This window comes from Phaseolus vulgaris, chromosome 11, assembly GCF_051622355.1.
Source record: "Phaseolus vulgaris cultivar YP4 chromosome 11, ASM5162235v1, whole genome shotgun sequence".
In the NCBI taxonomy this organism is placed as follows: domain Eukaryota; kingdom Viridiplantae; phylum Streptophyta; class Magnoliopsida; order Fabales; family Fabaceae; genus Phaseolus; species Phaseolus vulgaris.
The window spans coordinates 12,161,169-12,233,257 of record NC_143508.1 but is presented as its reverse complement, the minus strand read 5'-3'; the positions used below and the strand labels follow the sequence as shown (position 1 = coordinate 12,233,257).

Sequence of the window (72,089 nt, the reverse complement as noted above, 5' to 3'; positions counted from 1 at the left end):
AACACTAATAAGAAACTAATCTCCCACAATATAATTAATTTAAATTGTATGAAGCATAATTTCTTATTAATGGGTCTTTTACATATGGTATTACCCAGTTACCCAGTTGTCCATATTCATATTCTTGGATACCTAATTCACATCCACATTCAAGCAAACAAATCAGGACAATCATCGAATAGAATAAAATTAAAACATACAGATAAAAAAAACATACTTTTTTGTGAGTGGAAGGTGGTCTCCAATGTCCCCTTTAACCCATCGAGACCAATTGGTCTAGAGAAGGTATACCCTTTAGTCGTCATGAAATGTTTTTCCAGTATTAGTGGCATTTTCTTCCTTTTTTCTCATTATAGGATATTCATCTACCAAACATGATTAGCTTTTATTGAGCTTCGATTTCCCTCTTCATATTTTCAACTAAGGTTGTGTTTGCTTCAAGATTTTTTCTATTCACAACGACATATATGAGCAGATATCACGTGTTTGCATCAAGGGAGGGAGGAGGAGGAAAGTGCATTTGTGTGAAAAATGATTCCCCCCCCCATGCAGATAACCAAGCAGAAAGCCATGTAAGCACTAATGATTTTCCCATTTTGTCCTAGTTTTTGGTTCTGTATGGAACATGGGTACAATGTTTTGTGTAGAGATTTCTTGAAGTGCACATTTTTCTTGACCGTGAATAGCAACATTAATGTGGTTGGTGTGGTTTTGAAATGCAGAAATAAATAGTAGTGTGAGTAGCTTAAGTCCAGTTCCAAATGTTTGAAAATTTCTCAGAGAGTTTGTTCATGAGAGCTTCTTCCATTCTTGCATTCTTCTTTGTTGTTGGGGAGGTTGATGTAGTGACCCATTCTTCAATTCTTGTTTCCTGATTATGAGGTTGAGGTAGATTGTGGTGTACAAAGGCGTCGTTCTCGATGCTTGTGAGAACCTTTAGAAGGTGCATGAAGGTGTATGCAACAAATGACCCCATTTCTAGAGCACCATAACACACAGAAAGGCACCACAACAAAGACATAATCAATTTTTTTTCTTTCACATAACTTATTAGAGGCTAAATTTTAGTGCATAATCAATTATGCATAAAAAACAACTACATGCATAATCAATTAGGTGTATAAAAATAAGGGATACTTGATTATCCCACTTTTGTAATCGATTATGGTTCTAATTTTTGGTTCTCTATGAAACTGTGTTCTTATTTGACCAACTTAACTTGTTTGTTTTTTTTTGTTTTTTTTGGCTTTGTTATTGTGTAGAATTGATAAAAACATGGTTGCGTTGTTTATAATGGTTTATATGTGTCAATTTAGTATTTTTGTTTTGTAGTTCATTGGGGTTGAAGTTTGTGGTTAGTTGTGGGGTGTGCATAGTTGGTGGTGTGTTTAGCTTGTGGTCGTGGTGTGTTTAGTAGTTAGGTGGTGTGGTTAGCTCCTGTGGTGGTGTGGTTAGTAACTGCAGGAGGTGTGGTTAGTAGTTGGTGGTGTGGTTAGTAGATGGTTGTCGTATGCAACAAATTTGTGGCGATCTCATAATCTAAATCTAAGCCTTCTTCTTCTTTCGATGTTTAACTTTATTGGATTTGTGATTAGCATGTAAAAAAAGTATGATATATATAGAAAATAAATTTGTTTATTTGACTTGTATGCCTATCAAAATTTTCCATGTTTAATTGAATTGAAAAATTTGTTTTTTTTTTTAAGTTAATATATGTGTTTAACAATGTCATTGTGTATTTAATTGATTTGTGGTATATAATTGGTTTTAATAAATTCATTTTTTTTATTTATATTTATATTTAAAACATGTAATTGTAATTGTAAGTGTAAATGTAGCACTAATTGAAAAATGTAACCCTAAACATAACCCTAATCTTTAGCATAACCAGTAACCCTAACCATAGCCCTACTCCCTTAGATAAATAGTAACCTTACCATAAGCATAAAACATAACCTTAACCCTAGGAAAATCTATTACACCAATCCTAAGCCTAGACACAAGTCTAACCCTAGCCATTGCACAAACCCCAACCCCAACCCTAATTATAATCATAACACTAACCATATTTCTTCAAATGGTGCATTGAAGACATTGGCGATGAAAGAGATGCAATTATTGTGAGACAAAAGAATAAGATATGTAGTCTAGAGAAGCGTTTGAAGGTATCGACAAAATGAATTCAGGTGTTGTTAGGGGGACTTTTCTTGTTGTAATTAACATTATTATGTTGACCATTTTATTCAAATTCGCATGACATGAACAAACCTTTCTTAGGATTTTAATGTAATGACTTTATGTAATATGTAGTTCAATGAATGACTTTAGGTTCATGTCATGTTTCATTTCACTAAAATTTAATATGCATTTTTACACGAGTTCAGCTTGTTGACATATTTCATATTAATCATTACAAATATGTTTAAATATAAAAAATTATTATTATAAACAATTATTATACAATTAATAATATTATTTACATTCACTACACAATTATTTTCTAACAATTTTTATTTTTTATTTTTTGATAAATTTACATAATTGTATTTTTTTCCAAAGTCAATTCGTACTCAGTTTCAAAACTAATATTTTAATTAAAAAAACTAAAATGCACAAATAAATAAATTATATATTTTTTAATTATTTTAAATATAATGATAAATTTGTATATGTTTAGATTTTTTTTATGAAAACTTTCCATATTCCAACAATGTTAAGTAACTTGTATTTTTTTTTAAAAATAATTATTTAACGGTACTGAAAATAATTATTTAACATAATTATTTAACAATACCAAAAATAATTATTTAACGGTATATAAAATAATTTATAAAATTTTAATTAATTTAATTCTACACAAAATAAGTCATATTTCATTATTCAAATACTTTTAAATACAATGATAAATTTTGAAACTAATATTTTATATTTTAAAAAAATTAAAAAATTTCTCACAACCATCACATCACTTACAAACTTCAGTAAATTTTTCTCGCAAATTAACTCTAACATATCTCAATCTAAACAATTTTTCTTTTTTTCATACTTTATCTCAAATCCTCACCCATCTCTTCCCAAATTGAAAAAAAAAATATATATTTGTGTGTCAAGTTTTCGCCAGCCATTTTATGCTCCTTCTCGTTTTGAAGAATGTTCATGTGTGCTGCATTCTCGGAGTTCATTTATGCACAATGCGTACTAAATTAGTTGGCATGCCAAAAATAAACTGTTATTCATATTATAGGTAATTAGTTTTTTTAATATTAACACATTAAAAATTGAGTTACAAAGTTCATTTAAGTTCAAATTATAATGTTTAGTTGTTTTTGACAATTTCTTTTACTGTTAACAAAACCGATGTAAAATTTCCGTATCCGAATTACATGGTGTTGTTTTTAACACAATATTAGGAAGTATAAATTTTATTTACTTATTCTCCATTTTTTAAAACGTTTGAAAAGAATGATGAGACAATTTTTGTAGAGTTTTTTTATTTATTTTATATATACAATTTTGAAACTTTTTAAATATTTTGTTTAAGTGTATTAAAGAAAAAGAAAGAATAAAGTAAATCCTTTGTTTATATTGAATACATAGGGTTATGTTTATATAGGAAAAGAAACATATGGGCTAAGCCCATTACATAAATATGAAATATCTAACAATATCTATAATATCTCATAATATCAAATTATATCTAATAATATCTAACACTCCCTCTCAAGCTGGTGCATATATATCATATGTACCCAACTTGTTACAAATGTAATCAATCATAGGCCCTCGTAAGGGTTTAGTAAAAATATTTGCTAATTGATTATTTGAATTAACAAATTCAGTCTTGATATCTCCCGATATAATCTTTTCTCGAATGAAATGACAATCAATCTCAATATGTTTTGTCCTTTCATGAAAAACTGGATTTGAGCTAATATGAAGAGCAACCTCATTATCACATATAAGGTTCATTTGAGTGACCTCTCCAAATTGCAGTAGCCGAGGCCATAGCTCTATATTATGCTTCTACACTAGATCTTGCCACAACACTTTGTTTCTTGCTCTTCCAAGAGATCAACTTATCACCAATGGAGACACAATAACCAAAAGTTGAACTTCTATCAGATGGAGATCCTGCCCAATCAGCATCTGAATAACAAACGACTTTAGTATGGTTATTATGACCATATAACAAACATTTTCCAGGAGAGCCTTTAATGTACTTCACTATATGAATGACTGCATTCCAATGATCTTCACATGGAGAATTAAGAAATTGACTCACCACACTGACTGCAAAGGAAATATCAGGACGAGTAACAGTGAGATAGTTCAATTTTCCAACTAATCTTTTGTACTTCTCAGGATCTGAAAGAGGCTCCCCCTGATTGGGTAGAAGCTTGACATTGAGATCCATGGGAGTATCAACAAATTTCGAATTCATCAACCCAATTTCCTTCAAAATATTCAATGCGTATTTTCTCTGAGAGAAAGCAATACTAGTATTGGATTGTGCTACCTCAATCCCCAAGAAATATCTGAGTTTGCCAAGATCTTTGGTCTGAAAGTGTTGACAAATGAGTTGTTTTACTTGGGAGATGCCATGGTGATCAATGTCTGTAAGAACAATGTCATCAACATATACTACAAGATAGATACACCCAACACTCGAGTGACGATAAAAAATTGAATGATCTCCTTCACTGTGAGTCATACCAAATTGTTGAACAACATTGCTAAATTTTCCAAACCAAGCCCTAAGAGACTGCTTGAGGCCATATAAGGATTGGCGAAGACGACATACCAATCCAGAAGACTCCTCTTGAGCCACAAAACCGAGAGGTTGCTCCATATAAATTTCTTCCTGCAAATCCCCATTAAGAAAATCATTTTTGACATCCAAGTGATAAAAAGGCCATTGTTGAATAGCAGCCATAGCTATGAATAAGCGAACAAAGGTCATTTATGCCACTGGAGAAAAAGTATCACCATAGTCTAAACCAAAAATTTGGGTATAACCCTTAGCCACAAGACGAGCTTTGAGATGATCAATAGTACCAGGACCAACTTTGATAGCAAAAATCCACCTGCAACGAACAACAGATTTCCTAGATGGTAAAGGAATAAGTTCCCAAGTTCCATTATTCTAAAGTGCATTCATTTCATCAAGCATGGCCTGACGCCAACCAGGATGAACTAAGGCATCACCTAAAGATTTTGGAATGGATACAAAAGAAATAAACGAAAGGCAAGTATAAAAGGGTTGAGATAGTCTATGGTAACTCAAAGCAGTATAATATGGAGAGGGATTACGAGTAGAACGTATACCTTTACGGATAGCAATAGGAAGATCAGGTTCAAATGTAGGAGCTGGAGGAGGATGTGGTGTTGGCACCAGAATAGAGTCTACTAAGGGACGATGAGATGTTTGACGACGACTATACACTTGAAGAGTTGGTGGCGGTGGTGAATCGTTAGGTGCACTAGGCACAACAAGAGGAATATTAACTTGATTAGATTAAGAAATTGAAGGAGAAGGACAAGACTTAAAGTAAAGGGAAGATTCACTGAAGGTGACATCTGCTGAAATAAAATAACGGTTTAAAGAAGGTGAGAAACATTTATATCCTTTTTGAGATCTAGTGAACCCTAAAAAGACACATTTGTGTGACTTAGGAGATAATTTATCAAGACTAGGACTAAAATTATGAACAAAACATGTGGACCCAAAAACTTAGGGAGGTAAAGAATGGAGAGGGTCATGAGGAAATAAAATAGAATGAGAAATTTTGTTATCTAAAACTGAAGATGGCATGTGATTAATGAGATAACATGCACTAAGAACAACATCACCCCAAAAACGCTGAGGAAGATCACCATGGATTAAAATAGTACGAGTTGTTTCAACAAGATGTTTATTCTTGCGGTCAGCTACCACATTTTGTTAAGGTGTATAAACACATGAAGTTTGATGAAGAATACCATGAGAAGCCGTAAAACTTTTAAAAGAATAAGAAAGATACTCACGTCCATTATCACTACGAAAAATTCGGATGGAAATTCCAAATTGATTTTTAATTTCATTGTAAAATATTTGAAATATAGAAAACAACTCAAAACGGTTTTTCATTAAAAATACCCAAGTACATCTTGAATAATCATCAATAAAAGTAACAAAATACTGAAATCCTAAATTAGACTTAATACGACTTGGTCCCCAAATGTCAGAGTGAACTAAGGCAAAAGGAGATGAAGCACGTTGTGAAAAAGAACTACGAATGTGCTTCCCTAACTGACACGACTCACACGATAAAGTAGACACATTAGACAAACTTGGAACAAGCTGCTGCATCTTGGCAAGACTAGGATGACCCAACCGAGCATGAATGAGAGATGGAGAATCCATAATTACGCCAACATGTGCAGAGATCTGTAGTTGATAAAGTCCATGAGACTCACATCCGGTGCCAATCATCCGTCCCGAACTCCGGTCCTGTAAAGTAACAGAATCTTTGTTAAAAGAAATAACACAATCAAGGGAACGAGTGAGACGACTAATGGATAATAAGGTAAATGGAGACCCAGGGACATAAAAGAACATTATCAATAGATAAAGATGAAAAAAGATTAATAGTACCAACACCATGTGATGGTACCCTATATCCATTGGCCATGGTAACCGAAGGTAAATAACCCGTAGTAGACAGGGAAGAGAAAAAAGATTTATTACCAGTAATGTGATTTGTGGCACCTGAATCTAGAACCCAAGGGCCAAGGGAAGTGGAGTGAAAAAGATGTACCTGAATCTGCAACAAAAGCCATGGAACTAGGGTTCTAACGATCCTCATACCATTTAAGAAATTCATTGAAAATAGCAGGATGACCTAGGGTATCAACTGAAGTATGATCCATATTAGAAGGTTGCACAAGGGCAGTTTGAGCAACCACAACAGATTTAGGAGGACGACCATGTAAGGCATAACATTTGTCAATTTTGTGGCCAAGTTTGCCACAATGGTCACACTTGTGACGCCCTTTGCTTGACTTGTGAGGGCGAGTACGATCATTATGCTGAATCTAGAACCCAAGGGCCAAGGGAAGTGGAGTGAAAAAGATGTACCTGAATCTGCAACAAAAGCCATGGAACTAGGGTTCTAACGATCCTCATACCATTTAAGAAATTCATTGAAAATAGCAGGATGACCTAGGGTATCAACTGAAGTATGATCCATATTAGAAGGTTGCACAAGGGCAGTTTGAGCAACCACAACAGATTTAGGAGGACGACCATGTAAGGCATAACATTTGTCAATTTTGTGGCCAAGTTTGCCACAATGGTCACACTTGTGACGCCCTTTGCTTGACTTGTGAGGGCGAGTACGATCATTATGCTGAGAGACTAAAACAGAAGAGTCATTAACATGAGATGTTATATCAGTGGTGTGTTTACCTGACACACGCAAAAAGGCAGAACAAGTGGAAGTAAAATTGGGCACGCTAGGAGATCCCAAAATTTGATCACGAATGTGAGAATACTAATCAGGAAGGCCATGTAAACCCAATAACATGAAGAACTTGGATCTTTGTTCGAGTTCTTGAGAAGGAGTGGGAGCAGGAGGTAATAACTCATTAAAATCATGAAGAAGAGCATAAAGTTTACCCAGATATTCCGCTATTGTACCATCAAGACGTTTGGGAGCAACAATTGTGAGAAGATTTTGACACACACCATAGAAACGTTGAGTATCATTGGTGTATAATAATTTTGCTTGTTCCCAAACTTCTGAACATGTCTCATAGGTACGAAATTGTTTTTTAAAGATGAGTGAATGGTAGATTTGATAACAATGCATAATTGAGCATCAATTTTCAACCAACGGGAAACCTCATTTTCAGCAACAATAGGATGAGTAAGATGATCAACATAACCTTGACTCTTAAGCCATAATTTAATATCTGATGCCCAAGTGTCATAATTGGTTCCATCCAATTTGTCAACAGAAAGATGAACATTGACGTAATTAGTATAAATAGATGGATCCGACATAATGACTGCGGAAGAAGTCATAGTGGTAGCGACAACGGAAGTGGAAGAAGCCATAGAAGATAAGGACAAATCCAGTCACTAGTTAATTGGCGGCAGCAACAAAGATGAAGGCTCCGACAGCGATTCCGGCAACGTCTCTAGTAGAGGCTCCAACGAGATTCCGATGACGTCTCCGGCGAGATTCTGGCGGCGGCTCCGGTGAGGGTCTGACGGCTGCTCCGGCGAGACAGTGGCGGCTCCGGCGAGGCAGTGGGGCGGTGACTGGAAAATTCTAGTGAATAGTGGGTTCACCAATAAAAATTGAACCCTAAACCCTAACCTTATGTTCTAGATACCATATTAAAAGAAAAGAAAGAATAAGGTAAATCTCTTGTGTATATTGAACACATAGGGTTATGTTTATATAGGAAAAGAAACATATGGGCTAAGTCCATTACATAAGTATAAAATATCTAACAATACCTATAATATCTCATAATATCAAATAATATCTAATTATATCTAATAATATCTAATAAAGTGAAATATAACTATGTGAGTTATATCAAGTTCAAAGCACTTTAGCATAGTACTAAACAAAAATAAATTTGATTAGTATACAAGTGCACAAAAATTATCTTTCATGCAAAATGAGTAGTACTTATAATTTGAAACTAACTAAATTGGTTTGTGTTGTTTTATTATTTATTGATAAACAATTTGTATTTGAACTTTATGTCTTAAAAACAATAATATAGAATGAATTTTTTGGTTTTAAAATGATAAAAGTGCTTTTAAAATGGACAACTCTAAAATCAACATTGCAACAAATCTAGTGTTTCATGAGCGTACAAAACACATAGAAATAGATTGTCACATTGTTAGGGAAAAATTGAAGAAGAGTTTCATACATTTGCTTCTCATTTCTAATACAGAGCAACTGACTGACATTTATACCAAAATCTTAAGTCTTTAATCTTTCAAGAATATTTGTTCCAAGCTAGGTCTCATCAATATTTTTTCCCTAACTTGCGGAGGCTAACAAAGGATATGGATACAAGGCTTCTATAAGGAAGCTAATATTAATTTGTCTTTTCTAATTCTTAATTGTTTATTTTTGTACTTATGTCTAGCCTTTAATTTGTCTTTTCTTATTCTAGTCTTTATTTCCTTTTATTTTACATTATGTCTCTTTAACTAGACCTAAAATGAGTGTACTGGTGGTATATATTCAGATTTTTTGCTTTGATCTAAGTAATGAAAATAAAATAGAAGAAATATTCTTTCTCATATCTTTTGTTTTCTTTTATCTCAACAAATTAAATAATAAATCAAGGAACATTTTTCCTCCATAGTTTATTTGAGCTTGATGGACATTTTAAATAACAATTTAGATTTGGTCGTAAAAACTCATAAAACTTGTTTGAAGAATAAAATGTAGCCCATAACCTATTTCAACTGATAACATATTTCTTAACACATTAGGCAAGACAATAGATCGCGAAAAGGCATATAAAAATGTTTTTATAAATAAAAAAAATGCAGAGTAAGACATTGAGAAACAACAAAACTTGTTAACATACCATTATGTACTACACATATTATATGTAACACTTTGAAACATACCTCTCACTAACTTATTGTAGTTCAACCATTTTATTTTGTATTAGTATTCTTTAATTATACAAAGTTCACAAAAGGACCCACACATTCACATCATGCAAAAAAAACTCTCTTTCCGTTTTAAAGAAATAAGTTTTAATGTCAGAATTATAAATATTGTTATTATTAATATATTAAAAATAATGTTAACTCCTGACGAGGGTGATGTCATTAACTCCATTCTCTTCCACTTCTTCATTATCATTGATTTCTTTTTGTAAAAAAATAAAGAAAAATGTTGCTACTAAAATTTAAGTAATGATGTTTTATTTTCTAGAAGTTGCAACTATATGACAATTCATTTGTGTTGATGTCCTCTTTGATGATTTGGTCAAATTTTTCATATTGACTTTTTATGTTCTTTAAGTTGATATTAAATTTTTATCTTTTAATAATATTAAACATTTAATCTTATGATTTTAGTAGTTTATTATTCAATATATTTATCAAATTTTGAAATTTTGAGTAATATTTTTATTATTATTATATTTTAATTTAAAAGATGAAAAAGAAAGAGTAAATCTTTAATAAAAAAAAATTAGAATTAGAAATTAAAAACCACAAAAACAAATCCAAACAAAACTCTACAATTTTTTAGTTTGCTTTGATTTTTTTTCTTATGTCCAATCAAACTTTGTTTTGTTTAGTTTGGTTTGAATTTTTTTTTCTTTCAAACCGAATTTGGTGTCAGTTTTTATGGAAATTGATTGCATTTTAAATAATACTCATATTTAGCAATTAGATATATCTAGGTTATAAGAGGGAGAAATTTGTAAAAACATCATTTTAAAATTATTTATAGTTAATTCTATCTATCTAGTTAAAGTTGCAAACATTCAAACACACTTCTCAAACTTTCTATCCAATGTTAAACAAAAGAACAGTAGAAAAAAAAAATCCAAGTGATTTCACAAACCCTTGATTAGGAAAGAAAGTTAGTATACACACACATATATATATATTACAAATAATCAATATAGCTAAATCTAATTTTAACTATAATCTCTTTTGTTAATTAACCATTGAATGTTATTGTAAATTTACCTCATACTACATTGCCATCATGATTCCCTATAAGATTACAAAATTAGGCCATTTATATTCATCTTATATCAAACTATTTCATAGATTTTTTCTTACATGTTGGTTTTATTGAACAGGAATTTTCTATTTATTCAATCAATATTATTCTAAATTTTGTACCCCTTAAAACAAATTATTGAAATAACGTGCCATAACTAATAAAAAGCAATACATAAAATTATCTTGAAACTTTGAATGACTAGATATAATCGTGAACTTAATTGGCAACAACAAATTCTGCAAGCCCACAAAAAATCCTATTAACTCAACCAAATTCGCCATTCTTTTTTATCAGAAGTTGAATCCATGATTAACTCAAACAACCTCTGATGAGTAGTATGAAAAGTTAAGAAAAAGGATAAATTTAAGCAAATTTCAAGCTTTTGAATTTTTGTATTCACGTACAAAACAGAGTGAAACCATCGAATACACAATACATATATACTAATATAAACATTCATTATAAGAAATTGAGGTTATTGTTATAAGCATAATGTGAATCTATATTCATTAAGATTTAAAATAAATGTAAGTAGATCTTATTGATAAAAGTTAGAAACAAAACATTGTTTAACCAATGTCATCAAAATCTAGATAAGTTAACCTGAAATTTTCAGTAGAATCATCATCAAGTGGGGTGAAGAACAGGTAAATACGAGATCCATCTTGAATTCCATAATCAAGCAGCGACACCTTTTCTTCCTCCTTAGTAATTACAGTGCGTTCATCAGTATCAAGAATAAACACAAAACGATCAGAAGGTAGCTTTTGTTGATTCTCAATTTCCCTCTTCAAATCTTCAACTGTTGCATCATTGCTCACTTCAATGGAGAAAAGTGTTCCCGTCAAGTTCTCCACCACCACCTTCATCATGCTCTTTCTCCTTTTCAACACTCTTCATGTGTGCTGCATTCTCGGGAGTTAGTTTATGCACATTGAATGCATACTAAATTAGTTGCTATGCCAAAATTAACCTTCTTCTCTTATTAATATTATGGCTAATATATATTTTTTAAATATTAACTAACACAATCAAAATTTGAATCATACAAGTTTAAATTATACTCTTCAGTCGTCTTGACAATTTCTTTTACTTCCTAATTACGTGGTGGTTGTTTGTAACACAATATTAGGAAGTGTAAATAACTTATTCTTGATCTTTAAATTTTTTTTTAAAAGAATTATGAGACGGTTTTTTAATTATTTTATATAAAACTTTTGTCTGGTGTATTAAGTTCAAAGTAATTTTTTTAAACAAAAATAAATCTAATTAGTAGATAAAGAGTAATTTTTTTTTATGTAAAATAAATAGTACTTATATTTTAAAATTAAACAAATTCTATTTTGATATCATATTAAGAAGTGAACTTTAAGTCTAACTCAACCTTATAAAATCAACTTATATCACTTATATACTATAAAAGAGATATAATTATGATTAATTTTAAGTTTCATTAAATACATATTTAATTTTATCATAATTTTAAAATACTGATTTTTCAATTAACAATTATTACACTTTATTCTCTGGTATCTTCTGAGTCAAATTTTATCACAACATATATCAATAAATTAAATAATAAATCAAGAAACATTTACCCTCTTAATTTGAGCTTGATGAACATTTTAGCTACCCAATTTATAATTGTTATCTAAAATGACTTGTACGGTAAAAACTCATAAAACTTGTTTGATGAATAAAATGTAGCAACCCATGCTTCTTAATAATTTACTCAAGAAAGACAATAAATAAAAAGTGAGTGAGACATTGAGAAACAACAAAACTTTACTATTATATATGTTAATATACTTGTAAGTTGTAACTTGCCAAATCTGCAAAACATTCTCGCCATACTTTATATGCCTACATGTGCATTCCACTAAGCAATTAACGAACACGCAAATAAACATGTATATAATAAATATACAAATTATTAAATAAAGAATAATTTTAAAGATCAACAACAATTAATTATTGTATTAATTAAATTAAATATTATTTTATAGATTAAAAAATTAGATAATTACAACTTTAATAAGTAATTAAATATTAATTTAAAAAGTATTGATTAATAATAAAAATTACTTTAAATATTAATAATTTTTTAATTAAAAATAATTTAGAGAATATAGTAGGTGGTTAAATAAGAATTTAAGTTAATTATTTCTATTGTGATGTTAAGCTGTTTTTTAAGATTTAAATACTTTATTTTTTATTTTTTTATTTTTAAATATAATTAAATAGGAATATGAAATGTGTAAAAATAATTCTTTAAATATTTTTATATATACATACATACTCTTTCCTTTATACTTTTAAAAATATATTATTTTCTCTTCTTCCGATATATTAATGTATGGAAGGTAATTTTGTCTTTTTCTTATAATAATTGGATGTGACTGTTTCTTTTTCCACATTCATAGGTTTTTCTGTTATCCCATACACAACGTGAAAATACTTTTTCATTCTTCTTGTGTCATTCCCATATAGTAGCTTTCGGATTATGCAATTCAGATACACATTTGAAAAAATATTTCTGGATTACATAATTCAAAAACTAATCATGCATCTGAAAAAAGACTTCCGGATTATGTAATCTGAAAGCTAATTACAAATTTGAAAAAAAAAAATTTTGAATTATGTAATTCAAAATATTACAGAGAAATATTTTTGGAAATATGAAAATTTATAGAGGTGAAAGAAGAATATATAGAGGTGCAGGAAGAAACAGCCATTGGATGCAGGTTTCAATTTGTAGAGTGCAAGAAGCAGTAGCCCAAGTAGAGAGGGGTTATATAATGAAATTCCCGGCCCGGACTTAAAATAACTTGAGGTCCAGAAATGATTACTCATCTGCATTAAAAGAAAGCCCAAAGTTTAGGTGCAAAATAAATATCTCTCTAATTTTTTTTCTTTTATTTTACCATTATTTTTTTACACAGTTTAAATTTATTTTGGTGCAAATTTTACCATTGGTTTAATCATGAAGACCTACAGAAATAAGAGAAATTAGAAAGTTTAATTGCATACAGTGAACACATGATATTTTTGAAAGTGTGAATTATAGTTTAAAAAAGTCAGCTGAAAACATAAGAACAAACTATAAAAAAAAAAACTATTAAGTTACGAATTTTTCTTACTTCAAAAGTTAAGAGTTCATCACTCCTATCCTATTATTGGTGCTTATATCGGATAATACGAAAAATTTGATTGTATGATAATAATTTGTATTGAATAAAATATAGAGCTATAATATATATATATATATATATATATATATAAATAAAGATAAAAATATTATAAAAATCATAAATCTTAATTTATATTATTACATGTAGTATAATTTATTTTCATATAAGTATAAAGGATAAAGTACTAATTGAAACCTTCATATAACATGGTAATATTTTTAAACACATATTCCTTTTTATTTTATAATAAATTACATTTGAATTATCATTTAATACTATAAAATATCTCAATGATTTAGAATAATTGTCAACATTTTCTAAAATAGTCACACTAAGTCTCTTCTAATAAAGATTAACATCTAACTCATTGTTTGTTTGCAAATCTCAACTTCATGGCGTAAGTTTTTTGCGCAAAATCTTTTACAATAGTAATATAAGAATATTTTAATCCTAATATATTAATATAAATTATTTAGAATATTACTGAATGATGCTAACACACATAAATAATTAAAACAACAATGTTTCCTACATATCCAAAGATACTAATTAAAACAACTATATTTCTTCCATATGCAAAGACACTAAGAAATCAAACTAATTAACTACTAATAATACTAGATGGCTTATGGAATATTTTATTAAGTATGAACATTAAGATTAACACTTATCTTTCACATAATACTAAACATCAAATTGCTCATATGAAAAATCACTAAATATGTGACCACAAATTGACTCGTACAATAACTAATTTTACACAAGTACTTGTCCATTGAATTACCCATGTGAAAATTAACTAATTTTAATTTTTCACAATTTGACATAGGTAATCAAACATATTTTTAATGGCATGCCTTCAATAAACAAATACATCAATTGAAATAAAACATTTAATTCATATAATACAATAATTTAAAATAACTAAAAGCTAGTTTATTAGGAAGAACATGTTATATTTAATAAGATAACATTGAATAACATTCTTTAGAAAATAAAGATTTTTCTTGATCTTATCTTTGATTGAACAAGTTGTTGCTTGAGAGATGAGACCAATTACTTGAATGACACTTTATCGTTGGAGTAATAAACTCTATAATTAGGAACCTTGCTCTCAATTGAGATAAATCACACTGCTGAAGTGAAATATGTATATGACAACACCTATCAAATGTTTGAAAAACAATTAACTATTTTTTTTATATTTACCAAAATAATTTCAATGTAATATTATAAGTTAAAAAAATAAAATATTATTTCAATTCAATTTTGTACATGACCTCACTTAAATGAACAAACTAATCGGTACTTAACAATCTAATTTAGTTCTATCAGTTATTTAAATCTTATGTTTATTTCTTCCATAATTCATATATTTCAAATATCATAAAACTTTACATACATGACCTAAACAACCCAAATAAAGACTTTGATTCAAATTCTATAGGAGTTAAATCTATAGTTATCTCATATCCTATAATTAATGTCTTACTCTATATCATCCAAATATGAGATTGTCTCATTTCTCATAACATGTTTAAATCTTCTAATTTAAAATTCTATTCATAATTTTGTATAATTAGACCAACTTAAGTTTTGACACATCAATTTACATGTAAAATTTTAAAAATCAACCCGTTAATAAAATTCTAAAATTTCTCAAACCATGTTCCAACTTATTATTTTTTATTTTCATGTTTTAATTAACAATACAAATTTCACACCAAATTCTTGCACAAATGTTTACGAGTTTGAGTATAATATATATATATATATATATATATATATATATACTATAATTTTATTCACAAATATCACATTATTTAAAAAGTCTAAAATATAGTCTTTAATAAAATTCAACTTAAACTATTCATTGAGCTAGTAAAGTTTGGGTAAATCACATTACCATTCAAACCTTAGGATTTGAATTATAAAATAAAACCATATTGTATGAAATCAAATTTATCATCTAATAGCGTCCTAAAACATGTATATCTTTCATGTTCATCTTAAAAAAGTTGTCATGAAATAACTGAGGATACATAAGTTTGATCAACATATCAATCACTTAATTAGAGTAAGAAACATGAATTAAATGAATGTGACATTTTTGAAGTTTATACCTTTTTGTCATTTCAATGTGTTTCATCACTCTAATATTCATAATTTTAATATATGTTTCATAAATATCTTTGTTATTATAATTATACATAATAATATATTTTTAAGAGTTAAAAATATAACAAATATGAATAAATTTAAGCAACAAAAGGTATAAAACATCATAATATAATGTGATATTAATTTAAATGAGAAATTTGTTTTTAATAGCAAAAACACATGCATTTCCGTGTATTCACAATTTTTATTATACTAAAATAATTTAATTTATTATTTTTATGACATATTAATTAAAAATATAAAAAAATCATAATTTAATATACACTACAAGAAAATTATTAGATAGAAACTAATTTTAAAAACAAAAAATTGTTATTATATTTATTGAATTATATAGAGACTAAAACTAAAATTGCAAATAAAATATACATACATCAAAAGCTAAAACAAAATAAGTCAGTTTTTTTGAAGTATGAGCTCGTAACAAAAAAAAACCAGGAATTATATAAACCAACTACCATCAATCATAAAAACACATGCAAATACTGTTGAAATACATTAGTTGTTGAAATACTTATTATCCAAGGTTATTTTGCTGAGTTTTTAAAATACATTTTTTAAAGTTTAGAAAACTTATTTGTATTGTAAAGTTACACTTTGAAAATTTTAGAGAGTTTAGTTATAAAATATATTAAAACTATGTAGTTTTTAATTATTTATTTATAAATAGATTTAATTACATTTATTTATTGAAGTTTGAAAAATCTGGAATGTTTTATTGAGGTTCTACAATAAATCTTTAGAATTTAACGATGGTTAAAAAAACTTTCGTTATTTTATTGAGATTTTAGAGTAAACATTTGAAACTTAAAAAGGTTAAAAAGAATTCCATTAATTTGCTGAGGTTGTAGAATAAACATTTGGAACTTACTGAAAGTTACTAGAAGTTAAAAAACCTCTTTTATTTTGTTGAGATTTTAGAATAAACCTTTGAAAATTAATGAAGGTTAAAAACCCTCCGTTATTTTGCTGAGGTTTTAGAATAAACCTTTGAAATTTAACTAAAGTTAAAAAAACTTATGTTATTTTGCTGAGGTTTTAAATAAACTTTTAGAATTTAATGAAGGTTAAAAAAACTTCCGTTATTTTGCTGAGGTTTTAAAATAAACCTTTGAAATGTAACGGAGGTTAAAAAAACCTTGGATATTTTACTGAGGTTTTAGAATAACCTTTAGAACTTAATGAAGGCTAAAAAACTCTCCATTGATTAAATAAACTCCTAAGATTATATGAACCTCCGTTAAAAACCTCTTTTTTCCGTGTTAAAAGATTATGCTAAAAGAATTACTAAATAATATCTATAACAACATAAAATGAGAATTTTTCTCAAAAGAATGTGTACACAATTTTTTCCCATTTCTATTTGCTAATTTTTTTTTTCAATTTTATTCTTGAAAGAACATATATAATAATATATACTGAGTATTCTCCTCATAACCCTTTTTTTACACAATTTTTTTCACATTTATCCATGAAGAAATAACAATTAGTTTAATATATCAATTTAATATTTTTTTTTCGATTTTATTCTTGAAAAAATAATCTGATTAATTTAATAACTTCTCTTTAATAACTTCTCTTATCATTAAAATTATCAGTTACAACATTTTTTAAATATATTCCAAGTCCCATATTCTTTTCTCCCTTCCTTTACTCTTTTCTGCATACACACTCTCATTCTCATATATCTTTCTTTTACTATATTTTTTTTATTAATATCTTCAAAATTAATCCTTTACTAATCTAAATTCAATATTTTCTAATTCTTCATTTTTTAATATGTATTATGTTATTGTACATAAATTAAAATATGACAGTATTGTTCTTGCTAGGAAGATGGGGCTTAGAGAACTATTGAATGATGTTGTCTCCTTCCTTCTTTCGGGTAGATTACTATAGCTTCACTATGATACTTCTCGTCCAGGTGCTACTCCTTCGGGTCTCGGTTGTTTAGCCTCAGGTGAATGCCGAATGGGGGGTACCTGCAGAAGGTATTCGGGCGCTCAAGTCAGTAAAAATGGGTATTCAGCACTCGAAGGTGTACAGTGATAATGACGTACCTTGTTCTTGGGATATGTTCTATTTATATTATTTTAATGGGCTTACCTTATTGGGCCGAATTAGTAGAGTGGATCGCACTTAGGGGCGTATTACCTAGTTCTTAATGGTAGTTCCGCTTTACTGATCTTGATTTGAGCATTAATGGTTTAGGTGAGTCAGTCGGCCTGGAGGGACGTGTTAGGCTTGGTTGGCTCGGTCAACTTGGACAAGGGGACCAAGTCAAGGTACTTGAACATTCGGTCCATACCAGTACACTTGCCCCCCAGGCTCGAGGGTATTTAACCCAAAGAGTCTTATTGGTCGTTCGGTGGTTTGGGTGCTTGTGATGGCAGTTGGGATATATCGGGATCTGATGTGATGAATGGGCTCTTTGATGTGATGTGTTGGCGGCACCTCCGTGCCTGATATGACCCTCATTAATGAGGGGTTTTTTTTGCGCCAATTTTCAGTATCTTTAGGATCGTTGGATTTAAGGAGATTTAACGATTGAGGTGATTGTGGCATTTCATATTCCGAGACCCTTAAGGGTATAAATAGGGGGTCTCCATAGTGTTGAGGCATTGTTTCTTTGTGAGTATTTGCTCTGATAGCCGAGTGATTTCGTGTCTCGCCAAACGATCCTTATTTCTTCACTCGTCCTTCCAGCTTTTTAAAGAGGTTAGTTATGTCTTCTTTGTCTCGTCCCACTTCTTCTTCTTCGGATCTCGCTTCTCCTCTTCCATCTCCTCCTTCTTCGTCTCAGTCTTCTTCTTCTTCATCATCGTCCGGTTCTTCCACGATCGAAACTCTGTCGGTTGGGGAAATTCAAACGTTGCCCCTGTGGGAGTGGTGAGGGAGGATGACCCGGCTGGTGCTTTTGATCGGTCGGGTGATTCCGAGTAGTTATTGTTAGAATATAAGACCTTAAACGAGAGGGGGGTGAATTTTTTAAAGGGGTTTTCAAAAAAAATTTAAGCTAGAACAAAATCTTTTATATGAAACTCAATTAGAAATTCAGTTAGCCAAGATATAAAGCACAAAACAGCAAAGCACCAGAAACCATGCTAAGTGGAAAGAAAGAACATATCTCTTAGGAGGATTCACTTAGCATGGTTCTTGCTAACTCTTCAAGAGATATGTTCTTTCTTTCCACTACACCATTTTGTTGAGGAGTTCTTGGTGTAGAGAAGTTGTGTAAGATCCCCATCTTCTCACAGAATTTGCTGGATTTCTCATTTTGAAATTCCCCTCCATGATCACTCTTTATAGAACCAATGTTTCTGTTTTTTGTGTTTTGTAACCTTCTAGCAAGCTTTTTGAAGGCAGAGAAGGCATCACTCTTTGATTCCAAGAAGAGAGTCCATGTGTACCAAGAGAAATCATCCACAATAACAAGAGCATAATAGTTGTCACCAAGACTCATGGTTCTTGAAGGTCCAAACAAATCCATATGGAGCAACTCAAGGGGTTTTAAAGATGAAACAACATTTTTAATTTTGAAAGAATTTTTAACTTGTTTCCCTTTTTGACATGCTTCACATATGTGGTTCTTCTCAAACTTATGGTTGGGTAACCCAATCACAAGATCTTTAGAGATTAATTTGTTTAAGTGATTCATGTGAATGTGAGCAATTCTTCTATGCCATAACCAAGATTCATCATGCTTAGAAAGAAGGCAACCTATAGAACAAGGATAAGGAATATCCAAGAGATAGACATTGTTGATTCTCTTACCAATCAACATTACCTCTTTCGAGTTAGGAAGGAAAATTTCACAAGAGTTTGTCTTGAAGATTACTTGATAGATAGCCTTTGTCACATAGTTGGCTAATGCTGAGCAAGTTGTGCTTTAGTCCCTCTACATACAAGACATCATGAATGATCAAGATACTCTTATCTCCTATAGAGCCTCTTTCAAGAATTCTTCCTTTGTTGTTATCTCCATATGTTACATGGCCTTCTTGTTTGAAGGTGATGCTCACAAACTTTGATTTATCTCCTGTCATGTGTTTTGAGCAGCCACTGTCCAGATACCACTGCTGCATGCTCTCCATCAAATTTCCCTATAATTTCAAGTACAAAGATTTGATCCCCTTTTAAATGTAGGTCCTTTTGATTTATATTCATTACTGGGAACTCCAGAATCTTTAGGAATCCATCTCATAATGCCTTTAGGAACAAAATATTTCCTAATTTTGCAGAATCTAATAGAATGACCTCTTTTCATGCAGTAGAAACATGTAACAACCGGTTATTTCGACAGAACAATCGATTATTTTTCTGGTAGTTTCAAAAATGACTTTGAAAACTTGTCTTGCTTGTTCTGTGGATTAAAACCTAATCCAACTTTTTCAAAAACACAATTTTGAGATGCCAAGACATTCTCAAAGTTTGATTTACCCTTTGAAAGCTTATCCACAGTCTTTACAAGATAATGAACTTTCTTTTCAAGATTTTCACAATTTTCACAAATAAAAGAATCACACTTGCAAAAAGAGTTTTTGTAAAGAATTTCAAGATTTTCAAAATCTGTTTTTGAATTTTCTAATTCTTCTTCCAGTGATTTGACTCTGTTTTCAAGCCAGTTGTTCATTCCCTTCAACCGGTTGTTCAAGAGAGCCAATCAGTTAGCTTCTTCATGTGTTTCTTGAAATGCTTGAAGTAATTGACTGTAATTTTCAGCATTTGAAGAATTATAGGAACTTACACTGCTTGAATCATCTTCCTTTTTGGCCATGAAGCATAGATTGAGACCTTTTTTATTATGTCTCCTTTTTCTTCTTGTCTTTGATTTCTTTATTTCAGTGGTACTCTCATGAGTTGCTTTGAGTGTATCCCACATGTCCTTAGCAGATTCACATTTTGAGATCCTGAAAAATTCTTTAGAATCCAAAGCAGATGTTATTATATTTTTGGCACTGCAATCAAACTTGGCCTTTTCACTTTCTTCATTAGTCCATTGGGATCAAGGTTTTTTTAATAAAATATCCATTCTTTTTAATCTTTGGAATGAAAAGGCCATTTTCAATTGCATCCCAAATCCCTTGATCAATGGATTCAACAAATATTTTCATTATAGCATCCCAATAATTATAATTCAAACCACAGAACAAAGGTGGTTTGTTAATTGAAGCACTCTCCTCAAATGGGAGTTTTCCAGCCATTGAAAAAGATTTTAGGATCAAACTTGAGTATTTTTCAAGTACCAAGCTCTTGATGCCAATTGTTAGAATATAAGACCTTAAACGAGAGGGGGGTGAATTGTTTAAAGGGGGTTTTCGAAAACTTTTTAAGCTAGAACAAAATCCTTTGTATGAAACTCAATCAGAAATTCAGTTAGCCAAGATATAAAGCACAAAACAGCAAAGCACCAAAAAAACAATCGGTTGTTTATACCAGCAAATCAATAACAACTGAGTTTAAATGAGTTTAAGGGAATACAGAGATACACAAACAGTTTATACTGGTTCACTCTTAAACCAAGAGCTACATCTAGTCCCCAGAATCCACTGGGCAATCCACTAAGCAATCAAATACAGATTACACACAAAACAACCAAAGAAGTGACCTTGAACCCTTCAAGAAACACACTTCCTTTGGCACAACACACACCAAGAATGTTGATCTTGACAACCTCAAGAGCACACAACACTCCTTGGCTTACAACACCATAAATTAAAAAGTATTCAGAACGAATTACACTTGTTTACAGAATAAACTGAAATCAATACAGACGTAATCCTATTTCACTCTCTCTTGAGAAAACCAAATCTGAAAAGTGAATGTTCAAAACTTGAAAGCAATCTCTCACAACTGAAAAAATCAAATATGTTTTTCTTGTTTGTTATAAAACATAAACAAACTATTTATAACTTTCAAAGATTGGTCAAAGCATTTAATACAAGAGCGTATTCAGTTGAAAATCATTTAAAACACACTCAACTAACAAAACAGATTTCTGTTAGAATTTTCAAACAAACAATCGATTGAAAGCACGAAACAATCGATTGTTTTGGTTTGACAACAAGTCAACCAACCAAAACAGTTTTCAACCTTTTCAAAAACACCTTAGAGTAAAACAATCGGTTGTTTTGACAAAACAACAGGTTATTTTTCACTTAGTTTGAAAAACACTTTAATCTTAAAAGATTTAAAAACACTTTAGCTTTAGATTCAACAAAGAGTGGATTACACAAATAAACTACCCAGATCCTAAACTAAACACAACAACAACTTCAGCCTTGCATCAAACACTTGGATTTGGATTCTTCAAAGCCTTTGATCACTCTTGATTCAATAGTTATCTCCTCATGGGTTTGACTGGGTGGATCCGAAGGTGACCCAGATCACCTGCTCGTTTGTGAAGAGGGATGTGGTTGTTGGTTTTTTGGACCAAGTCGGTGTTTTGAAGCCGGACGTGAGTCTGGATGTGATAAGCATCGAACCTAGTGAGCCGACCGATGTGGTATGCTTAGCTCGGTCATCTACCGAGAGTCCTTTCTTTTACATGTATGCTTGCTTGTTTTTGGACTTGCATGCTTCTCTTCCTTTTGATAACTTGATGGTGGGTGTCCTTCGGGCACTCAACGTGGCCCATACGCAACTTCATCCCAACATCTGGGCATCTATCCAGGCCTTCCGCCTTATCTGTGATGTATTTCGTCTTTCTCCCACTCCTTCAATTTTTCTTAGTTATTACACTTCTCATCCGGCCAAGTTGGCCTTGTGGCAATCGTTGGTTGGTCGTTTGGGCAACGTGCTCTTTGGCTCCTTTGTCACTTCTTATAATAATTTTAAAGAGAAATTTCTTAAGGTTTTCATTCGCCCCGAGGGGGTGAAGTACTTTTTTAATGAAGCTGGTCAGTCCAAGTTCCCCTTGTCTTGGACCAGTAAGCCGATCAAGTTTAAGGAATGGCCTTGTCCGCCCTCGAGCGTTGAGGAAGAAGAAATTTATTCTCTTTTTGATGGGCTCCCTCTAAACTTCCTACGCGGAAGCTGATGGCTTTTTACACGTCGCCACAACACTGGGGGTCTTCGAGGGTACACTAACTTGCTTGTTCTCGGTCGGTTTAAGTCTTTTCTCTTTGCTCTTGGTGATTTTAACTTGTCTTGTTTGATTTTTGCAGAAATCATTAGCCAAGAGGTGCCTCAGGCGAAGAATTTAGTGAATGCTTTCCGCACGAAGGCTCTCGAGCGGGGTAAGGGTCGCCCGAGCATAGATATAGCGACCAGGGGCATTCATGCATCTGCTGAAGTGGGTCCAGTGACCCCTCTTGGTAAAGGAAAAAAAAGGAAATGGGAGGGGGGGGGGGGGATATTGCAACCACCCTTCAATCCCCAGGATCCTTGCCGACACCTCCTCCGCCACGATTGTCTCCTATCCTGGTGGACTCGCCACCGACTGATGATTTCGGTTGTCCTATTGAGACCACTATTTTCGGGCCGCTAGCGGAGCTGTTGTTGAAGTGCCTAAGTCACCCAGAACCTTGTTGGGGCTGATGTACATTTCTCCAAAGGGGTGAAGGTAGGCATTGGTTCTTCTTCTCGTGCCATGGTGAAAGGCATTCCAGAGGAGGACCTGTTGGATAGTGGCCTGGAACTGTTCTGTCGTGGCCTTGTCCTGACCCGCCTGGGTGTTGGTGGCCATGTTTGGCACAAGGAGGAGGTTGCACGGCTTAAACACGAGATGGTTGAGGCTCACCTGAAGCAAGCCAATGAGGCCAACTCATTTTATGGGGACAGACTTGTTTAGTCAGAGGCTGACCGCAAGTTTGCTGAGGCCCGGGTGGCCGAGCTGGAGAAAAAGAACCAGGAGACAACAACTGAGAACAATAAGCCGAAGGAAACTTTGGAAAGGTATGTTAGCCGAGTCTCTTTGTTGGAGGCCGAGAATCAAGATCTGCAGGCATCAAAGGTGTCGGTTGAGGCAGAGCTTGACAAGAACATAGACGAAACTTTGGTCATGTTAGGCCAAAGTTTTGATCAGGCCGTCCGATAGGCTCACCTTCTTTATGGCGATCCTCCTCCATCTGGTAGATTTGACGCTAAGATGGATGTGTATGACGACCGGATGCTGCCTTGTGGGGAGGTGGAATCCTTGAAGGCTGCTGTCGAGGAGACCGCTGCTGCTGCCGAGGATACTGCTGCCTCTGCCGAGGATGAAGGTTCTTAGGCCTCTAGGCTTTTTCTTTTTGAACTCTTGACCGGGTTGTTCTTAGGCCTCTAGGCTTTTTCTTTTTGAACTCTTGACCGGGTTGTGGTCTTTTTTTTGTTATTCTCTCCCCCTGAGGCTGGGGTGTGGCCTCCCCCTTCTTTTGATTAATACATTAATCGTTTTCTTAATTGAAAATTTTGAAAGTTAAGACATCGGTCGGTTATACGTATGAACTTCGTTATTTGCTTTTGTAATTATTTTTGGTTTGTAATTAATCGAGACGTTTGAATTTACTTAGTGTCGGCAGGGTATGCCTGCTAGGGCTTCATCCCGATCGAGCCAAGTTAAGCGGTCTCGACAGGGTATGCCGGTTATAAGGCTGCATCCAGACCGAACCAGAATAAGCGGTTTCGGCAGGGTATGTCGGTTAAGGCTACATCCAGACCGAACCGAGTGTGAGGTATTGACAGGGTATGCCAGTTAAGGCTACGTCCAGACCAAACCAAATTGAATGGTGTCGGAAGGGTATGCCGGTTAAGGCCATGTCCAGAGCGAACCGAATGTGAGGTATTGACAGGGTATACTGGTTTAGGCTACGTTCATACCAAACCAAGTTGAGCGATGTCGGCAAGGTATGCCGGTTAGGGCTACATCCAGACCGAACCGAGAGATGTGAGCGGGACACATTGAAGAAAATCGTCTCTTTATAACCTCCCTGACCGACGTGGTTGGGCGAGGAAGGAGGATGTAAACTTTATTTCTTTAGCTGTAATAAAACTTGAGGTACGTGGCATTCCACATCCTCGGTAAATTTTTTCCTGAAAAGCCATTCTAGATGATAAGCTCCCCCCTTTGCAACTTCTCGGACTCGGAATGGTCCCTCCCAGTTGGACGAGAACTTCCCTTCGTTTCTTCTTGTGTCGCTTCGCATCCTCTAGACGAGGTCTCCCTTCTGGAAGCATTCGAAGGTCTTGACGCTCGAAGCTTGCATGCAGTCTCCCGGATCTTGCTTTTTTCGCGAAGCTCACTTACCAAATCGAGGTTGACTGCTAGGCTTTCCTCATTTAAGGTAAGGTCGAACATTTGCCTTCGGATGGTGGGTTCGCCCACCTCGATCGAGATCATTGCTTCGGTCCCATACGTTAGGCTATATGGTGTTTCTTGTGTGGTTGTCTGAGGGTGCATCTGTATGCCCATAAGACTTCTATCAACTCCTCTGTCCATCGACCATTCGCCTTGTCGAGACGCTTCTTCAACTCGTTTAGAATGACCTTATTTGCGACCTCGGTTGAACGTTGGTTTGTGGATGATTGGCCGAGGTTGTGATTGATTTGATGTTGAGGTCAGCATAGAAGGACTGCAGCCCTTGGTTAATGAATTGCCGACCATTATTGGTTATTATCATGTTTGGTATGTCGAACCGACACACGATGCTTCGCCATACAAAGTTTTGGACATTCTTGGCGGAGATGGATGTGAGTCGTTCGGTTTCAATCCATTTAGTAAAGTAGTCAACTCCGATAAGGAGAAACTTGGTTTGCTCTTTTCCTGGTGCGAAGGGGCCGATGATGTCCATTCCCCAGATGGCGAACGACCATCCAGTCGACAAGTGTGATAGTGGGGTGAGCTCAGCCGAGAAGTCGACCAAGCATTGGGACTTGATGGCCCCTCTCGGTTGATACTGGATGTCGAATTCGGAGAGCTCGACCGATCATCCTATCATTCGTTCTGCAAGATCAGGTTTAGATAATATTTTAAAGATGGGGTAGTCGGTCCTTACCGTGATGGAATGGTTTTGGAAATATACATAGATTATCAGCAAATGGTCCAGATCGCAGGGCTGTCAACATATGGTGCATGGCCACGTCCGGGCTAAGGTTTCAGATGCTCATGGCCTCCTTGTTGAATCTGTCAACAAAGGTTCTGAGCGACTCTCCCTTCTCCTGGCAGATGCCTACCAGGGCGATAGATGTCAGGTAATGTGGCCTGCTGGTAGCAAACTGAGTCTCAAACTTTACCACGAGTGTGTTGAAGCTATTAATGGAATTGGGTAGGAGCTTGGTAAACTAGCTAAGGGTTTCTCCCTTTAGAGATGTAGGGAACACTTGGCACATCACCGCGTTGTCCGAGGTGTAGAGACTTATGTGGATAATGTAAGCATCCATATGCTCGTCCGGGTCAGTAGATTCGTCGTACCGATCTCTGTTGAAACCTTTCCACTTGTCCGACAGTGGAACTTCAATAATAGCATTGGTAAAGGGGTGCCGGCGAGCCGAGTCCAGCGTGACAGTCGTCCTGGGCGACTTGTTAAGGCAAGATTTCACCATTCATCTCATGGGTGGGGACCTTGTCTCTCGTTTCCTCCACCGATCTCAGGTTGGGAGGGGAGGTGTAGGACCTGCCGACAACATTGCTCGGTCCAGCACATGGTCCTCCGTCTGTCAGTTTCTTCTTCATCTCTTCATTCTCCTTTCAGAGAGCCTGCATCTCTTGTTCGTTCTTCTTGATAGCTTCTTCGGTCTTCCTTTTCATCTTGACCATCTCTCTCTCTAGGACAGCAACAACATTGCCTGATCGGCTTCACTCATCCTCTCCATGCTTCTGGTTGAGACCATCTACTTTTGTTCTTAAGCTAGTTTCTCTCGGTCCCATGGTGGGCGCCAATTGTTCCTGCTAGGGAGATAGGGCCTAGAGAACTATTGAATGATGTTGTCTCCTTCGTTTCTTCGAGCATATTACTAGAGCTTCACTATGATACTTCTCGTCCAGGTGCTACTCCTTCGGGTCTCGGACGTTCAGTCTCAGGTGAATGCTGAATGAGGGGTACCTGTAGAAGGTACTCCGACGCTCAAGTCAGTAAAAGGGGTATTTGGCACTCGGAGGTGTATAGTGATAATGACGTACCTTGTTCTTGGGATATGTGCTATTTATATTATTTTAATAGGCTTACCTTATTGGGTCGGATTAGTAGAGTGGATCGCACTTAGGGGCGTATTACCTAGTTCTTAATGGTAGTTTAGCTTTACTGATCTTGATCGTTAATGGTTTAGGTGAGTCGATCGGCCTACATGAACATACCAGACTCGATTGGCTCGATCGGCTCAGTAAAAGGGACTGAGTCAAAATACTTGATCGTTCGATCCATATCAATACAAGTATAAATTTATAATAATATTTAAAAATTATAATACACATATTTATGATAAAATAAAAATACAAATGTACAAGCGCGAAACAACTGTAAAAAATAATAATAGTATGGATAATATGTAATAAATATAATGAATTGTATATAGATTTATTTATTTGTAAAATTAATAGTAAAAAGACATGATTATATTATCTTTGAAAATCTTTGACATTACTAAAATTTAAAAAATTAAAACAAATATTTTATAATGTTGAAAACATTATTAAAAATTATGAGAAAAGAATGATATGAATTAAGAAAATGAAAATGGGTAACGAACTTGGTGGTTGGGAGCACTTATCTCGTATCTGAACCATCCTATATATAAACTTCACCCACTTTTTGTTCCTATTTCTCTCAATTTTCGTTATTTCCTTTCTACCTCCGTCCTACTTTCTTTCCCTCTCGTACGTATTAGGTATCCTTTTTCATTATTCTTTTACTTTCTCTGCATTATTTACTACTTCTTTTTCAATTTTTTGTTTTGATCGCTTGATTTATTTGATCCTTGCTTCGTGGGGCATTGTTGCGTTTTACGTACGCAACGCAAGTTCGTAACTTTAACCTCTCGCTTTTTGCGAACAAGAGTTTCTTTCATACCCAGATATTAATTTCTCATTTGGATTGTGATGTTAGTTCTTTGTTGATGTGATGGTGCATTAACGGGATTTGAAGACTGTTTCTTTTGTATTTGCTATTTGCTATTTGCATGATCATGATACCAGTTTCATTCTTTTGTTGAGTTAGTCAATCTTTTCCCCTTTTTTAAATTGGGGTTCAATTTATTTGCATTATTTTTTTTGGTTTTGTAACTTACATTTTGAGTTTTGTTATTCTGTGTTTCTTTAGACTTTAGGTGAAAGAAATGGCTACTGATCATCAGGCTTTATTTGTAGTCCATTTGTTTGGTCTGTAAAAGTTAGGTGGCTGTTACCTTCTTTCTATAATTATTCTTTAGTTTCTGGGTAACGAGATTATCAGGCTAACCTTTAGTTTCGTGGAATCATTGACTTATTGTCCCAAGTTCATATATCATTCCATTTGAGTATTTTGTATTAAGTGATGAACTGTTTCGAGATTTAATGCATTGTAACAACGTTGATGTAGTGAATTGTTTCATTATGCCTATTCTTTGATATTTTCGGTCTTTACTGATTATGTGCAATGGAAGTAGATTATTGTAATTATTGGACTTAACATGTGAATATGTATTTGAGACATTCTTGTCACAAAGTTATATCGTTCTTCTCTTTGTATGTACGGTATTTACGTGGTGTCATATGTGTCTTTTCTTTGTGTATGGTATGTATTCTTCTATCTGTGTGTGTATACATTCCAAGGACATCTTTCGTTAGACTAATCTTAATTTGGAAGTTCATACATAGTGCTAGCTGTGTTTTGATTAATGATTATGCAGATCTCATAATTTCCCTCTCTTTCTGGCCTATTTTTTCTATTGGCCTTTTAACTATTGATGATGGTGAAATGAGAAATTTGTGTTTCGGATGCAAGTGTTGTACTCGTTAGTCCATATAAATTTGAGGATTCTAAGGTGCGGTGGTAAGGTGATACAAATTTGCTGTCTTGTTCATATTTTCTCGGTCTGAGAATTAGCAGTGAGCATAAAGACAAGAGTAGCATTGTCGAAAATGTCAATTATTACATCTCATATCTGACATGTAGTATATTTAATCTCTCTCTTCCAGTGCTTGTTGATTAATTACCTCAGAAGGACTTTGTTTGTTACAAGTAACCAAGGGCAACTTTCATGTCTGAATTCGAAACAAACATCCCAAGTGCTTTTGGTGGGTGTTGAATATCTCAGTTCACATATATTTTTCATGGCATAAAGATATTCAGTTAGTCTGAGAATAGAACGCAACACTTTATCAATGGTTTGCTCTCTGATGTGTGGTTTGATAATTGAATAGATCCCTTTGCTGAGGCAAATGCTGAGGACTCAGGTGCTGGGACGAAAGAGTATGTTCATGTTCGTGTACAACAACGTAACGGAAGGAAAAGCCTAACAACTGTTCAAGGATTAAAGAAAGAGTATAGCTATAGCAAAATACTCAAGGACCTGAAGAAAGAATTTTGCTGCAATGGTACTGTTGTCCAAGACCCTGAGTTGGGCCAGGTTTGTGTTTCTGTTCTTCATAAAAAATGCATAATGTAAATTTTATTTGGTAAATGTCATCCAGTGGACTTCTTTTCTCCCTTGATATGGACATTCTTCTTTATGTTACGTGATTTTCTATAAATGCCACTGGGTGCATCATCTCTTGTAATATTTATCAATAAGCCTAAACATCAACTGTGTGTGTATCTGTGCAGGTTATACAACTTCAGGGAGATCAAAGAAAAAATGTTTCTACATTCCTTGTGCAGGTAGACATTCTGATATCGTGTGCCTATTGTTCTTTACTAAAAAACAGTATTGTGTGTGATGTCTAAATTTCTCTGTCATGTTACAAACAGGCTGGCATAGTGAAGAAAGAACATATCAAGCTTCATGGTTTCTAAGATCTAACCAACAGTGGCAATTTGGCTTCATGCTAAATACGTATTGCCTGCTGACTACATTGAATATCGGCAGCAGCTTATAAATCTGAATTCAAGCAATTATTAATCACATCAACATTCTGTTATATTGTAGTTAGAGTCATATAAAATCTTCTGTGGTGTTGTTTACCTATTCTGGAAAGTTACAGCTGGGAATGGTAAGGATAACATGTCTACTTCTAAGACAATTGTCCTGAATAAATTTCTTATTATTCTTCCCTGTGCAAGTAACTCAGCTTATTTGGTTGCATTTTATTTTGGGTCATTGACTTGCCAAACTGATGGGGTTAATTTGATAGAAATTGAGATACAAACCAACCTAAACCCTGCTTGCTACTGTAAGAAAATGAGGACAGAGTAAAATGTCAGTAGAAGGAAGTTATAAAATTGAATTTTTATCTATGGAAGATAGCTTCTTTTATATTTTTAAACTAAATAATCATATAAACTAAATAATCATATATTTTTCTTTTCTTTTCCTGTAAGCATGAAGGACTTTTTTTTTTTTTTGACAATTTGTTATTAATGAATTACATTATCAAACTAAACTATAATGACTTGTGCTATATTTTTTTAAACTAAAAATAATAATGTTTTAAACGTGCCATTTTTATTTTATTTATTTATCAAGAGTAATTTATTTTATTTTTGCAATCTGCTTTGTCTTTATTTCCTTCATACCGTAGTTGACGTAGGCTAAAAAAATAAATATGAAAAATAAGTTTTGAGCGAAATTAAGAAAATGTTAATATTAATTTTCTTTGTTCTATTTTCCGTTTACTTTATAAAAATCTATATGTTTCCTCGATTTTTTAATCTTATTTTTTTATATTTTCTCTCTTTCAAATTTTCTTTTGAAATTAAACAAAATATCAATATTTAACAAAAAATAAAACAAAATACTAACATGGTAACATAGATTTAAACGCCCTTGGCGATAAATGATTGCTTATCAAAAGGATATTTTTTGCAATATTTTTTTAAAATATTTCCTCTCTTCCAGAAGCTCTATGTCACCATGGCTGTCGATGGCCTATCATTTTATTTTTTAATACAGAACATAAGTATCATGTGGAAAAAATATTTACAACATGGGGAGATTAATTCTTTAATGATATTTTGTTTTTTGACAATCAAATTCTAAATTCTATATACAAAATAAATACGTGTATTTGTTGAGCTGAATATCCGTTAATATCAGTAATCCACCATTACTTAAACATATAATTAAAATTCTAATAATATATTATCGATACATTTTTATTTAATAACGAATAAAAATAGTTTATTTAATAATCTAGTGTAGTTAAGTAAGATTTATATTATTTAGAGGCTTTATGCAATTTTAAAACTAGGTAAATAAAATGATATAATGTTATATTTAAGTTTTAAATATTAATTAATACCCATAATTATACAAAATTTATCTTCCGGTTTTCAGGTATAAAATTAATTCATTTTAATATTTTTAAAAAATTCATATACATTCCAGTTTTAACCTCTTTTAATTCTTATAGTTTAACTGCATTGAAACAAAAGGAGATTAAAGATATTATTTTTATGTATGGAAGAAAAAATAAAATATGTTCTATGAGAGGAACAAAATTGAATAATTTAACCTATAATTTATTTTTTTAAATCTTATTTTGACTTGCCTTTATATTCGTTCAATATCTGTCTTTTTATTTTATTTGAGACATCTATGAATATTTTTTTAACTATTTTTATCTCTACCTAATTCTTAACTATTTTGCATACTTAATATAAATTAGAATAAAATAATATTACGAAGTTAAATTTTTTAATGTAACAAAAGATGTTAATTACTTATCTTGGATTTATACATCAACATTAAAAATCAACCAATAAAAAGGGAATCAGTGGTAATGATATTTTAAATGACCAAATCACAGTGAAGTAATAGTTAATAGCCAATCATAATCAACAAAGAGTATTATTATAATAACAACATTAATTAGCAACAGAATCTGGGCTTTAGTATTCTAAAAATAACGAATAGTGTATTAATAAATATTTTTTTATTAAAATCATGATAAAATACCTTAATGGCATTAAACATTATAACTTTAACAGTTTTCAAGGGTACTAGCTGGAGTGAATAATTAATATGGTACAACAGTCAATAAATTGAAGAATTAATAAATAAAAAATCATGTCAAAAGTGTTGTCAGATATATATTAATAACATTTTAGGGTATGTACTTTTTTTTTTATACAAAAAATGGTTTTAGTGGAGGCATTGATTAAAGTTGTGACAACTTTAGCAGTGGAATACTGTGACCATGTTCTTATCCCTTTGAAGACGAGTCAGCAGTATTAGAAAACAAAGCATGTTTTTGTTTGATTGTAATTGCGTAGGATTGTATATAGTAAATTAAGTTTCGATTCAAAAGATGTTCGGGTAAACGCAAAGTCCTTTCTAATCCTACCAACTTCCCACCCTTTTTCAACCATCAATCCATTTTCTCCTCATCAGTTTTTCAATACTACTTTTCAGAATTAAAAATTTCATTAAATTTATACCCAAGGTCGAATCATTCCAAAACATGTTGATACCCGGTATGACCAACTACACAGATTTAAATCTATTAATTAAAATGTGTATTAATAATAATAATAATTAAATTATAAAAAAATTAAGTAATATCAATGTTAATTGCGATATCTTGATTTAGATTCCACACAAATACAAGAAAATCATACAAGAAAATCATTGAATATAAACCAATTTTAGAAAAAAAAATAATTAGTTGTTATAGTCATTATAAGAAAATCATGAAATAAAAATTAATTTTTAGAGACAAAAATAATTAGTTGCTATAGCGACTAAATTAGAGACCATTTTAGAGACTAAACCAATTTTGGTTTCTAAATTAGTTTCTATTATGGTAAAATGGTTTCTAAATTGATGTCTAATTAGCAACAAAAGTTTTTGCTACCAGTAACTATAACAACTAATTATTTTTGTCTCTAAAAATTGGTTTATATTTTATGATTTTTTTTAGTGAGTGACTAAACTAGAGATTATTTTAGAGACTAAAATAGTTTTTGATTTCTAAATTAGTTTTTATGATTGTTAAATGGTTTCTAAATTGGTATCTAATTAGCTAACAAAGTACCAATTATTTAGATTCTAAATTTGTTAGAAAAACATTGGTAACTAATTGTTATAAATTTAGAAATTATTTAACAATAATATAAATTAATTTAGAAATTAACATTTTTTTAGTTTCTAAAATATTTCTAATTTAGTTACTATAACAATTAATTATTATTTTTTTTCTAAAATTAGTTTCTATTCAATGATTTTCTTGTAGTGACAATAAAAATTTATCAAATTCTATTTATAAAAATAGTAAAAAATTTATTAAATACTATAAATAGAGATAACAATCAAAATAAAAATATATTATTATAACATTAATTATAACTGAATACCGAATATTCTCTTAAATAAATATTAGATAATACTTTACAAATATACTTCTAATGGAGAAACGAAACCTATTTGGAAAAAAAATAAGAAAAGTAAAATAAGAACGAAGGAAAAAAAATCAATTATTCACCGGGTAATAGTCTTCGTACATGAACAAAACTAATTAGCAAGGTGTCTGTCTTTGTTTTATTTTTCATCATCTTCATCCAAAACATTTTATTTTTCAATTTGAGTTTTCTGCATTTAAAAGAAACAAGTCAATTTTTGTTTGGGTACCAAAGGGGCGAAAGTGATGTTGGTGCAGGTCTTATATGAGTTTCTAGATGATTGATTAGTCCGTGTTTAGAATCTAGAAGATTGATTAGTATATTATTTTTCATTTTGGGGTGACTTGTATTTTTGCATTTGTGTGTTTTACGAGGGCCTTTTCTATACTTTATTTGGCATTTCTCTCTTATTGTAGAAACAGACAGAATCAGTGCAAAATGTACCAGCTACCACCATCCCAACAACTACTTATAATCACAATTTGCTTCAACATTTCAGAGGAATTAACAAACTAAAACGCTTGTGTTTTAGCTCAAAACACATCATAAAACATTGTACTGAATTTGTTGTAATTAATTTTTCTATATTTGTGCAGATTTTATCACTATCTTTACAATATCAGATCATAATGCACACACACAACTATTCCTGACAGGAGCATTAACTTAATTAATCAACGTAACATCACCATAACATAACATATACATACTTTGTTACATCTTGGTACTATGATTATTTTTCCTAGATATTCGTGTGCATCTAACACCGACACATTTGTCATCTACAAAATTCCACCCCAACTAACACTTCCAACCCAACTACCAACCTTGCACGTTAGACCGAAATACCATGTGTTCAACTACCACTCTTTCCACTCTTTCCACTCTCTATTTTACTTTCATTCCCTCTTCTTCATCTTCTTCTTCTTCTTCTTCTTCATTTCTATGGACCCTTCAACTCTCCTATACGACTTTACATCCTCCTATTAATACCGCTGAATCCTTTCCTTATTCTACACTTCTTTTTCATAAACATATTTGAAGCTTTCAAAGCTCTTTTCAACTTGCTGTTGCAATGGCTGACATAGATCGCTCCTCTGATAATTCTTCTGCTGATTCTAAAGGTACCCTTTAAGAATCCAAGTCTTCTGATACCTAGACAAATACTATAACATGCACATACAAATTTGAGGTTACACACACGTATTGATAACTAATCTCTTTGGAGTTTTGGGTCATTCTCTAGTCTTTGTATGGCATTACATTTGTTAAATTTGGAATATATATACTTCTCAGAATCCTATTCTCGTGGCATTTTCTTCTTCTTCTTCTTCTTCTCTGTGACCACCCGAGATTGCCAGATTTTAGTCTTAATGTGTTATAACATTTGATATATTGAAAACACAAAGTGGTTCATTGCATTATTTTTAGTAACTTAAACTATTTAACAAGGTATGATCTTACACTGTGTGATTTGTGTCTATGCATTAGAAAAGTTGTTGTTTGCGATATAAATTTGAAGAGTTGATTTGCGTTGTGTAGAAAAAACCCTCCAAATTTCAAATGTTGAATTTTCTGAGGCTGAGGAAATCCTTATTGCCATGGTGTATAATCTGGTTGGGGAGAGGTGAGTATCCATGCTTTCTTTTGTTGAACCACTTTTATTTTTTTCATTTTAGATGAAGGTTATGAAACAATAAGTTTTTTCCTTAGGTGGTCTTTGATTGCTGGAAGAATTCCTGGAAGAACTGCAGAAGAGATAGAGAAGTATTGGACTTCAAGATATTCGACAAGCCAATGAAGTGGCAGAGAATGAAGCAGGAAAAATTTTGTGTGACTGCATGGCATTGAAGTGACTACTATGTGGGATATGAAATGGAAGTTGTTCCTATTATATAATGGTTCTTGTATTTGCATTTTGGGGTAACTAAAAGGGGCATGTCATTCTAAAAGCCCTTATGTGTAATGTTACTTTATCTTCATATTTATATCTTATAATGTTCCTATCTGTTTTTGGCAATCTATGATTCAGATATTTCCATGTGAAAAGAAGTTTCAAAAGTACTCAATCTCAGAATTATAAAAGTTTTAATTCAAATCAGAAATAAAAAAATTTGATTTGCCTAGTTCTTGTTTAACTCGTTTTCTGGTTTTATATAGTAGCTGATCCTCTTTCTTTAATAATTATAATTATGTTTTCTCTTTTTTATCTTTTTCTTTTTCTCTTCTTTGTTTTCCATTTTTCTTCATTCTTTATTTTACATGTTTCATGTGTCATTACAGTGAGTGAGTCGTGTTTACAAATCAACATGAATTGCAAATTCTTCACCAATTACATATACTCTAAGTTGAAGAGTTCTCTTGTGCAAACATGATATTTTCCTTTGTTGTTTTGTTTCTTTCTTTTCTTATTTTTGTTATCATGTATGAAGAATCAGGTCTTTCACTATTCCCTCATAAATATCTCTATCTATACTTTAGTGAGAATTCGGCTACTCTTCTTGTGTCTCATATTCTTCACTCCAATAATTATAATTTTTTGGAGTCAATCAATGATCACCACTTTGAATATAAAGAAAATAAGTTCAGTTTGTAGATATGACAACGATTGAGCCAATGAAAGAAGATACGTCTTATCATGTCTGATATCGAGGCAATAACATGGTAGTGTCCTAGCTCGTGCATTCAGTGTCACCATAATCCAACATAGTATTTTTTGGAAGGAGAAAGATAAAGCAATATGGAATGATCTCAAATCTAGGTTTTTCTAGGAAGATCTTTTAAGAATCTCTGAAGTACAAATGGAGGCTTCTTCTTTAAAACAAAGCACTACAAGAAATAATGATGCTAGAGTCCCAAAAAAAGTGATGCAAAGAGCGGAAGAGAGAAGCTACATGGGGCTAGTGTGGGCTTAGTGTCCCAATAGAAATGAAAGCTAATCTTTTGGTGACTATGCATTAGAAACGACCTCTAATGGGACACAAATTTACAAGGTAGTGTTGGCTAAGCCTACATAAAGAAAATTATATTATTTAACTATAGCGTAGGTTTGGGAGACACTAAAATGAATATAAAATCAAATAATTATTAAGAATGGACTTTAAGTCTAACTCAACCTTATAAAACCGGCTTATAAGGCGAGGTTTGCACCCACTTATATGTGTGAGACTATATATTATGTGTGGTCCGATAACGAACCGATAATAGGTGACCTGATAAGCCCAACCAACAATTGCTAGGATAGACTTGAAATGACTCTGATACCATATTAAGAAGTTGACTTTAAGCCTAGCTCAACCTTATAAAATCAACTTATAAGGTGAGGTTTGCACCCACTTATATACTATGAAATGTCCTAATCTCTAGTCGATGTGTGATCTCTAACAATAATTAAACTTAGCATCGCCATTGAGAACACTACATGAGAAAGAAAATGTGAGTAAATTGTCGCCATTGGGGACATTACCTGGGAAACAAATATTAGTGTCGCTTAGACCTATGTTACATGTAATAAAATATTAACTTACATCCACTTTGTGTCCCCATTATGGACGCAATATCATTCTACAACTTATTTTTTTGATTGCATTTACTTTGTATCCCCATTCTTAATGCTAACTTATTATTATTATTTTAATAATTTTTAACTTGCATCCACTTTGTGTCTCCATTCTAGACTCAATTTTATTCTGTTACTTATTTTTTTTTCATTGCATCTATTTTGTGTCTCCGTTCTAGACGCTAACTTATTATTATTATTTTAATAATTTTTAATGCGAGTTAAAGGTCTCCATTGTGGACACAATATTTGACATTTATTTTTGTGTCCAACTTGAGTAGATTTCACCCTTGTTAGTGACTTCTTTTTTATAACCCTCATTTTTTGTTGACAGCTAAAATATTTTTTTTTTTGTAGTGAGGGGATTTCATTGTCACAAATTTTTTCATCAAACTTAGGGTTATTTGGGATGAATTAGAGAATTTCAAACTAGATCCCTTGTGCAACTATGTGTAATGCAATTCATGAGAGGCTTGAATGATCAGTATAGGAACGTGAGGTCTCACATTCTCCTAATAGACCTAATACCATATATTTTTAAGATATTATCCTATGTTGTACAATAGGAAAGGTAAATCATGGGGAATAGTTTATTCATTGGGTTAGAGACCAAGGTTGCTACAACTGCTATATCTTGCACCAAAAGGTTGGTCATGATGAATCTGTTTGTTTTAAGAAGCATGGATTCCCTTCAAACAATTTCAAGAACTCTGCTAACAAAAAAGTGTATACTCATTGTGAAAGAAGTGGTCACATGATTGATGTATGTTACAAAAAAATGGTTTCCCACCTGAGCACAATCACTACAATTCAAAGAACAATCTTGTTAAAAATCCGGATGTCGGGTAAGACATCAAATATGAGAATTGTAATGAAGACTTATGGTTAACTCGACAACAATCAAGCTTGGATGGCTTTCATTAATCAAGACTACCAATGATAAAGATACTGATATATCTTATATCAACCAAATCAATTCCATCACTTCCAGTTCTTTTAATTATGGTAAGAGTATTTTTGCTAGAGGTAAATATTTTACTAATGTCAATTCTTTTGAAACTAGAAACATGACTAATTAGGTCTTGGATTCTAAGGCAATTGATCATATGTCTTCATCTATAAATAATTTATGCTCTTACAAAAAAATTAATCCTGTATCTACCTGATGAAAGAGTGGGCATAACCGTTAACTCAGGACAAATATCTAAGTTTGTAACCGAGTCTTTATTCTTCATAAAAGGCAATCAAAGAGAAAATGGTCTAATCAATGGGCCTTAAAAAAAGGAATGGCTATTCAAGGGACGAGTAACAATTACATAGTAGGTCTGCTAAGGACACCACCCGATCAACCTATATATTCACTCTTCAGGAAGTACATTTCATTCTATCATATACTCTTAAACTTATACATCAAAGAACACATTATTTTTGTACTCCTACTGATTAGGCATCAGGGAGTCTTTTGTTGGTGGACCTCTCCCACTCTCAAGGATCGATTGAAGGTTTGCTATTACGAGAAGTGCACAAATCGCTATGTTACACTCTCCGAACTTGTTTTCGGTAGGAACAAATCCCATTACTATCAATTTACCCAATGAATCAAAAGTTAAAGCTACTTACATAAGAACTGTTAAAATTGGGCATGAAATCCCGTTGAAAGATGTTTTATTCATTCCTGAATTCACTTATAATTTGATTTATGCTTCCAGATTAGTTTTTTCCCTTGATATTGAAATTCTTTTTGCTAATAATGTTTTGTGATTCCGGAGCAGAAAATAAAATGGAAGATTTGTATAGTTGAGATTCATGTTGGCTTGTATGTTCTTAAAGGTTCAACATATTCTGCTAATATAGTTAATAACATCCAAATACGTAAAATAGGGGATGCTAATCTTTAGCATGTTAGACTACGTCACTTGTCTTATGAAAGGCTTGTCAAATATTTGTACATTATTGACACTGGTACTAAAAATTCTAGCATTTGCCATTTAGCAAAAGAAAAAAAAAAGTTATCTTTTTATACAAATTTTCTCATGTGTGGAAAGTGTTTAATTTAATTCATGTTAACTTTTGGGGACCTTGTTCCATTTCTTATTTGCATGATCATAAGTATTTTATTATTGTCGTCGATGATTATTCCCTCTAAACATGGATTTACATGATGCAAAATAATTGTGAAACTCATATACACCTTGTTCATTTTATAGCTTATGTGAAAAATCAGTTTGCTACTTTAGTTAACTGTGAATTTAATATAAAAAATCATTTTGAATCAAAAGGAATTTTGCATCAAATTGTTTGTGTAGAAATAATTGAACAAAATGACATTGTAGAAAGAATGCACCGACATCTTTTGAATGTTACTAGAGCCCTTATTTTTCAATATAATATTCCTACCCAGTTATGGACTTATGCTGTCAACTATGTTGCCTTTTTTTAATTAATTTATGTTTACACCTTTTCCTGGGAATGCTTCTCTTTTTGAAAAACTCTACAAAAAAGGATTGTAATCTTAGCAATATAAAAGTCTTTGGTTGCTTATGTTATGTTAGCACTCTTGTAAAAGAAAGAAACTCGATCCTTGTGTTGCCTATGTTGCCTTTTTTTAATTAATTGTATGTCCACAATTGTTTAAAATTCTAATAGTAGCATTCACATCAAAGCTTCAATATTAAGAATCTTTGTAGTTTGTCATACTTTCTTAGTTTTGAGGTTGCAAGGAATAACAAAGTCATACATTTGTTCCAATAAAAGTATACTCTTGATCTCCTAAGTGAAATAGGGATGCTTGATTCTGCTCCGATTTCTACACTTATGAATTTTTCTAGCGGAGTCTCTTTCGACAATGGAGAACTACTTAAAGATCTTACTCCTTATAGAAGACTTGTTGAAAAATTTATCTATTTCACTAATTAATGACTCTTTTTACAACAAGTGTATCGAGTCAGAAATAACAATTTTCCCTTAAGGACGAATATCAAACCCACAAGGAACAATTGTTTAAAATTCTAATAGTAGCATTCACTAAGTATAAGAATATCACTACAAGAAAATCATCAAATAGAAACCAATTTTAGAGACAAAAAATAATTAATTGCTATATTGACTAAATTAGATACCATTTTAGAGACTAAACAAATTATTGGTATCTAAATTAATTTCTTTTATCGATAAATAGTTTCTAAATTGGTATATAATTAGCTACCAAGGATTTAGCTACCAACTTTAGAATCTAAATAATTTATGGCTAATTAGATACCAATTTAGAAACTATTCATCAATAATAAAAACTAATTTAAATACCAAAAAGTTTTTTAGTCTCTAAAATAGTATCTAATTTAGTCAATATAGCAACTAAACATTTTTGTCTCTAAAATTAGTTTCTATTTAATGATTTCTTTAGTAGTGTATGTACAATAATTTGATTTGATTTTGACAATAGTTTGCATGAAAACTAAATAAAAGCGAAGTAAAAGAGTAAAATATTTCAATTAGAAAAAATTGGAAATGAGGTTAATCTTTTTCTCTCGTATATAGTTTTAAACATATAATATTCCATATTGATTGATATTGATGCACATATAAAAATCATTCATATTGATTCCTCGCATACAAAATTATTAAGAGAGTCTCCTAAATATCGATTTCTCGCATATTTATAAAAACTCCTTATCATTACGAACAAATGTTATAAACCAATTAACATTTCAAATTTATTCCTAACATTCAAATATGTAAAGCATTATCATTTAGGTAAGATAATTATAAGTATTTTCCAGTCAAATCCAAGGATCAAAATATTGAATATTTTCAAGCTTTGAGAATAAAGTGATAATATCAATCATCAATCAAGAACTATAAATATTTTAGATAAATATCACCTAAATACATAAGAGTTTGAACATGTTACTCCCTATCCCAAAGAAAAGAATTAACCACTCATGATGACTATTAAAAGTATGGACAATAAGAAAAGAAAATCTAGAGTGTTTCTCCTTTACGGTTGCCTCCTTTAGGGTTTCCTTCCTTTGATTCATCCCAATGATGTCTAGGGTTATGCTTAATTCCTTCTATTTAACCAATTAGGGTTAGGCTAAGTGACATATTTATTCATAATATACCATTTTTCTCCATCTCTCCTTAAATTTCTGAAAATAACACAAAATTGAGAATAAATCATTATCATTCATCTCATAATTCAAAAATATGTAAAAATGTTCAAATTCCTAAATTAGAGGTTGAATTATAACTATTTTATCAATTAAAGTCCACAAGTACCTATCATTTTATATGAAATATTACTTTATTATGGCATTTATCATTAATATTAGGCCAAACATAACATTTGTGTTTCATCATCGTATCCAATTTTTTGTTATGTGTATTATACTCATCATCAAGCTTCTTTACGGATTCTTTAATATCTTAAACAAACTCTTGGTAAAGGAATATTTCTTGATGCCAATAGTTAAGTGAAGATTAAAGCTTTTAGCGATTCTGACTAAGCATGATGCCTTAATACTCGAAAATATGTTATTGGATACATTGTTTATTTAAGGAACTCTCCTATATCATGGTAATCAAAGAAACAATCTATTGTCTACAAAATTTCTTCTGAAGTGGGATATAGAGCTCTCGCCTTAACCACATGTGACTTACAGTGGTTGAGTCATCTCATGAAGAATCTTTTTATATTACATCCTAGGTCTGGTGTGATTTATTGCGATAATCAATCTGCCATCAAGATTACATTCAATCAAGTTTTCCATGAGAACACCAAACACATAGAGATAAACTGTCATATCATCAGAGAAAAAGCTCAACAAGGTTTGCTGAAGCTCCTTCCTGTACAATTCAGTTTACAACAAGTGAATATTTTGACTAAAATTTTCCTCCTTCAACCTTCCATTCTCTTTTCTCCAAGCTTGGAATGCTGAATATGTTGAATAAAATTCAAATGTAATTTGTCAGTTTTAAAATTAGAAGTTACTAGAAAATAGTAGAATGAGAGTTTGGGTAGGTGAAAGATTAAAATTTGTGAGTGGGATTTTAATTATGTTGTTAGTGGGGTTTTAAGGCCATAAAGAAGATTTTTCTAGAAGAGCTTCCTAAAGCCTATAAATAGGATGCTCTCTCAGTTGTAATATGCACCACAGAAAGAAATACAATAGAGAAATACAAGAAGAAAAGTGTTTCTTTTAAGAAAAATCCAAGTGTGAGTGGTTGTTTGTTTTTTAATTTGGTATCAAGAGCCAATGGCAAATGTGACGGGTCAAATACCGCTACCATGGTTAACGAAGGCGACCAGATATGATAACTGGAGCATTCAAATGAAAGCTCTTCTCGGTTCTCAAGATGCATGAGAAGTGGTTGAATAAGGTTTCGAAGAACCAACAGATACACGGGTTATACGGCGGCTCAAACCAAGGCGTCGAAAGAAACACGATCAAAGGATAAGGCGGCAATATACATGTTGTTCCGAGCGGTTGATGAGTTGAGCTTTGAGAAGATTTCCAGTGCAACTACTTCAAAAGAAGCGTGGGACATCTTAAAAAAGGTGTTCAAAGGAGTCGACCGAGTCAAGCAAGTGCGTCTACAAAATCTTCGTGTCGAGTTGGAGAGCATGAAGATGATGGAGTCAGAAAGTGTATCTGACTACATCACGCGAGTACAGACTGTGGTGAATCAACTCAACAGAAACGGTGAAACATTGACCGATGGACGACTTGTGGAGAAGATTTTAAGAACATTAAAAAAAAATTTGAGTATTGTGTGTGTGATAGAAGAGTCAAAGGACCTAGCGAAACTCATAGTTGACGAGCTTGTCGGTTCTCTCAAGGCACACGAGCAACGAAAGAAGAAGAAGGAGGAAACACTTAAGCAAGCACTTCAAACCAAGGCGTCAATCAAAGACGAAAAGGTACTCTATCATCAAAATTCTCAAAGTAGAGGGCGTGGCCATGGAAGTCGTGGAAACGGTCGTGGTGGTAAAGGCAACAGTCATGAAGGGTACTATAAGGAGAAGGAATAGTCGAGCCAACCAATTTGGCATGGAAGAGGACGTGGTCGAGAAAGAGGCGGTCAATCAAATTACTCCAACATCGAGTGCTACAAATGTCATAAATATGGTCACTATGTGAAGGATTGCAACTCCAACAAATGTTATAATTGTGGTAAAGTGGGGCATTTTGCGAAAGATTATCAAGCAGATATAAAGATAGAAGAGACAACCAACCTAGCCTTGGAAGACGAAACAAATGAAGGTGTTCTCTTGATGGCTCAAGCTGAAGTCAACATTAATAGTGACACTCTGTGGTACCTCGACTCGGGAGCAAGCAACCATATGTGCGATCACGAGTACCTATTCAAAGAGTTGCAAAAGATTGAAGATGGTCATGTGTCATTTCGGGATGCATCAAAGGTGGAGGTAAAAGGCTGAGGTACGGTTTGCTACTTACAAAAAGATGGCTTAATTGGGTCATTCCAAGATGTTTATTACGTACCATACCTCAAGACCAACATTTTGAGTATAGGGCAACTCACGAAGAAAGGTTACTCGATATTTTTAAAAGATCGGCTACTACACTTGAAGAACAAGCAAGAACCTTTGGTTGCTCGAATCGAGATTGCAATAAATCGGATGTACAAGCTGAATTTAAGAAGCATACGAGAAAAATGTTTGCAAGTCAACATTGAAGATAAGGCATCGCTATGGCATCTCTGTTTTGGTCATCTACATCATGGTGGTCTAAAAGAGTTAGCGAAGAAGAATATGGTGCACGGGCTACCCAACATGGACTACAAGGGAAAATTTTGTGAAAAATGTGTGCTCAACAAGCATGTGAAAACCTCGTTTCCAAAGAAGGCTTAGTATTGGGCTAAGCAATCTCTCGAATTGATTCATACCAACATATGTTGACCAATTACTCCAGAATCCTTCAGCGGTAAAAGATATTTCATTACTTTTATCGATGATTTCTCAAGAAAAACTTGAGTTTATTTTTTAAAGGAAAAATTTGAGGCATTTGAGGAGTTCAAAAAGTTCAAGGTGATGGTGGAGAAGGAAATTGATAAACAGATCAAAGTTGTACGGTCCTATAGAGATGATGAGTATAATTCGACGAATTTCATGGAGTATTGCAAGGAGCAAGGCATAAGGTGATTTCTAACCGCACGGTACACTCCTCAACAAAAGTGGTGTGGCCGAGAGGAAGAACCAGACAATTCTCGACATGGTTCGATAATGCTTAAGAGAAAAAAGATGTCAAAGGAATTTTGGGCGGAAGCTGTGCAATGCGCCATCTATGTGCAAAACTGATGTCTGCATGTAAAGTTAGAGGATCAAACACCACAAGAGGCATGGAGCGGACAAAAGCCGACAGTTTCTCATCTCAAAGTGTTTGGTAGTGTGGCTTATGCACACGTACCAGATCAACGAAGAACAAAGCTCGAAGACAAAAGCAAAAGATATTTTTTTTTTGGGTATGATGAGAAGACAAAAGGATACAAGCTTCTTGACTCAATAAGCAAGAAGGTGATGGTGAGTCGTGATGTGCAGATAAATGAAACAAGCGAGTGAGATTGGAACAATTCTTCAGAGGTTATGATTGAAGTTGGAGAATCATCTGTCATTGCACCGACAAGAAACTACCGATGATGAAGATGAACCACGACATCCCAAAATGCGAAGTTTGCAAGATTTGTATGATTCGAAGAATGAGGTACACCTTGTATGTCTTTTGGAAGATGCTTAAAAGATCAACTTTGAAGAGGCAGTACGAGACAAGAAGTGGCAAACTACCATGGATGAGGAGATTAAAGCGATTGACCGCAACAACACATGGGAGCTAACAAAATTTCCAGAGGGAAGTAAGCCCATTGGTGTGAAGTGGGTATTCAAGAAAAAGATGAATGCTCAAGGTGAGATAGAAAGGTGCAAGGCGCGACTCGTTGCGAAGGGATACAAACAAAATGAGGGAATTGACTACGATGAAGTGTTGACTACGATGAAGTGTTTGCTCTTGTTGTAAGAATTGAGACAATTCGATTGCTCATTTCCCAAGCGACTCAGTTTAAATGGCCGATATTTCAAATGGATGTCAAGTCGGCTTTCTTAAATGGTGTGCTTGAAGAAGAAGTCTACATCAAACAACCACCTGGGCACATGAAAATCGGAGAAGAGAAGAATGTGCTAAAATTGAAAAAGGCACTTTACGGGTTGAAGCAAGCACCACGGGCATGGAATACTCGTATCGATACATACTTCAAGGAGAACGATTTCAAGCAATGTCCTTACGAGCATGCTATTTACGCAAAGAACAGTAGAGGGAACATGATATTTGTTGCTCTTTATGTTGATGATCTCATTTTTATGGGTAATAATAATGAGATGATAGAAGAGTTTAAGGGCACAATGAGACGAGAATTTGAGATGACAGATTTGAGATTGATGAAGTTTTTTCTTGGTTTGGAGGTTAGACAAGAAAAGACAGGTATTTTTGTATCACATGAGACATATGCAAAAGAGATTTTGAAGAAGTACAAGATGGAAAATTGAAACCCAATATCAATACCAATGGAACCATGTGCAAAACTCTCAAAGTTCGATGGAGGAGAACATTTCGATGCAAGTAGATACCAGAGTTTGGTAGGAAGCCTTTGTTATCTCACATGCACGAGGCTGGATCTTTCATTAAGTGTCGACATCATGAGTCGATTCATGGAGGAACCGATTTACTCACATTGGAAGGTGTTGAAGCGAGTCCTGCTGTGCATCCAAGGTCTGCATCACTTGGATTGTTCTGACATCGATTGGTGTGGAGGCATAAATGATCGAAAATGTACATCAGAATATGTATTCTTTATGCGCAACACAACATTTTCTTGGCTTTCAAAGAAGCAATCGATCGTGACGCTATCGACGTGTGAAGCTGAATATGTGGCAACATCTTGGTGTGTATGTCATACGATATGACTTAGAAATTTGTTGAGCAAGATGGAGCTAAAGCAACTAGGTACAACCATGATTCAAGTTGACAACAAATCAACAATTGAGTTGGCAAAGAGCCCAATGAACCATGAAAGAAACAAAACACATTAACGTTCGTTTTCACTTTATCCATGATCACGTGAAGAAAGGAAGTGTGGAATTGGTGCATGTTGCAAGTCAAGATCAAGTTGCGGATATCTTCACAAAACTGCTACCGAAAGTACTTTTCGACAAATACAAGAATATGATTGACATGATGGATGGTAGAAACATTTAAGTTTATGGGGGAGTTTTGTTGAATAAAATTTAAATGTAATTTGTGAGATTTAAAATTAGAAGTTCATAGAAAATAGTAGAATGAAAGTTTGGATAGATGAAAGATCAAAAGTTGTGAGTGAGATTTTAAGGTCATAATGAAGATTTTTCTAGAAGAGTTTCCTAAAGCCTATAAATAGGATGCTCTCTCAATTGTAATATGCACCACAGAAAAAAATACAATAGAGAAATACAATAAAAAGAGTGTTTCTTTAGAGAAAATCCAAGTGTGAGTGATTGTTGGTTTTTTAGAATATTTATTATCAGCTTTATAAATATTTTAATTCAAATCAGAAATAAAAAAATTTGATTTGCCTAACTCTTTTTAAACTCACTTATGCGAATGTTTCTGGTTTTATATATATCAGTTGTACCCTCTTTCCTTAATCAATAATAATAGTTCATATTTTCTCTTTTTTATCTTTTTCTTACTTTCTCTCTTCTCTCTGTTTTTCTTCATTCTTCGTTTTACATGTTTCACATCTGTCATTAGAGCGAGTTGCATTTATAGATCAACATGCATCACCATTTCTCCACCAATTACAGATAACTCAATATCATCCTTCTTCTTTTTCATTCTTTAAGGGCACAACAAATTATTTTCCTAATGGTATTTAGGTGTATTCATCTAGCCACAAAAAACAGTTTTGCTTAATGCTGCCTGAACATTATTAGATAAAAAAAATATGCTATTGATATGTTACATAGACATACAATATCCCTTATAGTCTATAACACCTCTTCCAAGTAGAATAGATTTGGATGGAATGCTAGATTGCTACCTCCTTGCAAATGCTTTTAATTTTTAATACAATCCTACTAGTATATATTTCTTTCACATAACAACTTGCACTCTACAAAACTTCTTATGAAGCTCTCATTAAGGAAATTAAAATTTTAACAAAATTTAACTAATCATAACGAGAATAAAAGAAAATGTTAGAGATTGCTATTAGACAATACTCTAGCTTCAGGTTCAAGGGAAAAAACTTATCTACTTGCTAGTCCTACATCGAGTAAATATGAAACATATAAAAGATTCTGGCTGCAATTGCATATGAACTCCTAATTATTGGAATGTTAAGCCCATTTAGGAGTGATCTAAAATACAACATTATAATATATTCTCCAAATGATTGCAATTTTAATCTTTAAAAAAATTTAAATGGTATGATGTATTTATTTTCAACCAATATTATTTTTATTTTATTTTTAAGTCTAAATAAATTACATCAAACTTTGCACTTGCAAATTGATAAATATAATGTATTTATTTAAAGAGTGAAATTATTAATTTGCAAATTTGACCAATGATTTTTTTACTCATGGATTAGACGGTAAAAAAATCTCCATTAACTTTCATTATCTGATATTTCATCTATATGACTTAAATTATTAATAAAAATTAATATACATAAAAAAATTTAACTTAATATTTATATTAGTGAGTATTCAATTTTTTTAACTTAATCCTCATATTAGTAAAACTTAAATATATATTCAATCTGTTAAACTTTATACTCGTACTATGCATCTTCCACTCACTAATAACTTCTCTTTAACTTCTAACTTTTACATTATACCATAACAATTCATTTTCAATCCATCATATCTTATCACATAATCACTTTTGACATAATTTATATATCATCTCATCCATGTTTTCCACGCCACACAATTCATTGAAAGTATAACTCATTTAAAGAATTCCACTACACAAAACATCCTTTCAAAACAATTTAAAAAGTTCAAATTAATTTTTTGTTTTAGAAATTATGCTGAATGGATTTCCAAGAGAAAAATATATTATATTTATACTAGTTTTGTCTCTCTCTAGTCTCATAACCTAATTCAAATAAATATTAGCTTCTAGTACCTATAAACATCTTACTTCCTAAGAAACTCTATCCTTAAAAAGAAAATGAGATGAAGATGTTTAAAGATATTCTAAATTGCTATCAGGAAGGAAATACTCATAAAATATTTATCTTTTCTCAGCTAATCATGCATGTTGCGAATTTCTAAACTACATGGAGACAAGAAAAAAAATTAAAATTGAAATATATATTAGAAAAAGTTTAGCCTGATCAAAATATGTTAAGAAAAATCATAGAAACGTAATTTTATAAATATAATAATTAGATAAATAAATAATTAAATTACTTTATTTTTTATATAATATTTTAAATGAAAATACAATTATAATTTTTCATAATTTTAATATACTCCTAAAATCAGGCGGGTGATAAAATAAGATACTAAAACATGAATAATATTCCCTCATCATGCCACTTGTTAGATGAAAATTTGTTCTGTCCTTGTTCATACATGCATAGATATCCTCAATTTTTTTATGCCTGTTTCCACATTTTTGTGGATATTCATGAATATTAAAATTTTAAAAACAAACAAAATTGTAAATATATTTGTGGCAAAAGTAAATTTATTAATTCATATATTTTTTGAAGTACTTTAAATATAGATTTTTAGGTATCTTCACCAACCCATTCAATATTTTGAAAAGCCACATGAACAATCTCGATCCCCTTAAAAGAAAAAAGAAAAATTAATTTAATTAATGATGAAAAAAAAAACAGGATCACCATTGGTTCATCCAAACATATATAAGCACGTAGCAAATAAAAATATTATCATTCGTGCACTTATGGGATTGGATAATAGATTACTAGTTAGATATGTTTGAGAGGAATAAAAGTTGTAATTCAAACTCACAAGAAACCTGAGAAACATCCATGTCTAGGACCACTCTGATTGCTATATTTCCACAATTATAGTTTCCATTTTGTTCTAGCAAGTAAGCATGTTATATGTTACTTGTCCCAAGAAGAAAAGACACAGTTCATCATATAAGAATCCCATACTTTTTTTTCCCGTTTTGTATTCAACAAATCCAAAATCACACCCTCTTACAAACCATTTCACAAACTCTAATTATCATTTGGTCACAAAATTTTAATTTCTCAAAAGTTTGAAGATGGAAGATTATTTTTCATATTTGATTATTTGAGTTTAAATTTTATCTATTAAATGTTAGCCTTTCTTAAAGTATAATTATATATGTTTTTTCAGATTCTCATATGTTTTGATTCTTAAAGTATAATTATATTTATGTTTTGTTTTTTATACTTAAAAAATTGTTTGACTTTTACTCCTTATAAAATTTCTGTTTTTGTTTACATCTTTGTTATTTTATTTTAGCCATTCTAATATGTTTACTCGTTTGTTTAGTTCCTATAATATGTAGATAATTTAGTTTTAGTATCTGATAAATGTTTTTTTTTAAAAATTAAAAATAATATTGTAGATACTAAAAAATAAAATAAAATAATTAAAAGGACTATAACTTTTTTATAGAATCAAAAGTCAAACGTATTTTTTAAAAAAATAAAAATATACGACTATGTCTTTATTTTATTGAAAATTATTAAATAAAAATTAATTTTATAAATAAAAATAATTAGTTATTATATTAAATAAATTAGATACTACTAAAATTATTGGTATTTAAAATAATTTTATTATTAATAAAATTTATAAACTAATTTTTAAAAATTGTTATCTTTAAAATTTATATTTATTTAATAATTAATAATATGATTTTTTAAATTAAAACAAAGTTTACTATATATATAATATAATATAATATAATATAATATAATATAATATAATATAATATAATATAATATAACAGTATATATTTCTTTTAACAAAAAAGACTGCGCTATAATGCATCGCTACAGGATCATATTGGTACAACTGATTAAAATGTTCACTAAAACTAAATGTGAAAATATTTGATTATAAAAGCATATATAAACATTTAAAAATAATAATTACAATACCTAAATAAATTTTAGTTATTTATTAAATTCATCTTTCTCAACCATAATTATTTTTAGATATAATAATTCCTCTTTTATTATACTTTATCCCTATTTATAAAACATTTTGTGTTTTTTATAAAGAATTAACTATTTTTTCTTGTTTACTCTTATATGTATGTGTTTTTTTATTAAATAAATAAAGTCACTAACTATATAATAAAAATAAATTTGGTACATTAATAGCATTATTTTAAACTTTTTATACAATAAACTAAATTAAAAGTACCTGTTTAATACCTGAAGGGAGTATTATAAAATGTAACTGTCCACATTCAACTTTTAGCGCTAACTAAAATTTTAGATTGTCATACATATGTTGATCTAATTTTTTTTCCCTCATACATATATTTACTTGAATAAGATAAGAAAAGTATTTCATCAAATCAAATTACCAATTGTTAAGTATTGAACAAAAAATTACTTAAATCATTACTTACATTCTTTGAGAGATAATTTAACAAATATATAGTACTATTATAAATTAAATTATTATTTACAAATTAAGTTTCAATTATTAACTATAATAAAATAATTTAACATGTAATAATAATAATCATTTTAATTTATCACACTAAAGATATTAATTAATCAATTAAAAACTTAGAAAATATTTATATTATTAAATATGCTTTTAATATATATGAACAAATTAAAAAAAAAAGTTAACACTATTTATAGAAAACAAGATTTAAAAGAAATGACATATATGTGATTCAATATTAGATCACATATGACTGATGTTATATTATTCACATTAAATAGGTTTATATTCAACTCATCTTTACAAAACTAACTTAGGTGATTTAGTGTTAAACCATATATAGGTGATTCTATATTATTTTTAGTAAATAGGTTTATGTTTAACTCACCCTTACCCCAATATATTTATGTCTAATCATTATAAAATTGACTTGTAAGGTAAAAATTGTATTCTATTTATATATCATAAGTTGATTTTATTCTTAATCAATGTGAAATCTCCAACAATTATGATTATTGGTGGGTTATATCATCATCACAAGTGTGAGATTGATCTTAAATCACATGTGATTGATTTATATGAATCAATTATACTATCAAGGAGGTAAGATTATATTTGTTGATATAGTTTATGTATCGAGTCACTTTAAAAAAAAATGAAATCACATAGATGAAGATTTAAGGTGGTCATAGTTAATGAAAACTTTTGTTGACTCTTGTGAATTTGAGAGAAGTCTCTACTTTTAAAAGTTTTCAAAAAGTTAACATGTGAGTATATAGGTTCTCAATTGGGATGAGAATCACAACCAAACATACCATTATTGATAGATAAAATGAATATGCATTGTTGTATATTTATTTATTTTAGTTAGCTTTCTCATAATATATCTTTTAAGCTAGTATGATCATATTTTTTTAATGGAAACAAAAGAGTAAGATCATCCAAATGTATAGAAAACCTAGGTATTTATATATTTTTGGATATTTTGAAAAAGTTTCCTTTTATTTTGAATGTAATATATTACGAAGTGGACTTTAAGCCCAACTCAACCCCATAAAACCGGCTCATAGAGTTGAGGTTTGCACCCAACACACCCCCCTCACGCCGAGAGTGATAGATAGAAGCTCGTGCGTGGGACTATATATTATGGGTGGTCCGATAGCGGCCCGATAGCGGGTGGCACGATAGGCCCAACACAAACACTCGCTAGGATAGGCTCGAAAATGGCTATGATACCATATTACGAAAGAGTGGACTTTAAGCCTAACTCAACCCCATAAAACTGGCTCAAGAGTGTGTAAGGGCAATCGTGAAAAAAAAAACGACAATCGTCAAGTTTTCTTGTGTGATTTTCATCACGGTATTGTGACTGTAGCAACCTTGCGTAGAAGTCAAAACCAGGCTGTGACTAGGATAAACACTGAATTTGCACGAAATCTATCTCTTTTATTTGTCTTCACATACGTAGTTGCTTTTATGTGAACCTCTTACAATTTGGGTGAGTTTATAATGTCAAAATTATTTTCAACCATGTACTTTAATTTTGTTATATCAGATGTTAATGGTTTACTAATAATTAAAACACAAATTTTATTCTTTCAAGTGATTTTTCAATAAAAAGTAATTTATATGATCAAAATTGTGAATTCATAATTACAACTAAATATGACATTCTGTATGAAATTATTGGTGTTTCAAGATAATGGGAATGCACTTCAAAACAGAATCAGTGTTGTGATTGACATCATACTAAATGGAAGATGACAAATATGAGCGTTAGCAAAGTTCCACCACCATACGTGCTTGCACATGCAGCTTTCAAGAGCCATGTTTCCGAATTTCTGAAGGAAGAAAATAACTCAAGACATTGTGATCAGATCAACTTTCTTGGTTTTTGTTTGTTTCTCTTTTCCGTAGTCTCTTCTAACTCACCATTCTTTCAAGGACATGATCAAGATAGTGACCCTCTTGTTGTATAAATTGATGACCTTTTTCTTGAGCTTCTCAAAATTGTTCAAGTTATATCATTTACCCAAAAAAGAAAGAGTTCTGACCATGGCTTCATCACTCTTCATGCCTTCATCCGTAAGCTCAATAATTCCCTGCACTTTTGCTCTGCTTTGCTTTCTTCAGTTTATTTGCTTTCCTCAGTTCTTGAACTTCGCTTGTGTGCAACAACTAGTTTCATGCAAACTAATTGAACTTTTCTTTGAGTGATAAGGCCAACTTTAGCAGAATTGTTGTTATATGACAAACTTATTTTGAATTTGAGTTTGGATAAAATTTATATAATGCATGTTTTGCCAGTTGAATGACTAGCTCCAGCTTCTGCAAAATTTAATGTTACATTGTGCTGCACGCACGAAACAGAAAGGATCCCCTGGTGGGCTTTTACTTTTATTTTCCCCTTTTTTAACATATGTCCGAACTCTGAACATTGTGCAAACAAATGACCCAAATTGGCAGCAATCTTGTTTGGTCTGAAAAAGGATCTGTGCCATGTTATGTTATGGTTTTCACTAAATAGTGACTAAGTCGGAATCTGATTCTGAATATGCTTTCGTCATTGTTTTCTTAGTTTTGGTCCCTAGTCAGAGATGGAAAAGTTAAGAGTTCAATCCATTTTTTCCCAAGGAGAACGTGTCAATTCTGTCTATTGATAAATTGGTAGTTTTTGGATTACTGTGTTAAGAATATCATTGTTTGAAAAGTACAAGATTATTGTACTATACAGACCTCTTTTAGTTTTAGTATTTTATACCATAATCTTTGTTTCAACATTTTTGTCTAGCATTTGCAGAATGTAAATTGCAAATATAACTTTTTTGATTTCTTAAGGAAAAATAAGAGTCTTTTATTTTACAATCATGGGCAAGAAAAAGGTATCAGGGTTGTCTTATGGGAGGAAATGATTCCTATTCTGTGATTGGTGTCTCCAAGGAAATTATTCCTATTCTGTGATTGGTGTCTCTAATGCATGCTATTATATAAGAATGCTAATGCAAATTACACATGAACAGATAGTGGAAGAAGAAGCCAGGTTTGAAGCCGAAGTGGCAGAGGTGCAAGCATGGTGGAACTCTGAGAGGTTCAAGCTAACCAAAAGACCATACTCAGCTAGAGATGTGGTGTCCCTACGAGGTAACCTCAGACAAACCTATGGCTCAGATGAGATGGCCAAAAAGCTATGGCGCATTCTGAAGAACCACCAAGCCAATGGCACAGCCTCGAGGACTTTTGGTGCACTTGATCCTGTTCAGGTCACTCAGATGGCCAAACACTTGGACACCATCTATGTCTCAGGGTGGCAGTGTTCGGCCACTCATACCACCACCAATGAGCCAGGCCCTGACCTTGCTGATTACCCTTATGACACTGTCCCCAACAAGGTTGAGCACCTCTTCTTCGCTCAGCAATACCATGATAGGAAACAAAAAGAGGAGAGAATGAACATGAGCAGGGAAGAGAGGGCAAGGACCCCTTATGTTGATTACTTGAGACCAATTATAGCTGATGGTGACACAGGTTTTGGTGGAACCACAGCAACTGTGAAGCTTTGCAAGCTCTTTGTGGAGAGAGGCGCTGCTGGCATCCACATTGAGGACCAGTCTTCCGTGACCAAAAAGTGTGGCCACATGGCAGGGAAAGTTCTGGTTGCCATCAGTGAACACATCAATAGGCTCGTGGCAGCAAGGCTTCAGTTTGATGTCATGGGGGTGGAAACTGTTTTGGTGGCTAGAACAGATGCAGAAGCTGCTAATTTGGTTCAATCTAACATTGACACTAGGGACCACCAATTTATCTTGGGTGTGACCAACCCAAACCTTAGGGGAAAGAGCTTGGCAACTCTTATGGCAAAAGACATGGCTGCTGGGAAAAGTGGAGCTGAGCTTCAGGCTTTGGAGGATGAGTGGCTGTCAAAGGCACAGTTGAAGACTCTCTCAGAAGCAGTTGTGGAAGCAATTGGGAGGCAGAACATTGGAGAGGAAGAGAAGAGAAGGAATTTGAATGAGTGGATGCACCATTCAAGTTACGAAAGGTGCCTTTCCAATGAGGAAGGTAGGGAGATTGCTGAGAGGTTAGGAGTGAGGAACCTGTTTTGGGACTGGGACTTGCCTAGGACTAGAGAAGGGTTTTACAGGTTCAAAGGGTCTGTAACAGCATCAGTTGTAAGAGGTTGGGCCTTTGCTCCACATGCTGATGTGATATGGATGGAAACTGCAAGCCCCAATGTGGCTGAGTGCACAGAGTTTGCTGAGGGGGTTAGATCAAAGTACCCTGAGATGATGCTGGGGTACAACCTCTCTCCATCTTTCAACTGGGATGCTTCTGGCATGAGTGATGAGCAAATGAGAGACTTCATTCCCAAGATTGCAAAGTTGGGGTATGTGTGGCAGTTCATCACAGTTGGAGGTTTGCATTCTAATGCACTCATCACTTCAACATTTTCAAGAGACTTTGCCAACAGGGGCATGCTGGCTTATGTGGAGAGGATTCAGAGAGAGGAGAGGAACAATGGGGTTGACACACTTGCCCACCAGAAATGGGCTGGTGCTAACTACTATGACAGATACCTCAAGACTGTTCAAGGAGGTGTGGCTTCAACTGCTGCAATGGGAAAAGGCAAGTCATACACTATTATTACACACTAACAACACATCATGCATCAATAAGATCATTGACTTTTGTGATAATTGTTTTGAAAATTATACCTAGAAAGATTTCTAATTAATTGAGATAAAAAGATGTTTATACTCACAGAATGTCAAAACCAAACTTTTTTTTCCCTTTGATGTTTTTGTAGGAGTAACTGAAGATCAGTTTAAAGAATCATGGACTAGGCCAGGAGCTGTTGACATTGATAGAGGCAGTATTGTGGTTGCTAAGGCCAGAATGTGAAAGTTCTACTTCTGCTTAACTATGCTGCTGAAGCTGGAATTTTGGCCAGCTTCACCAATTCCTCTGTTGGATTGGAATAGATGATGTCCTTAACAATTAAACTGGCCATTCAAACTTATTCTGCTATTTTTCGATGCATAACTTCTTATATTTCTTACTTGTTCAGACTCTTAAGCAAAGAGAACAAGGAAAATTTGATTTCCTTTTGTACTTTGTTTTACTCTTTCTGTTGAACATATTTTAATTAGTGTGTATTTGGACATGCATTTGTGGACAAGGAGCACAAAGAATATTTGTTTCTATCCAAAACATAAAAACAATGCTGAAAATATTGGTGTTGTTCAATTAGCTCGGCTGAGACTCAATCAATTAAAATAATAAACTAACTTTTTATAGTTTAGTTTGGGTAATCAATGAATATAACTATTAATAGAAAATAAGTGTTTCTCTTTTAAAATAAATAATTAAAGAAGAGATAGTACGTTTTCATTATCATTTTGTTTTTCCAAAATGTGTGAATTACCATTATTTTTTTTTGAAATGTATGGATATACTTTTTTACTACCGGATGTCGAGAGAACTCTTGACACATAGATGGTTGGGACATATTCGGCGTCTCGGTTATGTATCGTCTGAATGTCCTTTTGGGCTATCGGCATCCCGGCACATTCATGTTGTTCCAATAATGTGTTAGGCATAACAATGCAATTAACATAACAAACCACATTACATGTCCTAAATGACAATTAGAAGGTGATTGGATCTTGCTTAATCATCCGTATGGTCGAAGGCTCAAAGTCCCTCTATAAATGGATAATCATCCTGGGGTACACGGTACAAAATTTTTGACCAACAACTAGCACATTCACTCGAACTCAAACAACTTAAATGTTAAAGTACAAATGCAGGTACCTCTGCCAAAAATACCGAGAAGATTGAAATGATAAAAAACACTAAACATACGAGTGACAAATAGTGAAGATCTAGAATCACAACACGAATAAGCACCCATCCCTACAAACCTTATAGAAACACTTTTTAATTAAAAAAATCTACATTTATTACATCAAACACAAAGTGTCATATTCGATTTCTGAGCCCGAGTGGTCGACAAGGTAAATAGCCTTATGACCTCTCGGTTAAATGCAAAGGTAACATTCCAGCTGATTAATTAGATTAACTTGGGATTAGTGAATAACTAAACATCATTAAGAGTTATTGGGTCTAGAATAACGTGATTAAGACAGAAGACTATAAATAGGACAAAACTTTCATGATAAAGGGTAATGACTTTTCTAGTTCTAAACTCACTAAACACTCCAATATCTAAACTCACTTGAGCGCTGAAGTGTTTTTGCAGGTACCCTACCCCTTAGACATACTTGACGGCGAGCGAAAGAAGAAAAGATAGAAGACAATTGGTAGCGGATCTTCGGCCTCAAAATTGTAAGAACATTTTGGCGCCCACCGTGGGGTTGAAAGAAAAACCTATCGAGTAGCCACATGGTAGCGATGAGAAGTATGACAAGAAACGACCGACAGAACAAAGGACCATCAGTGGATCCCATAGCCATGATAATGGAAATGAAGAGAGAGTTTGATAATGATCCGATCGGTCATCGGTAGTCGATGACGTCAGCAGCAGAGGACCACGTGGACCACTCGCAGGGTGACGCGTGGCCCAGGTGACAGAGAGATCAGGGAGGCGATCGCTAAGAGCGGTGATCAGTAATCAAGTGACCACCGACAGCGGCAGAAAGGTCAGGGGACAGATCACCCAGAACGGTGATCGGTGGTCAGTAGCCAAGTGGCCACCCACAGACCAGTTCCCAGACTAACGCCTGGGGGCAGAACACGAGAAGCAAATAGAGCATTGATCAGTCATCGGGTGCATTGTCATCGGGGTCTCGTGTTACACGCAGTTAAACTGGGACTGAGGTTCCCAGCGAGAGCGTTACACATGGACCTCGCATGAGCACATCTCAGGGAATCGCGCACGAGAGTGGCCTGAGGGAGCTAGCAAACCGATCAGTGATTGGTGACTCCCTCAACCCATTACGTGCGTGAAGGGTAAGCCGTCTACGCAGAGAGCAACGCTTGGTGAGTGTGCCTAGACCGGCCACACCTGGCGTTCTCCTGAGAGTATGCGATTTGCCCAGATGAAAGAAATATGCTAAGTTACTCCGCAAGGGAATAACTTAGCACACAAAGAGAAGCGCTAGAGCCCTTCCAGTAAGTGACACGTGTGTGGTTAGATGTGAGTTGCATGCCTCCACGTGTCATCATCTGAGAGGGGTGCGGTCCAGATAAAGGTGCACTCCGTACCGCTAAAGGTACAGACAAGCGCAGCCAAGCGCAGAGACGCGCGGACACGCACAGGCACCCACACTCTACTGATTCTGGAGGTACATTGTCTCAGAAAAGCATAACAGGGTTCTGACATATGCCAGAAAAGCATAACAGAATTCTGTTATGCCCAGAAGCAGAGAGAGAGACATAAAAGGGAATCAGGGAGAGATTGAGGGGGATACGAAAAATAGAGAGCAAGAGTTTTTCACACACACTACTAGTTTTCTCATTTTGGTGGTTCTGTGGTCTAACTTGATCGTCGGAGTGCAAACGGCCGCTAGAGGCGCCGTCTGTGTGTTTTGCAGGTCACATTAGGAGATTCAAGAGAAGGTTTTGAGGGTGATTTTGCAGAGAACGCAGTCGCGTAGATGGGACAGAGAGTGCTACAAAGCGATTCCTCCACGTTCGAGTTGCCGAAAGGATCATTTGGCGCCCACCGTGGGGCACGAGTGAATCGTGGTCCCATATACACCACAGTTTTGAAGCTTACCAGAGTTTTACCAACTTCTTTGATAGGGAAAGATGCCAAGAAACAGACAACCATCACCTGCGCCATCTGCTGACGAAGGAGCTGTGACAATGGCGCAGGTCCTGGAGATGGTGCGCACGCTGCAGGATAACGCCGCAGCTTCAAAAGCTGAACAAGAAAGGATGCAGACGGAGTTGGCCGCGTCGCAAAACAGGAACGACGAGTTGAATCGCGTCAATGAAGAGTTGAGGAGGACGTTGCAGGCGCAGAGGGAACACGTGGTTGACGAAAGGATGTCTAGGCAGCCGTCACCTCCAAGAGCGTTCCCCATGCCATTCTCCCCTGAAATCATGGGAACCATGGTGCCTCCCAACCTGGTGGGGGTGAAGGCGTCGTTCAAGGGGGTAGAAGACCCGGAGGCGCATCTGACGGCATTCCACACCCAGATGATGTTGTCTGGGGGCTCAGACGCTGTGAACTGCAAAATGTTCATGAGCACGCTAAGCGGAATCGCCATGGAGTGGTTCGTGAGCTTACCAGAAGGGCATATCACGTCTTTCTCTCAGTTTTCAAAGCTCTTCACTGAGCAATACATCGTCAACAAAGCACCTGCAGTGGTGTCATACGATTTGTTCGACGTGCGTCAGTACCAAGGCGAGTCGCTGAAAGACTACCTCAACCGCTTTGGAGCACAAGTGGTTAGACTGCCCAGCAAAGATGAAGATATGCTGGTGCACGCGTTTAAGAAGGGAGTGCTGCCTGGCCCCTTCAGCGAGTCTCTCATCAGGAGCCATCCCAGCACCTTTGCAGAGACCGACGACGCGCGGTGGCGCACATAGTGGCAGAAACAGAGGTTTTTGAGAAAAGAGGAAGTGCTGCACCACCAAGACCGCGTGGAGGGCAAGGGAAACCGCAACAAGCAAGGGTGCATGAGGCCAAGGAGGGGAAAAAGGTGCGGGAAAAACCTCGTCCCTATTCACCAGGCAAGGATCAGAGCAGGGGGCGTGCAAGGAAGAACAATGCGCCCCCAAGATACAATTTCATGGTGGGATTGGCGGTTCTCATCGCCCTTCCTGTTGTAGCAGCAAGACTACGCGTACCGGAGAAGACTGATAAGATACTTGGTAGAAAGAAGAATGAGTGGTGTGAGTTTCACCAGGCCTTTGGCCACACACTTCACTCCTGTTTGGCGTTGGGACACCAACTGACAGAGTTGGTGAAGTATGGGTTCCTAGCAGATTACCTGCGTGAGCCGCAGGGTGATCGCGCGTCGGGATCTCAGGCTGGAGAACAGCAGCATGAAGTCCCTGTGCACGGGGAAGTGCAAACAATCGCGGGAGGCTTCTCTGATGGGGGATGCACAGCGTCACAGAGAAGGAGGTACGCCCGGTCGGTTATGGCGGTAGACGCGGTAAATGAGAGCCATTACCCTGAAGTAGATATTGTCTTCAGGAAAGCTGATCTACGGGACGTTGTCCCGCACGACAACGACCCTGTGGTCATCTCCCTCATCACGGCTGGAAGACGAGTGCACCGAGTGCTCGTAGATCAAGGAAGCTCGACAGGCGTCATGTTCTGGCCGACGTTTAACAAGTTGCAGTTGTCCCCTGATCAACTGAGGCCGTATACCGGGTGTCTTTACGGCTTTGCAGGAGATCAGGTAGAAGTGCGGGGATACGTTGAGCTGAGGACAACGTTCACTGATGGGACGACAGCCCGCACCGAAAGGATAAAGTACTTGGTGGTGAACGCCCCTTCTGCGTACAACATCTTGTTAGGGAGGCCAACACTCAATAGGTTGGGCGCAATACCATCGACGAGGCACATGAAGTTGAAGCTGCCGTCGATGGAGGGGACCGTAATAACCATCAAGTCGGATCAGGCTGAGGCTAGACGCTGTTATGAGAACAGCCTGAAGCAGAAGAGAAGTGTATGCCACGTCACCACGACACCACCACCAGGTGTGCGCGAAGAGCGATCGGTGGTTAGGGAGACACAGGGCGCTCAGAGGATGGAGAACGCTGCGTGGGGGGCTTCCAGGTAGCCCAAGTTGAAGAAGAAGAGGAAGGCGCGATCGCTCCTCGCGAGTCAGGGATCGCGAGGGCGGTCATCGCCAGCGAGAGAAGGCCCCACCCAGCTGAAGGATGGGTCGAAGTGAACATCAGGGGGAAAAAGTTCAAATTGGGGGGATCCCTCGTTGAAGAAGAGTGAAAGCTGATCGTTGGTGTGATCGAAAAGCACATGGGTGCCTTTGCATGGTCAGCGTCCGACATGCCAGGAATCGACCCTGATTTCCTTTGCCATCGTCTGTCGATGGATCCGAAGGTTCGACCTGTGCGACAAAGGCGAAGGAAATTCAACGAGGAAAAGAGAAAGGTGATCCACGACGAAGCGCAGAAGCTCCTTGCTGCATGGCATATCAGAGAGATCCAGTACCCCGAGTGGCTAGCGAACGTGGTACTGGTTCAGAAGGCAAGCGGGAAGTGGAGGATGTGCGTGGACTTTACTGACCTCAACAAGGCGTGCCCCAAGGATTCTTACCCTTTACCCAGTATAGATGCCCTAGTTGATAGCGCATCAGGGGGAAAGCTACTCAGCTTCTTGAATGCTTTTTCAGGGTATAACCAGATCAGGATGCACCCCATGGATGAGTGCAAGACCGCGTTTATGACGGAACGGTCTTGCTATTGCTACAAGGTCATGCCATTCGGGCTAAAGAACGCGGGGGCCACCTACCAGCGGCTCATGGATAGGGTACTCTCGCCCATGCTGGGAAGGAACGTACATGCATATGTAGATGACATGGTGGTTACGTCCCGAGAGAAGAAGCATCTGCAGCTGATCTGGAAGAACTATTCACCACCATTGCCAAGTACAGGCTGAAGCTCAACCCTGAGAAGTGTATTTTTGGTGTGGAGGCTGGGAAGTTCTTGGGTTTCCTCTTAACAGAGCGGGGAATCGAAGCTAACCCAGAGAAGTGTGCAACAATCGTGGCAATGAGGAGCCTAACGACGGTGAAGGAAGTGCAGCAGCTCACCGGTCGCTTGGCAGCCTTGTCCCGGTTTATGTCCGCTGGAGGGGAGAAAGGTCATCCATACTTCCAGTGTCTTAAACGCAACAGCAAATTCCTCTGGACACAGGAGTGCGAGGAGACCTTCATCAAATTGAAGGAGTATCTGGCGAGCCCACCAGTCTTGCGAAAACCTCAGGTAGGCATCCCTCTTCGTCTATATTTCGCTGTGACGGAGAGAGCAGTCAGCTCAGTCCTGGTGCAAGAGCAAGACCAGACCCAGAGGCCTGTTTACTTCGTGAGTAAGGTGCTGCAAGGCCCTGAAACAAGGTACCAGGCCCTCGAGAAGGCTGCCCTGGCGGTGGTGTTTTCAGCCAGAAGACTCAGTCAAAAACTTCCACAGCTTCACAGTGGTGGTGATGACTGATCTGCCTATCCAAAATGTGCTGAAGAAACCTGATGTAGCAGGCAGGATGGTTAAGTGGGCGGTGGAATTGTCAGAGTTTGACATTCAGTACGAGCCCCGAGGACCGATCAAGGGGCAGGTGTTCGCGGACTTTGTAGTCGAGCTGTCGTCGATCGAGACACCTGCAGAAGGTTTAGGTTTCCGATGGGTGTTATCGGTGGACGGTTCCTCTAATCAGCAGGGGAGTGGCGCTGGAGTCATTTTGGAAGGCCCAAACGGGGTACTGATCGAGCAGTCCCTCCGCTTTGCCTTCAAGGCCAGCAACAATCAGGCGGAGTACGAAGCCCTGATCGCAGGAATGTTGTTGGCAAGAGAAATGGGAGCAAGAGACCTGCTGGCCAAAAGCGACTCTTTGCTGGTCACGGGGCAGGTTACAGGGGAGTTCCAGGCAAAGGATCCCCAGATGGCAGCCTACCTGGAGTATGTACTGCTCCTGAAGACGTCCTTCACCGAGTTTGAATTGGTACACGTGCCAAGAGAGCAAAATGCCAGAGCATACCTGCTTGCCAAGCTGGCCAGCTCAGGCAAAGGGGGGAAGCAGAGGACCGTCATTCAGGAGACCTTGAAGGTACCGCGTGCGTTCGTGTCAGACAACCAGGTACTTCATGTATACAAATCAATGGAGCGCCTAACGATCGGTCATCGGTCGTTGACCCAAGAAACGCTGAGAGCATCGAGGGTGAGATCGCGACTGTCGAAGACCGATGAGTCGATGGAGGTCCGCGCGGAGAAGGAACCCGACACCTGGATAACGCCATACCAGTTATACTTCGAAGATGGTGTACTCCCACTCGACGTGGCAGAGGCAAAAAGGATAAAGAGGAGTTCAAGTAAGTTTATTCTAATAGATGGAAACCTCTTTAGATTTGGTTTTTCTCACCCTGTGCAGATCTGTGTGCACGGCGAGCAATGCACCAGACTCATGTCTGAGCTGCACGAGAGGGTGTGCGGAAGCCACGTAGGTGGTCGCGCTTTGGCAAGTAGGATACTCCGCGCGGGGTACTACTGGCCAAAGCTGAAGGAAGACTGCGTAAGGTTTGCTCAGCGCTGCAAACAGTGTCAACTGCACGCAGACTGGCACAAGGCACCTCCTGAGGAGTTGAGGTCCATCCATAGCCCGTGGCCATTCCACACATGGGGGATCGACATCCTAGGACCTTTTCCCCTGGCGATAAGGCAGATGAAGTTTCTCATCGTGGCCATCGAGTACTTCACCAAGTGGGTGGAGGCAGAACCAGTCGCACACATCACCGCACAGAAAGTCGAGCACTTCGTTTGGAAGAGCATCGTCTGCCGCTTCGGAATACCCAAGAGGTTGGTCTCCGACAATGGCACCCAGTTCACGAGTCATCAGCTGAGGAAGATGGGTGAAGAGCTAAAGATATAGCAGGTTTTCGCTTCAGTGGAACACCCACAAACCAATGGGCAGGTGGAGTCGGCCAATCGAGTACTGCTCAGGGGGCTGAAGCGAAGACTAGACAAGGCCAAAGGAGGCTGGGCAGAGGAGGTCCCCAGAATTGTATGGTCTTATCATACCACCCCACAGTCCAGCACCCATGAGACACCCTTCAGCCTTGTCTATGGGACAGACGCCATGATTCCCGTGGAAATACAGGAGAGCTCCCCCAGATTCTTGAATTTCATTGCTGAAGAGTCCAATGAAGAACGAAAGGTGAATCTCGACCTGCTGGACGAAGTGCGAGAGGAAGCCAGAGTCAGTGCTGAAGCCGTAAAGAGAAGAGTAGAGCGGAGGCACCACTCTAAGGTGAGGCCCAGGCGTTTCCAGGAAGGTGATCTGGTGATGAGAAAGGCGCATCAGAATGAGATGGAGAACAAGTTGTCTCCAAAGTGGACAGGCCCGTACAGAGTGGTTGAGACGTTGGAGAACGGAGCCTATCGGCTAGAAACTCTGGAGGGAGGAGCAATCCCCAGGACGTGGAACGCCACCCATTTAAAATTTTACTTCAGTTAAGTTGTAAAGTAGTTGCATTCGCGCGCTAAAAGATACATGCTTTGTATGTGGTGGAAACAGTTGAACAGACAAGGGGGCACTCTTTTCCCTAAGGAGGGTTTTTAACGAGGCCACCCAATTAAAGAAAAAATTTCCAGCATGTCAAGTGTGCGCTAGTATTAAAGTTAAAATCCTCCTTGCCCCAGGCGCAAGCGCAGGTAATCGGTTAGGCCTTACTCGCCCTAGGCGCAAGCACTGGCACTGATCTAAGTCTTCCTCACCCCAGGTGTGAGCGCAGGCAGCTAAGGGTTTGAAAAGCCAGGGGTGCTAGTAAGACCAAGAGAGGGAAAGGAAAGATTCTGGCAAATGTCCTTACCCACTTGGCATACACCAATATTGGCCCAGTAAGGCTCTTAGCCCGAAACCCTTCTCAACCCAGGAGTGAGGCAGGGAATGAACGACTCAATCCGCCGAAGGGTGATGACCTTGGGGAAAGTAAGAGGGGTTAGCGAGAAACACTTTTCTTTCCCCAAAACGAGGCATCACCTCGAGCGATCGATGTCAAAGTCCTCTATGCACTTAGCGCTAGAGCGACAGAGTAGCCAAGTAAAGATCGAAGAACGATCACTGATGAGTCGTCAGTGATTGGTTAGTGGCGCAAAGCAGCGCACGAGAACTGTTAAACACAAGGCTAAGGGAGTAGCTAGTCGTGATCAAGTAGAGGCCAAGATCAAAGGAGGCAGATCGCGCTAGGCCTAAGCTGGTTAACACTTAGTCGTGTGCAAAGGGAAAGATAAAGCTTAAGATCGCGCTGAACCTAAGCTAGCTAACAGCTAGTCGTGTGCATAAAGAAAGGTGAAGCTCAAGAAAAATACAAGAGAAGAAGCTTATACAAATTGAGAGTATATATTCACAACCAAGTCTTATACAAATTCTGAGTACTAAGAAAAGTTGTGCAGAAGTAAAAATTTACAATAAAGAGAAGAGATTAAGGGGCAGGAGGGGTGAGCTTTCCATCTACCACTTCGTGATAAATGCTGAATTGCGAGAGGTCCAAGTCTGGGAGAACGCATCGGATTTGCTCGAGTGCCAGCTCGAATCCGTCAGTAAGGGCATCAGCACCCACATTCATCAGATCAGCTTTCTCCGCCTCCAGTTTTTGCTTCGAGGGCTCCGCAGCATTTCTCTCAGTGGTAAGGGCTGCAAGGGAGGAGGCAGCTTCTTCTAGTTGGCCCCTGGCTTCAGACAGTTTGCCCACCACCTCCTCAAGCCTCTTCTCTCCAGCAGCGGCCGCTTCTTTGGTGGACTCGAGCTCCCCCACTAGTTGAGAGTTCAGTTGGCGTAGGGAGGAGGTCTCGGCCCGTAGCTCCACCACCGCGCAGTCCAGAGAGCTAACAGTTTGCCCCATCAAGATCTCCGTCTTGATGGTCTCTTGGACCTGCGCTAGGTACTCCCTCCTAGCTTTTTCCACCATGCCCCGCATCAGCTCTACAGACCCTTGGGCAACTTCGAAGTGACTCCTTGTCGTGCTCAAGCTCCTTCACCCTCTTCTCCAGGGCTATTTGCTTGCGGTGCTGGGTGGAAAACTCCAAAGAGAGCACCATCTGCCTGGCCAGGTGCATGTCCACCTCATCACCGTTCCATTCGACGAGCTCTCGGTTGCTGATAAGCTGTCGAACCAAGGTGATGACCCTGCTAAAGTTCTCGTGGCTAGCTCCAGAGGCGCTTGGTCACGAGCTGGAGCCACCACATTCAGCAGTTGCAGTGGAGGTTGGCAGTGGTGGTGGGAGACCCCCTGGATGAGCGGAAGCGCCCCCAGCAGGAGGAGCAGATGGACCAAGAGATTGGCCTGCTGGGGGGGTGGAGATGACGGTTGAGACGCTGGAGGCGGCTGTTGGCAGGGAGAGGGAAGGCGCGTGGGCTCTGGGGCAGGTTGAGTAGAGGGAGGAGGGGGAGAGCCTTCCTCCACCTCCACCACCTCAATCTCCCCAGGCTGAAGAGACGAGGCCCCCTCAACCACTGGCAGTTTCCTCTGGCGGTGTATAAGAGGAGAGCCAGAGCTTTCCTCTTCGGTTGAAGGAGCAGCAGCAGCAGCAAGTGAAGTAGAGGCCTTCACCAATCTTCTTCTTTTCCTTCCCTGCTCGGGGCCTTCAGCTGGCGCGACCGAGAGAGGGGGGGCTGCAATGGGCTCGGTGGTGGAAGAAGAGGAACCAGTTCCTTTGGTCCCCCGAAGCTTGGCAAGCTCCAGCAAGGCTTGCCTCCTGTCTTTCCCTGACATTGAATCTACATAGATGAGAAAAGGAAGAGTTAGATGGCCAAGTTACACAAGTAAGTCAAAATATATAAAAGCATGCGTGAGAAGGTGCAAGTATCCTAAGAGGTGGAAGAAAAAGAGCTACCTATGTATTTTTTCAAAGCCACCACGTCAAACTCATCTTTGATGAGGCGAGCAGAGTTGTACTTGGCCCCCAGGAACAGCCCACATAGCTCGCGCTCGTAGGGGCCATGGCTTCAAGGTCCTTGGGTTTCTTGAACTCAACCCCAGGAACCCAGTAGAGGGGGTACCCCTCGAGCAGGGTTGGACTTTGTGGGGTGGCAGATATCATGTAAAACCTGCCTTTCCAGTCTTTGAAGGATTGCTGGTACAGGCCCAAGAGCACCCGTCCAGCAACCCCATTCAAACTCACCCAGGACCTGTCCCCGGGGTTCTTCGCCTCGAAGAAGTAAAGGAACACGTCCACGGAGGCATCGAGTCCGAAGTAATTGCAAAGAATTTGAAATGCCCGGATGAAAGCCCAGACATTTGGATGGAGTTGGCAGGGCGCGACGTTCAGCTCCATCATCAGCTCCTTTTCGAAAAAGGTGAATGGCAGGCGCAGCTTCAACCTTTTGAAGATGGCGGAGTAGATGAAGACGAAGGGCACCCCATTGGTAGCCCTATCGTCCGCGCAGATGGGCATCCCTCGAGGAGGAATGCGGATTTGGATGTTGAAATCATTTTCCTGTCTATGGCGCACGAAGGTTCATCCGGGTCATGGCTCAGAAGAGAGGTGAGATGACCCTGTGGTAGCAGGGTGGATGTTTTAGCCAGCAACGCCAGGGGGGCCCAATCGTAGACCCTGGCGTTGTCATGGTAGGAGGTGGCAACAGGCGGTGGCGGAGCTGGCGCACTCGCGGAAGGCTGTGCACCAGAAGATGAGGCAATAATGCGTGCGGTTTGTTTCAAGCGAGCCATCGCGAGATAGCTGCAAATGGAGGAAAAACAAAAAGTCAGAATGAATGGAAGAAGAGGGAATGATGAATGGTTCGGTGAAAACAGAGAGGGGGAAGGAGAAAGAGATGCCCAGGTGAAAAGAGGAAGAAGAAGAAGCAGAAGTCAGAGCGAGAACGCGAGAAAACCCTAGCGCGGGTCGAGAGAGGGAAAATAGGGAAGATGAATGCATGATAACGAGGAAGATAAATGCAATCGGTAAAGATGACCTAAATAGACCCAGGAAGAAGAAAAACCATACCTTTGGATGATCGTAAGAGGTTTGGAAGCAGAAAACTTGAAGAAAGATGGGTGCGCAGAGAAAGAGTTCGCAAGAAGTCTGAGAGTCGATTGAAGAAGATGAAGGAACAGTGAAGGCGCGCGCCAATTTGAATAAGAGAAGCGCTAGCGACACACCACGCTGGCTGTCGATGGGGCCACGTGTCGCGAGATTAAGGAAGGAAGTCCAAACGTTAAAGAAGCAGCACGTGAGGTGGCACGTGATGCGGTCCCACTTGCCACGTGGACTGAGGGCACGACCACTTAGTCTCTTCGCCGAGAACGAGTTCACGACTCGAGACTGGGGGGCTTGTGATCCGATCGGTCATCGGTAGTCGATGACGTCAGTAGCAGAGGACCACGTGGACCACTCGCAGGGTGACGCGTGGCCCAGGTGACAGAGAGATCAGGGAGGCGATCGCTAAGAGCGGTGATCAGTAATCAAGTGACCACCGACAGCGGCAGAAAGGTCAGGGGACAAATCACCCAGAATGGTGATCGGTGGTCAGTAGCCAAGTGGCCACCCACAGACCAGTTCCCAGACTAACGCCTGGGGGCAGAACGCGAGAAGCAAATAGAGCACTGATCAGTCATCGGGTGCATTGTCATCGGGCTCTCGTGTTACACGCAGTTAAACTGGGACTGAGGTTCCCAGCGAGAGCGTTACACATGGACCTCGCATGAGCACATCTCAGGGAATCGCGCACGAGAGTGGCCTGAGGGAGCTAGCAAACCGATCAGTGATTGGTGACTCCCTCAACCCATTACGTGCGTGAAGGGTAAGCCGTCTACGCAGAGAGCAACGCTTGGTGAGTGTGCCTAGACCGGCCACACCTGGCGTTCTCCTGAGAGTATGTGATTTGCCCAGATGAAAGAAATTTGCTAAGTTACTCCGCAAGGGAATAACTTAGCACACAAAGAGAAGCGTTAGAGCCCTTCCAGTAAGTGACACGTGTGTGGTTAGATGTGAGTTGCATGCCTCCACGTGTCATCATCTGAGAGGGGTGCGGTCCAGATAAAGGTGCACTCCGTACCGCTAAAGGTACAGACAAGCGCAGCCAAGCGCAGAGACGCGCGGACACGCACAGGCACCCACACTCTACTGATTCTGGAGGTACATTGTCTCAGAAAAGCATAACAGGGTTCTGACATATGCCAGAAAAGCATAACAGAATTCTGTTATGCCCAGAAGCAGAGAGAGAGACATAAAAGGGAATCAGGGAGAGATTGAGGGGGATACGAAAAATAGAGAGCAAGAGTTTTTCACACACACTACTAGTTTTCTCATTTTGGTGGTTCTGTGGTCTAACTTGATCGTCGGAGTGCAAACGGCCGCTAGAGAGGCTGTCTGTGTGTTTTGCAGGTCACGTTTGGAGATTCAAGAGAAGGTTCTGAGGGTGATTTTGCAGAGAACGCAGTCGCGTAGACAGGACAGAGAGTGCTACAAAGCGATTCCTCCACGTTCGAGTTGCCGAAAGGATCAGATAACATGAAGCAGAAGAATGCGAAAAAAGATAAAGGCTTTGAAAGCTGAGAACTTATTGATGATGAAAAGGTTGGAGATTGGGCAAACACCGTCAGCTGAAGAAAATCGGAGGGAACATGGTTAGTCTGAGAACAAAAGTCTAACACACATGGAAGAGGAAAACAGTTCACGACCCCACTACACCAGCTATACAACTTTCAGAGCAATTGTAGGACTGTCATCACGCCGACACCCCTTCACTGAAAACATTATGGAAGTGTCACTACCGCCCACATGAAAGATCCCGACCATTGATAGATATGATGGAAGTACTGATCCAGATGAACATGTTGATGCATACGTAACTCAAATTAATTTGTACACGACTGACGATGCCCTGTTATGTCACATGTTTCCTACCTCGTTAAAAGGAGCTGCATTGAATTAGTTCACCCGTCTACCATCACATTCTATCGACTATTTCGATACCTTGGTATCCAAGTTCTCGACCTAATTCGCCACAAGCAGACCCCACCATCTAACTTCCCTGACCCTTGTAAACATTCGGCAAGAAAGAACCAAAACACTCAGGTTCTTCATGGATAGGTTCGGAAGGGTAGCCCTCAATATCAGAGACTTGAGCCCGGAAGTAGCACTCCACCACCTAGTAACAGTTCTCAAACTAGGGCCCTTCTCCGTCAACCTATGTAAGAAACCGGTGAACAACATAGATGAGCTGAGACAAACGAAAAAATTAATGGAACTGGAAGAGATGCGGGAATTTAAAACCAAGCTGACGATTGACGCCGAAAACCGAAAAACAGAGAGAGAAGCACCCCGGGGAATACACTCGCCGAGAAGGCCCAAAGAATTCTTGAAGCCGCCTAGATTCCCACATTACACCCCCTGACGTCCAAGCAGTCTCAGATTCTGGAGGAAGCCCTAAACGCGAACTTGATACCACCCCAAAAGAGGACTCCTACACCCTCCAATGTCGATCAAAGTAGACATTGCCGGTACCACTGGAATTTCGGCCACACTACTGAAGAGTGGGTGACACTTAAAGATAAGATAGAGGAGCTCATACAAGCCGACCACTTGAGGCGGTTCTTGAGAAAGGAGGGAAGGTATGACCAACACGAACCTGGGACAAGTCATAAAGATTATCGTCCACAATCAAGAACACCCAAGAAGCGGGATAATAAATAAAGAGGGAGGAATGGCCCACCCAAAAGGGTCATTAACACCATTGCAGAAGGATTCATGGGAGGAGGGACGTCTTACTCATCACGAAAACGTCACATACGTAATCTCTACTCGGTTAATTTTGTTCGAAGAAAGAGGACCATGTTATCGATAACCTTTTCAGACGAACACTTCCAGGTAATAGATCTAGATAATGATGATCCCATGGTAATCAGAGTCGAAGTAGCCACTTGTACGATGATGAAAACCGTTGTCGATCAAGGGAGTTTTGTGGACGTTCTCTTTTAAAAAACCTTAAGGAAGTTGGGACTGCCCTCCGACTTAGTAATCCCTTTCGAAGAACAAATTGTAGGCTTCTCAGGGGATATGATGGATACAAGAGGATACGTCGATCTGTATACCAAGTTTGGAGAGGATAAAGGTAGTAAACCATCAAGATCAGGTACGTGATCGTTGATGCTTATACCTCATATAACATGCTCCTAGGAAGACCCTCTCTGAACCAACTAGGGGTTATAGTTTCAACCCCACATTTAACCATGAAGTTTCCGACCGAAAGTGGAAAAATCGCAAGGGTAAGAGTACATCAGAAAATCGCATGAGAATGGTACGTGGCAAGCTTGAAAATTCTACCAAGATATAGATTGTGAAAAAAAGAGGTAAACACTATTATAGGGAATGGCGACTTCGACCCAAGACCATACGATGAACCGCGAGTAGAACCAAGGGACGAAACTGTTCCATGGAAAATTGGCAAACCAGGGCAAGATACGCAGATCAACGCGAATCTAGGGGAAAAAGATAAACAAAATATTACACAGGTCTTGACTGAAAATAAGATATTTTTGCCTGGATGGTGGCCGACATGCTGGGCATCGACCCCGAGGTCATGTCTCGTAGGTCAGTTGTCTGCCGAAAAGTTAGGTCGATAGCTCAAAGGAAGAGGAGGCTGGGAGAACACAAGTAGAGGTGGATAAGCTACTTGAGGTCGGGTTCATCCAAGAAATCCAATATACCACGTGGTTGGTCAACATCGTGCTAGTAAAAAAGAAAAACGGTTAGTGGTGCATGTGTATCGACTACATGGACCTAAACAAAGCATGCCCGAAAGACGCTTATCCCTGTTGGGTTTAATAGTGCCAAAGTTCAAGAGGGAGGGTGAATTGACCTTTTAAATCTTTCTTGCAGAAACAGTGTTTAACACAGTTTACAGAAAATAAATCGATTTATGTGAAAATGAACAGATTTATTTTGGCACTATTTGTGTTTGAAAAGCGTTTATTCAGCAAGGTTAATCACAAGATTATGCAGATAGATTTTCCAGATGCACACACACTGATATTAGAACGAAAAACAGTGAATCACCAAAACAGCAACCTTCAATTTCAAGCAAGTGATTAAGGTTCAATTGATGGCTTGACAGTTTATTGAGTGATCTATTACAATCACCTATTCTAATGGCTTTTAATAGATTATAAGTGTTCTTATTGAAATCAACCAGTTTTCCAGAAATTAAGAACAATATCAACCGTGCCCAGAAAGAACAGATTTATTTTTAATTGAACAGATTTATTTCTTTGCTGTTTTATCAATTATGCAGAAACTTAAATGCAGAGATTGAGAGAGAATGAACACAAGGCAGTTATACTGGTTCACTCAACTGAGCTACATTCAGTCTTCACCTACAACAAGGTGAAATTCACTAAATCACAATACAAACAAACACAATTCCCACTGTTCTTGAAACCTACAAGAACTTAGGTACTCTTGCTGAAAAAACCTATTTCAGCTCACACACACACTCTTCAAGAAAACCTATCAAGAAGAGTGTTCAACCAAACTATTACAATGAATGAAAAGTGAAACGACTACACCTGATTGAGGATACAAAGATCTGCCTTAAAC

At 36.1% G+C, this 72,089-nt stretch overlaps 4 protein-coding genes across 7 annotated transcripts; all 4 read left to right on the top strand.

Annotated features, from left to right (window-relative positions):
* Positions 1–27,815: 27,815 nt before the first annotated feature.
* On the top strand, positions 27,816–30,314 carry LOC137830426 (protein translation factor SUI1 homolog). 4 transcript variants are annotated; one of them, XM_068637754.2, is made up of 5 exons: positions 27,816–27,943; positions 29,232–29,330; positions 29,457–29,662; positions 29,860–29,913; positions 30,004–30,314. In XM_068637754.2, exons 2-5 carry the CDS (start codon positions 29,294–29,296, stop codon positions 30,046–30,048), a joined length of 342 nt encoding a protein of 113 aa, XP_068493855.1. In that variant the 5' UTR covers positions 27,816–27,943; positions 29,232–29,293; the 3' UTR covers positions 30,049–30,314. The 4 variants fall into 4 exon arrangements, with proteins under 4 accessions (XP_068493855.1, XP_068493863.1, XP_068493871.1 ...); XM_068637762.2 differs by having other exon boundaries at positions 27,820–27,932; XM_068637770.2 differs by lacking the exon at positions 27,816–27,943 and adding an exon at positions 27,998–28,075.
* Positions 30,315–34,408: 4,094 nt separating this feature from the next.
* LOC150023070 (transcription factor CPC-like) lies at positions 34,409–35,660 on the top strand. Its single transcript, XM_090297371.1, has 3 exons — positions 34,409–34,715; positions 35,134–35,218; positions 35,305–35,660. The coding sequence occupies exons 1-3, from the start codon at positions 34,667–34,669 to the stop codon at positions 35,390–35,392; spliced, it is 222 nt and encodes a 73-aa protein (XP_090153497.1). The 5' UTR covers positions 34,409–34,666; the 3' UTR covers positions 35,393–35,660.
* Positions 35,661–42,620: 6,960 nt separating this feature from the next.
* Positions 42,621–44,312, top strand: LOC137834606 (uncharacterized). The gene is made up of 3 exons (XM_068642677.1): positions 42,621–43,070; positions 43,293–43,577; positions 44,160–44,312. The coding sequence occupies exons 1-3, from the start codon at positions 42,621–42,623 to the stop codon at positions 44,310–44,312; spliced, it is 888 nt and encodes a 295-aa protein (XP_068498778.1).
* An 8,171-nt stretch (positions 44,313–52,483) lies between these two features.
* On the top strand, positions 52,484–55,993 carry ICL (isocitrate lyase). Its single transcript, XM_068632784.2, has 3 exons — positions 52,484–52,925; positions 53,861–55,463; positions 55,645–55,993. The coding sequence occupies exons 1-3, from the start codon at positions 52,788–52,790 to the stop codon at positions 55,737–55,739; spliced, it is 1,836 nt and encodes a 611-aa protein (XP_068488885.1). The 5' UTR covers positions 52,484–52,787; the 3' UTR covers positions 55,740–55,993.
* Positions 55,994–72,089: the final 16,096 nt, after the last annotated feature.

Excerpts from the sequence above, each read along its gene's own strand:
- LOC137830426 (XM_068637754.2), top strand. The coding sequence starts at position 29,294 with ATGTCTGAATTCGAAACAAACATCCCAAGTGCTTTTG. Across the intron at positions 29,663-29,859 it reads AAGACCCTGAGTTGGGCCAG|GTTATACAACTTCAGGGAGA; the intron begins GTTTGTGTTTCT and ends GTATCTGTGCAG. Across the intron at positions 29,914-30,003 it reads TTTCTACATTCCTTGTGCAG|GCTGGCATAGTGAAGAAAGA; the intron begins GTAGACATTCTG and ends TGTTACAAACAG.
- LOC150023070 (XM_090297371.1), top strand. The coding sequence starts at position 34,667 with ATGGCTGACATAGATCGCTCCTCTGATAATTCTTCTGCTGATTCTAAA. Across the intron at positions 34,716-35,133 it reads TTCTTCTGCTGATTCTAAAG|AAAAAACCCTCCAAATTTCA; the intron begins GTACCCTTTAAG and ends TGCGTTGTGTAG. Across the intron at positions 35,219-35,304 it reads TATAATCTGGTTGGGGAGAG|GTGGTCTTTGATTGCTGGAA; the intron begins GTGAGTATCCAT and ends TTTTTTCCTTAG.
- LOC137834606 (XM_068642677.1), top strand. The coding sequence starts at position 42,621 with ATGTTGTTCCGAGCGGTTGATGAGTTGAGCTTTGAGAAGATTTCCAGT. Across the intron at positions 43,071-43,292 it reads CGTCAATCAAAGACGAAAAG|GATTGCAACTCCAACAAATG; the intron begins GTACTCTATCAT and ends CACTATGTGAAG. Across the intron at positions 43,578-44,159 it reads GGGATGCATCAAAGGTGGAG|GAAAAATTTGAGGCATTTGA; the intron begins GTAAAAGGCTGA and ends TATTTTTTAAAG.
- ICL (XM_068632784.2), top strand. The coding sequence starts at position 52,788 with ATGATCAAGATAGTGACCCTCTTGTTGTATAAATTGATGACCTTTTTC. Across the intron at positions 52,926-53,860 it reads CACTCTTCATGCCTTCATCC|ATAGTGGAAGAAGAAGCCAG; the intron begins GTAAGCTCAATA and ends ACACATGAACAG. Across the intron at positions 55,464-55,644 it reads AACTGCTGCAATGGGAAAAG|GAGTAACTGAAGATCAGTTT; the intron begins GCAAGTCATACA and ends ATGTTTTTGTAG.